We start from the raw sequence: 72,089 nt of genomic DNA, 5'->3' as shown, positions 1-72,089 counted from the left end.
ATGCTAGCTTCTAGACTGATAGGGATAATTTCCGCTCTCAGTCGGGCTGGGTCTTTACCTTAAACGGAGGAGCAATCACTTGGAAGAGTTCCAAGCAGGAGACAGTGGCTGATTCTACTTGTGAATCAGAGTATATAGCGGCAAGCGAGGCAGCAAAGGAGGCTATATGGCTAAAGAACTTCATCGGAGACCTTAGAGTTGTACCAGCTATAAAAGAGCCAATGGAGATTTTCTGTGATAGCAATAGTGCGGTTGCCTTAGCCAAGGAACCAAGAGATCATGGGAGATCCAGACACATTGACAGAAAATATCACTTCATCAGACATCGAATAGAAGAAGGGATCCTCGTGGCGAAGAGGGTATCATCAGATGAGAACCCAGCAGATCCCCTCACGAAGGGACTGAGTAGGGTTAAGCATCTCCAGCATGCTCGGAGCATAGGGCTAAAGGATGATATAAGTTTTAGTAGTTAGATAAATTATGAAATTTGTAAAGTGTAATTGACATTTGATGGTGAATAAAAGGTGTTTTATTTATGAGTAAAGTGTTGCTATCTCTTGTCGATCGTTTACTATATTTCTTTTGCATGTTTTGACTTCCAGAATAATTATGTTTGGTATATCATATTATTCAAACCTCCACGGTCGGTCATATGTCGGAAGTAGGTATGAATCAAGACTGTCATGATTGGTTGCAGAGGTCTAAGGTGTTGGACATGGCTACAACAATCATGAGTGCTCACAAGTTCTGAGCATTGGACTCAACCCACGCTCACTGGAATCACTTCATGGAATTTTATCTCGAGTGATCGTGAGACGGTAATATCATATAAGTCTTCAAACCTAGAGATATGATTTGTTACTTACGAGTTGATTATGCATTGATTGTACGAAAATGCATTGGTAACTCGATGTTATAAAACGTGCCTTTGTGTATAATTCAATGAGTGGTAAAACAAACATATGAGTCGAAGTTTATCTGTTCCTTCTTGGATTAGAAGCTGATATCTGAGCCTCTCGATGATTGTGTTTTGACCTATGTACCGGGCCCGTTCAGAACTAAGTTGATGTGTTCAATTAAGTTCTTTGTCAAACAAATCAAAAATTGGGAAACAAACTGCTGGACAATAAGCAAGACATTGTTCCATGTATTTGTCTGGCTGATATCTAGAACAGAGGATTATATGATCACTTATCTAAATGGCACATTCTAGTTCAACAGAGTTTAAAGAGCTATGATTGCTGATCGGTTCCTGAAGTCATACTTGCAACTATAGTTATTAGACTTATCCAAGTGGGAGACTGTTGGATATAGTGTCTAAGTCCATAACTATATTTGGTATGTACTTGACCCGACCCGGCATGGTCCATTTGGGTTGCACTTCACCCGAACAATTTATGGATAATATTTGAGAATAGTACAGGTTATGATTTATTAATATATTATAAGTTCTAATATATTAATATAAGATCATATTATTTAATTAGTATTGATCTATAATTAATCTAGGATTAATTTAGAGATCAAAGATATTACTAATTAAATATGGGCTTCTATATTTATATAGTGTGGGCTAATGCTTATTTGGAATGGGCTAGGCTTGTATGGGAAAGTCCATGGATACTCCATGGAGCTTTAACCCATGGATCTCATGGAAATGAAGAGACATGGGTATTAGGGTTTACATGGATGTAACCCTAATCCATCACACTATATAAAGGAGGCTTTGGTTCTTGAAATCACACTAGTTGACACTTTTTGAGGTGAGGGCCGATTTCAAGATAGTAGTGACTATTCTCTCAAAGTTCCAAGTTTGTGGTGATTTGTGATTTCCATTTGAGGCATCCACACTATTGGTGCTAGGCTCTAAAACTCCAAGGAATCAACTACAACTACAAGGTAAGTGTTTCTACTAGCTTTATTTGATTCAAGTTCCCCATGCCATGCTAGTTAGGATATGAACCTTGGAAAAATAATTATTTGCATGTATCTTAGACAAACATAGATCCAAGGTTTATTAGGGTTGCATGTACACTTAGGAAGTGTTAGAATGCTCAAAACCCAACAGTTTTATTATGATATGAAGTGTGAATATGTGAACTGCATGCTAGATTAGGGCTAAGGATCCAGGAAGGATTCCTTGTATGCCTACTTTATGAGCTTATTGAACTTCATGCTAGTACTAATTAGTCAGTGATATGTTGGCCTGATTAGGATATGCTTGGTTTGTTTAGTCAATGGTCGAATGCTGCTTGCTTTGTGCTTTTAGGAGTTCTGGTTATCTTTAACTAACTAGTAAACGAATACGCTAACTTACATATTACGAGGACTAAATAATTTCAGAAGGTTAGGTATAGCCTTATTTCGTAACTCTTGTTTGAGTCCAACCGTTGTAGGGAGAGACCTTTCATTCAAAGAATTATCTGGTCTTAGTAATATGTAATGGTATTCGAGATCTAGTTAGGGAGAGATAGCAGGGAATTCTTATGCAACTGATGGAGAAGAGTGGGTCGAAGATTACCCTAGGGCAAGCCTAGGATGAGATTAGTATAAAAAATTGTTTGATTGTAAATCGTGTACATGGATAGGAAGTGGCTTTCGTAAACCAAGGCAAACCAAGGGGAAAGTACAGATAGATGTGGAAGGTAGTATGGGCTCGTACTACTGAAAGTAGAGGATCCATACTTAACTCTTGGGGAGCTGCGGGGAACCAAGATTGGCAAAGTGTGAGATCTCTCGATATAATGTATGACTCTGAAGATTATGTGGTTTGTTTCAGAATGGTGATGATACGTCATGGAGCAGGAGGTTCGGGGTCTGGGTTTGGTTCGGGTACTGGTTCCGAGCTGGTTGATGATGGATTGCGTGATTTCATTGCATCTGAGATTACGAGAGGCATCCTTGAGTCGACCCCAGTGATTTTTGGGTCTGTCAAGGAGGGTATCATTGACTTGATGGAGGATCTCCTTAAGGCATTCAGGAGCGACATGGCACCTAGCCAGTCGGGGACTCGCACGTCTCCTTCATGGATTTAAGGGGATGTGGAGCACTAGATTTCTGCGGGGTGAAAGACCCCATTATGGCTAGGCGATGGATCATAGACATTGAGACTGCACATGTGACGAGCTTCTTCCCTAAGGGGTCGAAGGTCAGGTTTGCTGTTGGCTGTTTGAGGGAGCTAGCCAGAGACTGGTGGGAGGAAGTCGGTGATACTTTGGGAGCCCCAGCCACTGTGGCTATGACCTGGTCGAGTTTTGTGACCAGATTCCGAGCAGAGTTTGCGTCAGTTGTGGAGGTTCAACAGCTAGCCCAAGAGTTTTTGGATATGAGACAGACTACAAAGTCAGTGGCGGAGATTACCGCCAAGTTCAGGGAGAGGGCCTTCTTGGTGCCTTAATATGCGGTTGAAAAGGAGATGAAGAAAACCTAGTACCATGATATGCCGAGATCTGACATTCGGAAATATGTCAGCTACTCGGCGTGCCCAACCTTGGATGATATGATAGCCACGACACGAGATAGGGAGATTGATATAGAGCACATCAGGAAGAGGAAGGTGAAGACTGGGTAGACGACTGGGGTTTCTTTGTAGAAACCCAAGGGATTCGACTCGAGGTCGAAGGGCTAGCAGGGCCGGAGCCACTGTGGTAAATGCAGCAAGACGCATGAGGGAGTTTTCACATTAGGGGATCGGTTTGCTAAGTGCGGAAAGTTGGGGAACTTTAGCAGGGATTGTACTGCCCCTACTCCCACCATTCAGACATCAAACATACTTTGTTTTCACTGCAATCAACGAGGCCATAAAAAGGCCAATTCCCCGAGATTGGTATCCAGAGTGCCAGTAGCGGCGCCAGCTCCAGCGACCCTGCGGATCACAGATGGCCGCCAGGGCAAGATATATGTTCCTGTGGTGAGGAGTCGAGCCTTCCAGCTGACTGCCACGGAGGCGCGTGCCACATTAGATGTGGTGACGGGTCGGTTTCTTCTCCCTATCTCTTATTATATTTCAGTTTTGATATTTATGTTCCATGTATTCTGTTTTAGGATCGTTCCATGTAAACGGTATCCCAGGGTTGGTGTTATTTGACTCAGGAGCTACCCGATCATCCGTATCTCTTGCACTCAGTAAGAGGTTTGCTGAGTCTTCAAGCACGTTGGATTGTCCTTTAGAGGTGGAGATTGCAGATGACTAATTTGTCCAGGCATCAAAGGTTTACAGAGATTGTGTCCTGAGGATGTATGACGAGCATTACCTCATGGATTTGGTTCCCATTCCTTTGCGTGGGAACAAGGTCATCATATGCATGGATTGTTTGAGCCCTAATGAGGAGGTGATCGGCTGTGAGCAGTAGTTGGTTCGGGTCAGGACCCCAAGTGGGGGAGAGCTAGTGATTCAGGGTGAGAGACCGCAACATGGACCGATCATGTGTTCAGTAGCTGGAAATGGATTAGAAACATTACCCTAAACTGTTTTGGTACTTGAAAACTTGTTTTAGATGGTGTAATGTCTTTTCTAACTCATTTACAACAACTAGTTATCAAAATTACAAAGATTAAGTGTGATTTTGATATATGAAAGTGTTCATGTTCATGATCTTGTTCTTATGATGTTTAGATGATCATAGGAATTATTTGTAACCTATGTGGTAGATTAATTCTTGATCATAATGTGATTTAATGGAGTCCATAACTTTTCCTCAAGTTATGGAAAACCAAAAGTCTCTTGGATTGAAAACCATTAAAAGAACACAAGAGTTAGAAAAGTGAATAGTCTTCATTTTATTACTCTATTAAACTCATAAGTTACAAGAAATGAAAAGTTTTGAAAGTTTACAAAACTTGCCCTCAAGTTTTGGAACAAGTAAAGTCAAGTTAAAACTTTAGTTCCAACCCTTAGAATTTTAAAAGTTAAAATTCAACCCTTATACTTATATTATTATGATTTAATAATTATATATATGTATAAGAACAAAGTCGTCTTACCGCTAGTACGCCTCATTCACGAAGCCGGTCTATAAGGTGGGTATAAGGTTGTTGCCTATAAAATGGTGACTTAATGGGTGTCCACTCTCACCCACCGCTTGCTTGACTGGTGGAGGGTCGTTAGCCGAACGGGTAAGACAAGGACTTATAAATTCTCATTTAAAGTATGATGAATATTATAAAGTAACTAAATGTTTTATTAAATTCCCAATCTTAGTTACTTTAGTAAAAATGTGAATAAGGTGCTAATCCATGAAATTACACTTTACACTTTGTTTAAGTCGTTGGTGGAGCGTGTGTGGTTAACCGGCACACTAACTTGGACTTAACAAGGTAGGTAAAGGGTGACTTAGGGTTTATTATAGTATCGATGGAGCGTGTGTGGTTTACCGGCACATCGATTGAGTGATAAACCTTAAGGGTACCAAGTGATTTGCATGGTTACTTCACACCTCGTTTTGTGATCCTCGGCATCCCAGTCACAAAACTTGGAGGGCACACTCGAGATTGAAACATGCCTTTGAAAAGTTCATTGAATCTCAAAGAATCTAGGAATTTCTAAGAACCAATCAAAAACCTAATATTTAAACATTTCGGGTTTCGTGGTGGAAATTGGTGAATCGTCATTCACCTACCTTTCAAATATGGTATAGCTTAGATTACGGCATACCTCTTCTAAGTTATATTATATTGTGATTGGATCCTAGCCTTAATATTACATTTGGGTGTTTTATTAAGGACTCTCTTATATCTAAACTAATCTTGTTCTCTTCTTTTCAGATGTCTTCAAACAATGCTGCTTCTGTCTTCAAACCAAGAAAGGTTTCGTCACTCCTTCTTCTGACCCAAAAGAGGTTGAATGCTTCTATTGCCATGAAAAGGCTCATTGGAAGCGGAACTGCCCAAAGTACCAGCAGGATGTGAAGGATGGGAAAGTCAAACCCAACCATGCAGGTATTTACACTATCTTTTCTAATAACTCACCTCATTCTAAATCTTGGGTCCTTGATACCGGTTGTGGTATTCATATTTGTTGTGACTTGTAGGGACTAAGAAGAAGTGAGAATGTGGAGCAAGGAAGAATAAACTTGATCATGGGGAATAGGAAAGCTTCACCTGTCACCAAGATTGGAGTTTATACTTTATCGCTAAGTAGTGGGTTTAATTTAGATTTGAATAAATGTTGTTATTCGCCAGGAATGGCAAGAAATATTATTTCCTTTCATGCTTTGTACAAACAAGGGTTTACCTTTTCATTTAATAATGAAGTTGGTTCTATTGATGTTTTCTTTAATAATGTTTTTTATTTTAAAGCATTACCTTGTGATGGTGTATGAAGCTGTATCTGTTGTAGATAACTCGGCGTGCCCAACCTTGGATGATATGATAGCCACGACACGAGAGAGGGAGATTGATATAGAGCACATCAGGAAGAGGAAGGTGAAGACTGGGTAGACGACTGGGGTTTCTTTGTAGAAACCCAAGGGATTCGACTCGAGGTCGAAGGGCTAGCAAGGCCGGAGCCACTGTGGTAAATGCAGCAAGACACATGAGGGAGTTTTCACATTAGGGGATCGGTTTGCTAAGTGCGGAAAGTTGGGGAACTTTAGCAGGGATTGTACTGCCCCTACTCCCACCATTCAGACATCAAACATACTTTGTTTTCACTGCAATCAACGAGGCCATAAAAAGGCCAATTCCCCGAGATTGGTATCCAGAGTGCCAGTAGCGGCGCCAGCTCCAGCGACCCTGCGGATCACAGATGGCCGCCAGGGCAAGATATATGTTCCTGTGGTGAGGAGTCGAGTCTTCCAGCTGACTGCCACGGAGGCGCGTGCCACATTAGATGTGGTGACGGGTCGGTTTCTTCTCCCTATCTCTTATTATATTTCAGTTTTGATATTTATGTTCCATGTATTCTGTTTTAGGATCGTTCCATGTAAACGGTATCCCAGGGTTGGTGTTATTTGACTCAGGAGCTACCCGATCATCCGTATCTCTTGCACTCAGTAAGAGGTTTGCTGAGTCTTCAAGCACGTTGGATTGTCCTTTAGAGGTGGAGATTGCGGATGACTAATTTGTCCAGGCATCAAAGGTTTACAGAGATTGTGTCCTGAGGATGTATGACGAGCATTACCTCATGGATTTGGTTCCCATTCCTTTGCGTGGGAACAAGGTCATCATATGCATGGATTGTTTGAGCCCTAATGAGGAGGTGATCGGCTGTGAGCAGTAGTTGGTTCAGGTCAGGACCCCAAGTGGGGGAGAGCTAGTGATTCAGGGTGAGAGACCGCAACATGGACCGATCATGTGTTCAGTAGCGAGAGCCAGACGTTACCTTCATCATGGATGTACAGGTTTTGTCACCTACGTTATGGATACTCGGGAGGAGGATAAGGCAACCGTGAGCGATATGTCAGTTGTGCGGGAGTATCCGAATGTGTTCCCGAAGGATTTGCCTAGGATACTTCCGGAGAGACAGGTGGAGTTCAAGATTGACCTAATTCCGGGTACGGCTCCGATAGCCAAGGCACCGTATCATTTGGATCCTCTCGGGATGTAGGAGTTGTCTACACAACTGCGGGAGCTGTTAGACAGGGATTTATTAGGCCGAGCAGTTCACCTTGGGGAGCCCCGATTCTGTTTGTAAAGAAGAAGGACGAGTCTCACCAGATGTGTATAGACTATCTGAAGTTGAATAAGGTAACGGTGTAGAACCGTTACCTACTCCCGAGGATTGACGATCTATTCGACCAGCTTCAGGGGGGCATCTTGGTTTTCCAAGATCGATTTGCATTCAGGCTATCACTAGATGAGAGTCAGAGACGAGGATGTACAAAAGACTGCTTTTCGGACTTGCTATGGTCACTATGAGTTCGTGGTGATGCCATTTGGGCTCACTAATGCTCCTGCCACATTCATGGATCTCATGAGCCGTGTACGCAGACCGATGTTGGATTAGTCTGTGATAGTCTTTATTGATGATATCTTGGTTTATTCCAAGACACATGAGCAGCATGAGGAGCACTTGAGGGAGGTGCTAGAGACACTAAGTAGGGAGAGACTTTTCGCAAAGTTCTCCAAGTGAGAGTTTTGGTTGTGCAAGGTGCAGTTTCTAGGGCACCTCGTCAACTAGAATGGTATATTGGTCGATCTGGCCAAGGCAGAGGCCGTGATGAGATGGGAGGTTCTGAGGTCTCCATCCGAGATCCGGATCTTCCTCGGTTTAGTAAGCTATTATCGGAGATTCATTCAGGATTTCTCCAAGATGGCGGTACCCTTGACCCGGCTGATGAAGAAGGTTGTTGTCTTTCGTTGGGGGGCCTGAGCAGCAGGCAGCGTTTGAGACTTTGAGGCAGAGGTTGTGTGAGGCACTGATCTTAGCCCTTGCAGAGGGCATTGAGGACTTTGTAGTGTATTGTGACGTGCCTATCTCGGGTTTGGGCGTAGTGTTGATGCAGAGAGGGCACATCATCGCTTACGACTCGAGGCAGTTGAAGCCTCATGAGGCGAATTATGTCACAACTGGCAAATTTAGGGTTGAGATGGTTATTCATGTATAAAAATTTCCTCTATGTAACCTTGCAACATCAAATTAGTGAAATTCAAACTACAATGTTACTTGAATACATACGTGCATACATTGTAAATCAAGTTGAAATAACCACATGCAAGCCCAATACTCGATCCAATAGCTAATCCCAATCAATTTTGGGCCTTGGCCCAAGAATTTTCGGCCCAAAACCCTATTGGACCAAAAACTTTTCCTTGGGCCTTATTGGGCCAAAAACTCTTCCTTGGTTCTTATTGGGCCAAAAACTCTTACTTGGACCGAAAACCCTCTTATTGGACCCAATTAAACCCAAAAAGCCCATGCGTACCCCCCAAAACGAACACCCTTCTACCTTTGGGCTTTAATGGATTGAAAACCCCTTAATGGGCCAAGCCAAAACCGAAAACCCATTTAAGAAGCCATGAAGGCCGTAAACCTTATAGGGTTTTAGTTAGAGTATATGTAAAAAAAAAAAGAAATTGGCAAAAAGCTTGCCACCTAATGTTTATCCCACAAACAACAAGGCTATTAACCATCATACTTCTATGCAAGCTTCACATCAAGCATCAACAAAAGTCAACCCATTCCCCCCCCCCCTCTTATGGCGTTCGATCCCTCCCCCACCCTCACAGTAAACATTTCTTTCAAACTCACTCACAAGTTTCTCTCATTCCCTCTCAAATTTCCGTGTGTGTGTGCCATCCCCAAGGGTTCTCTCTTCAAGAAACTCACAAGAACTAGGTAAGTTCCTTGTAAAACTCTAGTGCTTTTGCTTGTTCAACTTAAGAAATCCATGTTTACACACATTTAGTGTGTAGCTTCTTGGAACATCATCCATATTCGGGTGGTCTTCAAGCTACACAAAGCTAGGTTCAACAACTTCTTTCTTCTTCTTCCTATCACACGAAAATACCAAGGTGTAACACCCAAAGTTTTGAAGACCAAGAAAGGGAAGAAAACCCTAAGTTTAGGGGTCGACTCGGCGAGTCCAAGGAGGGACTCGGCGAGTCGGAGCGGGATCCGGGTCAAGGAGTAAGTGACCGACTCGGCGAGTCGGCCAAGGTGACTCGGCGAGTCTGGTCTGTGCGAGGAAAACCCTAATTTCGGGGGTTGTATCCTATATAAAGGGTGTTATGCCCCTCCCTCAGCCCCCATATCACTCCAGAGGACCTGTAAACCATATATTTCATGTGAGCTTCCATTATTGAGAGAAATAGCTTTGGAGGAAGGAGACTTTGGAGAGGAAACTTGAAGATCAAGAAGGTTGCTTTAAGGGAGAGGTGTGTGCTCGAGATCTACTTCAGTTTGTGTTCATCTTGGAGGTATTAAGCTGCCATTTTCTCTTCTTTGCATCTAGATCTATTTTGTCATGAGATTTGGGGGTTTTATGGTTGTTTGAGACCCAAATCGGGTTAGGGGCTTAGATATGTTGTTGCCACTTCAGATCTATGGTTGAGTGAGTCCATTATGTCATAAAGCATCAGGAAATGAGTAGTTGGTGAAGCCCTTGTGTCCTTAAACCAAACCCTAATGTGTTTTGAGCCTAGATCTCTTTAGTTATACGTAAAGTTTGCAACTTTACGTAGGGATGGAGTTTTGGAAGTATGGATCTATGGATTGGAGTCCCTGCATGACTCAAAAGCCCTCTACATGTTGGGAGATCTGAATGGACTCGGCAAGTCCTTTGAGTGGACTCGGCGAGTACTATGAAGATGAGGAGGAACTCGACGAGTGGGATGAACAGCTCGTCGAGTCGGATGAAGATGGGCATGAACTCGACGAGTTGGATGAACAACTCGGCGAGTTGGATGAAGATTTCCTTGTGCTCGGCGAGTCTGTTCTTAGACTCGGCGAGTCAGGTCGCGGAGTCCCAAACCCTTCGAGTTAAGACTCGAGCCAGCGAGTCGAGCCAGGACTCAGTGAGTTGGACAGGACAGGAATCGGGAATCAGTAGACTCGGCGAGTCAGGGGCTGACTCGGCGAGTAGAGTCGCGAGTGGAAGGACTCTGGACTTATGAACTCGGCGAGTCAGTAGGGTGACTCGACGAGTAGGGTTGACCTGGAAGGTTGACTTTGACCAGGACTTTGACTTTGACCTGAGTTGACTTGGTTGTCTTTCGGGGGTCAGTTAGACTCAGTGTTGCTTTGATATTGATAGCTCGGGAAGCAAGTAGAGCAGGAGTTCAGTCAGTGGTCGGGTAGCGGTCAAAGGGATTAGCAGCAGCAGTTCAGCAGTATCAGGTGAGTCTCCTCACTGTTTGTATGGGTCTAGGGCACTAATGCCGGCCCATTTAGAATATGCATGAAAGACCAGGGGGTGGCTCCTGGCGCACAGTATGTTATTATGTATGATAGGAAGACCCGGGGGTTAGCCCTAGGCAATATGCATGAAAGACCAGGGGGTGGCTCCTGGCGCACAGTATGTTATTATGTATGACAGGAAGACCCGGGGGTTAGCCCTAGGCAATATGTATGAAAGACCAGGAGGTGGCTCCTGGCGCATTGTATGCTATAGACATGAAAGACCAGGAGGTGGCTTCTGGCACATTGTATGCTGTTTAGCTAAGTAGAGTAGTATGTACGATTGTCTTTGTGATACTTGCATAGAAGACCAGGGTGTGGCCCTTGGAACATGTCTGTAAGACCAGGGTGTGGCCCTTGGCACATGTCTGTAAGACCAGGGGGTGGCCCTTGGCACTTGTCTGTAAGACCCAGGGAGCGGCCCAGGCTTGACCAGGAAGACCACGTGCGGCCCGTGGCATAATGGCAAGACTATGTTTGGCACATAGCACCTTACTTGGTTATTGATAAGTCGGTTATGTATGGTTCTTGGCTATGAATGGTTTGTATGGTATGTGGTAACTGGGAAACTCACTAAGCTTCGTGCTTACGGCTTTCAGTTTTGATTTCAGGTACTTCCGGTAGCGGATGATGGAGCTCGGGATGATCGCATGGCACACACCATAGATTAGTCAGCCTGGGAATGTCTTACTCTGATAATGAACATGTATTTTGAAAACCAATACTCTGTTTATGTTTGAAATGATGATTTTACTTTAAGTGATACTTTATTAAAAGAAATTTTTAGTCTTGAATTTTGGGACGTTACACAAGGTGAGCTTCATACCCCCATCTTTTCGCATTTTTCATACTTTTCGGGGGGAGAATACAATTCAAGTCTCGTTTACCCTTTTGTTATTTTCATGCATCATAGTTATAGGAATGGAACAAGTTCTTGAATTAAAAGGTTCTTAACATGGGATAAAATCATAAAGCAAATGTTTATAATATCTTTGTGTTATAAAAGTTTTGTGGTTGTGTTTGTACACTCAAAATGGAAAAAAATATAGGTGTTATTCCCAAATATGTTTAACTCTTGGACATATGCATTTTTAACTCTTATATTTTACACAAATATTTGAAGATAAAAGATCTCATGGTTATTATATGTGTTTTGCAAAAATGGTGACTTATTAGAGTTACAAGAAAATAGAATATTTTGTATTACAAAACTTTCAAAACTATTATGGTGTGTTAAACAAACTACAAAGCTTGATTATTTTGCTAAAAATAATTTTTATTAGTAAAAAAGTCGTAACTATGTTGTCACTAATTTGATGGCTTAAAATCTAAGGTATTATACTCTTTTCACAACATATGTTACAATTATACATGTTCACTAATGATTATTTATAAAAAGATATTATAAATAATTTAACCCAAAATAGTATACAAAACATAATTTATGACAGAAAAATTTGTGTGTCATAATCTGCCTATCATAAAGTTTTTAAAGAATTAGTAGTAAGTTGTATGTCATAAAAGCTGAAAAACGCGTGTCATAAAACTTTAGTCATAAACTTACATCGGTAATGTCATTTTCATTATTCAATAATGGGAGTCAAAGTTCGCGTAAATCCATTAAGGCTCTAGTGAGACACTATCTTCACCGTACCTACCTAGCGTACACTTTAAGTCACGCTTTATAACCAGAGTCTCCTGGAGGAAGAGCGAGATCGTTGTGTATAGATCTATACGGGATTAACAACCCCACACCTCAGTTGTTCACTATAGTTAGACCGCCAAGTCTAGGGTGACAAAAGTCTACAAATTCTGACGCCTGGAGAACGTCGTTCAGGCATAACAGTCATATCAAGCATGGTTATAAGAACTCACTTAGAGAATTAACAATACTATCTTGGTTTACAGGAAGCTTACACTTCACCTATTTTATTAAAATATAAAATTGTGTATCATTTTTTTTCAGTATACAATTACTTACACTTCTGGTTTTAGGGTTTAAGCCTACAGTTTACTTATACGAAAATATTGGATTTTCTGGGAACATACGCTTTACATTTACAAACAAAAGAAAACAAAGGACATGCATGCATATATTCACAGTTTTGGAACAAGAATTACAAATAATTTTCATAGAAAATATAGTATTTTCTGGAGTCATTCAAGCTATTACAAACAAGAATGTTACAGATCTTTTCATACAAATATGCTTATGAACTCACCAACATTCAACGTTGACGATTTTTAAAATGACTTGTATTCCCAAGGAACCAGTAAACAGGTACCTAAGAACCGAAATTGTTGCATTTTGGAATTTCATACTTCATGTCACTTTTGTGTAATTTCATGAACAAATACAATATGTAAACAATGTATATTGATTTCTCTTAATGTATGTTGTTGGTTGCTATGTTTCATTCATATTCAATTGTTGTGATACTATACAATGACGTCATTCGCCCCCGGATGTTTCTGTCGTCCTGGTTCGGGGGTGTGACAAATTACCCGACGCACGACCTGAAGTTGGGGGTGCTTGTTTTTTCCCTCAAGATTTGGCGACACTACATCTATGGGATCCGTTGTACCATTTACACGGATCACAAGAGCTTGAGGTAGTTGATGGACCAGCCAAATATGAACAGGAGACAACGATGGTGGTTGGATGTGGTGAAATATTACGATTGTGAGATTTTCTACCACCCAGGGAAGGCCAATGTTGTGGCCGATGCACTTAGCCACAAGGCATTCGCAGCTCCGATCAGATATATTTGTCTGAGGATGACAGTAGTGACTTTGCTTTTGGAGCAGATTTGGGAGGCTCAGCAGAAGGCTACGAAGGAGGAACACCGGAAGAGTGAGCGTATCGTGGGTCAAATTTCCTCCTTCGACTATGATAGTCGTAGACTATTGACACTCCATCGGAGAGTGTGGGTTCCATACTCGGGCGGTGTGCACCAAATCCTGACGGAGGAGGCGCAAAAATCCAGATTTTCCATCCATCCCAGGGTGATGAAGATGTATAGAGATCTCTGTCCTGATTACTGGTGGCCCCGTATGAAGCGGGATGTAGCCTGGTACGTCGAGAGGCGCTTGACATGCAGGAAGGTCAAGGCCAAACACCAGAAACCTCACGGCAAGAGGCAGCCGTTGGATATCCTTGTGTGGAAATGGGAGGATATTACCATGGAATTCATTACGAAGTTACCTCGGACGACACACGGAGTTGACGCAATATGGGTCATCGTCGATCGATTGACCAAGAGCGCTCATTTCATACCAATTCAGGAGAGTATCTCGGTTGAGAAGCTGGCAAAAATCTACATCAGGGAGGTAGTAGATCGACACGGGGGGCAAGTTTCCGTGATTTCTAATAGGGATGTGCGGTTCATTTCTAGATTCTGGAAGAAATTTCATGACGAGTTGGGTACTCGTCTGCACTTCATCATGGCTTTCCACCCGCAGACGGATGGTCAGAGCAAGTGGACCATTTAGACTTTGGAGGATATGCTGCGGGCGTGCGTCCTAGACTTCAGTGGTAGTTGGGATACTTACCTTCCATTGGTAGAGTTTTCATATAACAATAGCTACCATGCCAGTATTGATCGGCCTCCATTTGAGATGCTTTATGGGAGGAAGTGCGGGACCCCGATATGTTAGGGTGAGGTGGGATAGAGGGTCATGGGGAGTACCGAAGTGGTACTCAAGATGACAGAGAAGATCCAACAGGTCCGGAGTAAACTCCAGACGGCCCAGAGTCGGCAAAAGAGCTATGCCGACAGACGCCAATTGGACTTGGAGTTTCAGGTCAGGGATATGGTCCTTCTGAAGGTGTCACCTTGGAAAGGTGTCATCTGCTTTAGAAAATGGGGCAAGCTGGGCCCCAAGTATATCGGACCTTTTAGGGTTATATCCCGGGTGGGCAGGGTGGCGTATAGGTTGGATCTTCCGGAAGAACTTAGACAGATCCACAACACTTTTCATGTCTCCCAGCTGTAGAAGTCCTTAGTGGATGACTCCGCAGTTGTGCCTTTAGAGGAAATTTAGTTGGATGACAGCCTGAACTACATCGAGAGACCAGTAGCCATTCTCGACAGGAAGACGAAGGATCTGAGGAACAAGAGGGTAGAGTTGGTGAAGGTGTAATGGCAGCACCGCAAGGGCTCCAAATGGACATGAGAGCCGAATGATGAGATGAGGGAGCACTACCCAGATCTATTTCCAGCCGCAGCAGACTTCAAGGAGGAAGTCTAAGATAAGTGGGGGAGATTTGTAATGCCTGGTTCCTGGTATGTATTTAATTTATAATTAGAAACTCGATGAGTTGGAGGCCCCAAACTCGTCGAGTAGAGATGATTTGGATCGCGGATTTTGGAAACCTACTCGACGAGTCGGGGAGCCTCAACTCGACGAGTAGGATGGAAAATTGAAACCCTAATTTTGGGGTTTTAATTACACCCTATTTAAACACCTTAACCCCAAGGTGTTGGCCTCATATCCAACCTCCACTGCCCAAAAACCTAATCTCAAAACCCTAAGCCATTTTTGGTAATTGTGAGCTAATCTTGTGCTTTCTTGGTGGTTGAAGAAGGAGAAGCTTGAAGGAGGAGCAAGAACGTGTGGGAGGAGAGCAGATCCAGGAGTTTAGCTTCAATTCTGGTTCATCTGAGGTATAAAGCTTCAAACTTGTCTATGTCATGCTTAGATCTAGTCTTAGGAGGTTTTACTTCATGTTTTGGTCTAAGTATGTTGATGGTTGGGATTTGGACGTCCCATTTGGGCAAACCCTTCAGATCTAGGGTCTTAAGGGGACTTCATGGCATAAAGGTGCCGACTTTATGGCTATGGGAGTCCCATGCAGCTTCTAGACCATATCTTTGGTCTTTATAGCCCCATTAGGCCATGCATGCAAGTAAACATGAGAGATTTACGTGACAAAATTGTCCCTAGAGTCCAGATCTATGACCTCATGGTCTATCTTGAAGTTTTGTTGGCTCTTGGAATTGGGTCTAAGCCCTTTTGGGTTAGGCTTTGAATTCATGTCTTGGGAAGAGGTTCTTAATGGGTAAAGTTGGAAACTTTACCCTTCTAGACGTATTTCCAGCTTAGATCCAGAAGATAGGGCCTTGGTTTGAAGACTAGGGACTTAATGCACTAAGAAGGCTTAACAGACGGAAGTACTTGACGAGTTCATAAGAGAACTCGATGAGTTGTTCTGGAAGTGTCCCGTCCCTGTTGGGTAAAAGAGGGACTTGGCGAGTTTTAGGAGAAACTCGACGAGTCGACGCGGGAAATCGTGATTCTGTGAGTCAAGGAGAAACTCGACGAGTTATAGGAAAAATCAACGAGTTGGATCGCAATTCTAGGATTTTATGATTCTTCAGAGCTCGACGAGTTGAAGGGGAAAACTCGATGATTTGAGTCAACTCGGAGCGTTGACTTTGACTTTGACCAAGTTGACCCGTAAGGGGTTATGAGTATGAAAGTGTAATTAAGGAAATCTTTTATGTTTAGGAGCTTGAGTTGGGTTGACATTCGAAGCCGAGGATTTCCAGCTACATTCCATTATTTGAGGTGAGTTACCTTCCCGATATAAGTGGGTCGAAGGCACCAATGTTGGCCCACTAGTAGTTGTTTACAGTAAAGATGATTGTCTTCGTGATAATAGTCTGGTATGCCACTATCTGTTGAGATTTATGTGCTAGTATACTATGTTATTACTGATAGGTTTTGAGCATTACATCAATCCTATGGTGCACATTCCACCCTAAAGCTTTAGATCTAGGTTTTTTCAAATTGTACATTCAATAATAATTATCCAAAGCTATAACCCTGATCTAGTATGCATAAATAAAAATTTATATCTAAAACAAAGTTAGAATCTTACCTTTTAATTATATCTAGCTTGATCTTCAACCTTTGGGCACTTAGCACCTCAAATGTGATGCCTCTAATAGATCACAAACACCAAGATCAAGTTGGAAGAATGAGAGAGAGAAAGAGGCATAAAATCGGCTCAAGATCCTTCTAGGGTTGCTAATGGCCGATTTTTGCATGCCAAGGGTTCCTTATATAGTTGAGAAACTAGGGTTTCAGTCAAAACCCTAATCCAGTTGCTTAGTCCATAAGCAGCCCATAGGATCCTTCTAGAAGGCCCCTTAGACGAATTCTTTGTGGACTCCCACATAAATTTCGTCCATCCCTTAATTTAATTAATCTCATTTGACCACAAAATTAATTATAAATTAATTCTTAACCAATATTAATAAATAATATGATTTCTCTTTTAATATATTATTCCTATAATATATTAATAAATCATAATTAACCTCTTTCTCCATAATTCATCTAGTCAAGTTGCTATGGTGAAGGCAGCTCAAAAGGACCATGTTACTAGGGGTGGAATATCGGGTCATCGTGTCGTGTTTTTGTCTGACACGACACGACATGACAAAGTTTTATGTAACACGAACATGACACGACACGATCTCGGGTTTTTTTTAACTAACACGAAAACGAACCGATTAAAAAACGACAAACACGACACGACACGACAAATATAACATGAAATAACAATTAATGTATTTAATTAATATTTATTCATACATAACACAAAAAACACGACAAATAATGTTAAATCGTGTCAATTTTGTGTCAAATTTTGAACACGAACACGACACGACACAACGTCGTGTTTTTTGCACTTGACACGAACATGAATTCAAATTTCAATTTCGTCTCAATTTTGTTTCATGTCGTGTATTTTTGTCGTGCCATGTCATCAATTGCCACCCCTACATGCTACTATCGGGTCAAGTACATACCAAATATAGTTATGGGCTTAGACACCTAATCCAATAGTCTCAAACTTGGATAAGTTTAATAACTATAGATGCAAGTACGACTTCAAAATCCGATTAGCAATCGTAGCTCTCAAAATCCGTTGTCGAACTCTGACACGTCCTATAGATAAGGGATCATGTATTCCTCCGTTCTCAAGATATCACGCAGACAAATAAATGGAACATAGTCATACTTATTGTCCAACAGTTTGTTTCCCGATTTCTGATTTGTCTGACATAGAACTTAATTGAACACATCAACTTAGTCCTGACCGGCCCGACACATAAGTCAACACAAAATCACTGAGGGGCCCAAGATATTGCTTTTAATCCTCTTAAGATAAAAGGAACAGATAAAATTTGACTTATATGCTTGTACTATTTACTCACTGAATCATACACAACAATATGTTTTATAACATCAAGTTACTGATGCGTTTACGCATTATCAATGCACAACCAACTTGTAAACAACTCATATATCTCGGTTTAAAGACTATACGATATTATCATCTCACAATCACTCGTGATTAATTCCATGAAGTGATTCATCTGAGCGCGGGTTTAATCCAACACTCAAATATTATTTCAGGAGCACTCATGAACGTTGCAGCAAACCTTTGCTATGTCTAAATGCTTAGACAATCCACAAGCCAATTCATGACAATCTTGCCTCAATACCTACTTCCAAAGTATGATCGACTGTGGATTGTTTGAATAATCATATTATTCTGGAAGTCAAAACATGCAAAATGAAACAATAGTAAACAATTGACACAAGACAGTAACATTACTTATAAATAAAACTCCTTTATTTAATCATCAAAAGTCAATTACATTTTATTTATTACAAGTTTCTAAAAGCTATCTAATCACTAAAACTAATATCATCCTTCATCCCAATACTCCTAGCATGTTGCAAGTGCTTAACCCTACTCAGTCCCTTTGTAAGGGGATCTATTGGGTTCTCCTCTGACGATACTCTCTTCACTACGAGGAGTCCCTCTTCTACCCGATGTCTAATGAAGTGATATTTTCTGTCAATATGCCTGGATCTGCGATGATCCCTCGGTTCCTTGGTTAAGGCGACCGCACCTTCGTTATCATATAAAATCTTCATAGGCTCCTTTATGGTCGGTACAACTCTAAGGTCTTCGATGGAGTTCTTTAGCCATATTGCCTCCTTCGAAGCTTCGCTCACTGCAATGTACTCTGATTTGCACGTTGAATCAGCTACGGTCTCCTACTTGGAACTTTTCCAAGTCACTGCTCCTCCATTCAGGGTAAACATCCAGCCCGACTAAAAGTGGAAATTGTATCGGTCGGTCTGAAAACTGGCATCTCTATACCCTCGCACTCTCAAGTCCTCACTCCCACCGAGGATAAGAACCCAATCCTTAATCCTCCGTAGGTACTTAAGAATGCTCTTTACCGCAGTCCGGTGAGCTCTACCAGGGTTCCCTTGATATCGACTAACCATGCTCAAAGTGAAAGCCACATCAGGGCGAGTACATGTCATAACATACATGATTGAGCCAACTACGGAAGCATATGGTGCTCGACTCATCTCGGCTATCTCTGCTATCTCTACGTCGATACTCAAACTTTGAGTCTTACTCAGTTTGGTATTGCTTTGGATTAGTAACTCCCCTTTCTTGGAATTCTCCATACTAAAATGTTTCAACACTTTATCCAAGTAAGTACTTTGACTAAGTCCTATTAGTATTTTACTCCTCTTTCTCAATATCCTCATCCCTAGAATATAAGCAGCTTCTCCGAGGTCCTTCATGAGAAGCACTTCCCAAGCCAGGACTTAACCTCCTACAAGGTTGGTACGTCGTTTCCTATGAGTAGTATGTCATATACATACAATACGAGAAAGATAACTATACTCCCACTGGTTTTGACATATACACATGACTCATCCTCGCTTCTTGAAAAACCAAACTCTTTGACTTTCTCATCGAAACAAAGATTCCATCTTTGAGACACTTGTTTTAATCCATAGATGGATTTCTCAAGCTTACACACTCTATTAGGGTACTCTATACTGACAAAACCCTCTGGCTGCCTCATGTAAACATCTTCAGCCAACTTCCCATTTAGGAAAGCGGTTTTGATATCCATCTGCCACATTTCATAATCATGAAACGCAACTATGGCTAGCATAATCCTTATAGATTTAATCTTCGCTACTGGTGAAAAGGTCTCATTATAGTCAACTCAAGGAGTTTTAGTAAAGCCCTTCGCAACCAATCACGCCTTATATGTGTGTACTTTCCCATCCATGTCGGTCTTCTTCTTGAAGATCCAGTTGCACCCGACTATCTTACGACCTGGAACATTGTCAACCAAGTTCCAAACTTAATTGTCATACATGGACTGAATCTCGCTGTCCATAGCCTCTTTCCATTTCGTAGACTTCGCGCCTTCCATGGCTTCCCTGTAGTTGTTAGGTTCATCCATATTTATTAGCGTACTATCACCAATAAACGTATCACCCTCATCAGATATATGGAAACCATATAATACGGGTGGAAAACTAACTCTACTAGAATGTCTAAGAGGTAAGGACTCATCAATCAGTTCAACGGGAGTTTCCTCCTCGGGTTGAGTGCCAGTGTTAGAGGTTCCTTCATCGTTTAATTCTTGAAGTTCTTCAAGATCAATTTGCCTCCCACTGTCCTCTTGGAATATGAGTTCTCTCTCTCTCTCTCTCTCTCTCTCTCTCTCTCTCTCGTAAAACCCCTCTCCTCGCAACGAATACAAAATAATCACTCGGTCTATAGAAGAGATATCCAAAGGACTTTTGTGGTAGCCGATCAAAATACATCGCTCACTACGAGGTTTGAGTTTGTCGCGAGTCTCTCGTCTAATGAAAGCCTCGCAACCCCAAACCTTGGTATGTGCCAAAAAGGGAACCTTCCCTGTCCATATCTCGTGAGGTGTTTTGGCAACCTTTTTAGTTGGGACTATATTAAGGATATGGGCAGTAGTCTCTAATGCATACCCCCAAAATGAGATAGGTAACGAAGCTCAACTTATCATGGAACGAACCATGTCTAACAAGATTCGATTGGGCCTATCAGCCACACCATTTAACTGCAGTGTCCTAGGTGGCTTCAATTGCGAAACAATTCCACATTCCTTAAGATATTCGTGGAACTCGATACTAAGATACTCACCACCACAATTGGATCAGAGCATCTTTATCTTCCTGCCCAGCTGATTCTCCACTTCTTGCTTAGATTCTTTGAACTTTTCAAAAGTTTCTGACTTGTGCTTGATTAAGTAGATATACCCATATCTGCTATAATCATCAGTAAAAGTCACATAGAAGCGGTTTGTATCCCTTATGGTGGATCTAAAGGGTCCACATACATCCGTATGTATGAGATCCAATAAACCCTCACCCCTTTCACAAGTACTAGTGAAGGGTGACTTGGTCATCTTTCCAAGTAAACAAGATTCACACATGTCATCGGACCTAAGGTCAAAAGATTCCAAGACTCCTTCCTTTTGGAGTTAGTCTATACGCTTCTTGTTGACATGTACAAGACGATAATGCCACGAGCATGCTTTGTCCAAACCATTGGACGAATCGATATGCAACACATTATCTCCTAAGTTGTCTACAACCATCACAGTTTCATATATACCATTACAAGGCAATGCTTCAAAATAGAAAGTACCATTCAAGAAAGCATTAATAGAACCAATTTCATTATTAAATGAAAATTGAAAACCTTGTTTATACAAACCATGAAAAGAAATAATGTTTCGTGTCATTTCTGACGAGTAGCAACAATTATTAAACTCTAAACTTAACCTACTGCTAAGCACTAAAGAGTAAACTCCAATCTTGGTGACAGGCGATGCTTTCCTATTCCCCATGATCAAGTTCATCTTCCCATGCTCCACATCTCTACTTCTTAGACCCTACAAATCAGAACAAATGTGAAAACCACATCCTGTATCAAGGACCCAAGAAATAGCATGTGATGAGTTGTTAGATTGAATAGTGTGAATACCTACGAAGGTTGGCTTTATCTTCCCATCCTTGATGTCTTGCAGATACTTCGGGTAGCTTCGTTTCCAATGCCCTTTGTCGTGACAGTGGAAGCACTCTGCATCCTTCGGATTGGAAGAAGGAGCAGCAGGACCATCTTTGGTCCCACTAGAAGAGGATCCATCATGGGGCTTTCCTTTGTGGTTCTTAGAGGGAGCCTTCCTCTTCTTCCCTTTCCCTTGTCCAATTGCCAAGACAAGGGCAACAACAGTAGGAGTTGATGCAACAGATTTGCCTTTCAAACTACTCTCAGCAGTTCGTAGAAGGCCTTGGAGCTTTCTTAGAGTGACCTCCTCTTTGTTCATATGATAGGTCATACGAAAGTAATCATAACAAGGAGGAAACGAGTGTAGAATGATATCTATAGCCAACTCTTCATCGAAGTTGACATTCAACTTCAGCAAGCGGTCCACAAACCTTTGCATTTTTTTGTAAGTGGGCCGTGATGGACTCTCCATCTTTCATTTTCGTAGTGATCATGGAGGCGATGATCTCATACCTTTCCTGTCTCACACTTTGATGGTACCTTTCCATCAAATCTTGGTGCATCTCATAAGGATAGTAGTGATCGTAGGACTTTTGGAGTTCGACAGTCATGGTTGCGAGCATGATACACGACACCTTTGTCGCGTCCCTCTCATGAGCATCATATTGAGCGATTTGCTCAGGAGTAGCAATGTTATGGTCAATCTCCTTTAGCTCCTTGTCGAGAACATACTCCGTGCTCTCGTAGCGAGTGACCATGCGAATGTTGCAAATCCAATCATTAAAATTGGATCCATCAAAGATCACCCTCCCATATAAGTTCATGAGGGAGAAAGATCCAGAAGGGTTGGAGCCAGAAGCATTGTTGTTTGAGGTAGACATCTGAAAAAGAAAAGAGACAAAGTTCAGATTAGATAAGAATCCCCAATTTAACACCTAAATGAAAAATTAGGGCTAGGACCCAACACAATTATTTACAATTCAGAAAAGGGATGTCGTAATCTAATTGCAAATAATTTGAAGGTATGTAAATGACGATTTACCAATTTCCACCATGAAAAGCGAAAAAGATTATTAAGTTTTAAATGAATTGAAATTCCTAGATTCTTTTGAGATTCATTGAACTTTTCAATGACATGTTTAAATCTCGATTATGCCCTTCAAGTTTGTGACTGGGATACCGAGGATCACAAACAAGGTGTGAATAACCATGCAAATGTGCTTGGTACTCTCAATGTCACTTATCACCTAATCAATGTGTCGGTTAACCACACACACTCCATTGATCTATGATAAACATCAGGCTACCCTTTGCTACCCTTGCTAGTCTCAAATTAGTGTGCTGGTTAACCACACACACTCCACTAACGACTTGGCAAGGTGCAAAGTGCAATTTCATGGAATAGCATCATTTTCACATTTTTCCTAAAGTAACTAAGATTGAGAATTTATGAAAACATTTAGTTACTTTATATAATCATTATACTTATTAATGAGGAATTAGTTTTGTTCTATCCTATCCGTCCGACTAACGACCATCCACTAATCAAGAGTGCGGTGGGTAAGAGTGGATACCCAATGACGGTCATTTTATAGGCCGCTTCCTTTAACACCCCTTATAGACCAGTTTCGTGAATGAGGCATATTAACGGTAAGACTGACTCGTCTTATACATATATATATATATATATATATATATATATATATATATATATAATTATTAATCTTTTAATATTATACTAGTATAAGGGTTGAATTTTAGACTATTAAAACTCTAGGGTTTAGCATTTAAATATTTCAAAATTAAAACTTTTTTAATTAAAATTTAAATTCCAAAATTTGAGGGAAAATTTTGAAACTTTTCAAAATATCTTTTAGATCAAATTTGAAAAATAAATAAATAATCATATAATTATTATTTATCACATAATTTGACCTAATCCACTTTCAAGACAAGATAATTCAAATCAAATAATACAAATAATTAATTTTATCATATAAACTAGTAATTATCTTATAATTTGACAATTATCTTCTAATTGGATGAGGATAATTATTACCATATTATAAAAATCAATTTTTATCAGTAAAAATAGTTTATGTAATTACCCTAATCCAATTCTAGTCAAAATCCTAAAAAATCTGCCAACATACCCGCGAACTCGTCGAGTTCACAGTAAACTCGTCGAGTCCATGCAACAGATTCAGATTTTTGAGTTTTTCAGCCTTGAACAATTAAGCATAGCATCAGATACAATAGAAAAACGACCTACGCTTTGATACCACTGATGGGTTTTGAGCATTACATTAATCCTATGGTGCACATGCAACCCTAAAGCTTTAGATCTAGATTTTTTCTAATTGCACATGCAATAATAATTATCCAAAGCCATAACCCTAGTCTAGCATGCATAAAACGAAATTTATATCTAAAACAAAGTTAGAATCTTACCTTTCAATTATATCTAGCTTGATCTTCAACCTTTGAGCACTTAGCACCTCAAATGTGATGCCTCTAATAAATCACAAACACCAAGTGAAAGTTGGAAGAATGAGAGAGAGAGAGTGAGAGAGAGAGAGAGGGAGAGCCACAAAATCGGCTCAAGATCCTTCTAGGGTTTCTAGTGGCCGATTTCAGCATGCCCAAGGATTCCTTATATAGTTGAGCAACTAGGGTTTCAGTCAAAACCCTAATCCAGTTGCTTAGTCCTTAAGCAGCCCATAGGATCCTTCCAGAAGGCCCCTTGGACGAATTCTATGGGGACTCCCACATAAATTTCGTCCATCCCTTCCTTATGGATCCTAAGCCCAACTTTGTAACCATCTTATAATTACAGTACCAGTCCCCTTAATTTAATTAATCTCATTTGACCACAAAATTAATTCTTGACCAATATTATTTAAATAATATGATTTCTCTTTTAATATATTATTCCTATAATATATTAATAAATCATAATTAACCTCTTTCTCCATAATTCATCCGGTCGAGTTGCTATGGTGAAGGCAACCCAAAAGGACCATGCTACTATCGGGTCAAGTACATACCAAATATAGTTATGGGCTTAGACACCTAATCCAACAATTACATGGTAGTGGTAAGGGGTGAAATAGTCCCCGTAATCGGTCGAAAGACCGAATGGGTAGGCCAGCACCCAAATATGCTAGGCAGTATGTGATTATGCGTTTATATGCTAGGATATTATGTGGTAGTGGTAGAGGTGAATAGTTCTCGTAACCGGTTGAAAAAGACCGAAGGGGTAGGCCAACACTCAAATATGCTAGGCGATTATCGGTTGAAAGAGACCGGAGGGGTAGGCTAGCACCCTGATATGCTAAGCGGTTACCGGTTGAAAGAGACTGAAGGTGTAGGTCAGCACCCAGATATGCTAGGCAATATGTTTATTGTATGGTATGTGGTATGATGGGGGAACTCACTAAGCTTTGTGTTTACTGTTTTCATTTTTGGTTTTAGGTACATCTTCTTCAAAAGGAAAGAAGTCGACATGACTGCAGCGTATCACACCATGATTTCTGCACATGAGATCTTTGGGAGTTATACTCTGATGTTGTTTTATTTTGACATGTTTTAATTATCGACATATTGGTTTGATATGGATGACACCATGGATGCTTTATATTATCGATTTTATAATTATTTAATTAAAAATAAATTTTTTGGTCTTAAATTTTGGGATGATACAACATCCTAGGAAAGTAATTATTTTCTGTTTTTTATTTTAAAATAGAAGGGTATAGTGGCCATGGTATCATAATCATAGATGATTTCATAATTTTATTTTTTAAGAAAAATCCATATTAGTTTCAGTTTTGACTTGATTTCATTTAATTGTGTTTTAGATGTCTATTCTTTTATTGATTCATACCTAATATAATTGGGTAGATCTGCCATTATACAATGTTAAAATAAGAACAAATGAAAGTAGGATGCTACAAAAAAAAAAGTAAAATCGATCTATTGCTTTTACATCGCTCAACTCGTCCACCGGACGAGTATAACACTATTTTATTGTGGTGAATTTCGGATATATGTGACAAACAGGAATATAGAAAACTCGTTTTGATTTAAAACTTATTGTTTTGTAATTTGATTTTCTATTCTTGATATATAATAAAAACACATTTGATTTAATTTTGTCCAAACTCCAATGAAACCGGTAGAACACAAGACCAAACTTGTTTATTCAAAAATATTAAGCAATGGAAAAAACAACCTTGTTTAAGCTTAGGGTTATTTATCGTTCGTTGTCATATTAAACATTTCCATCCAATGTTCACTCTGGAATTGGCTAAACATATTACAATATAGTGGGAGATGGACATATTGACTGATTAGAGTCGCTTCATTGGACCACGATGGATAGGAGTAGGGGAGTCAACAATGTGCACGTCTCTTGGCTCTATTGGACACGGTCTCTTTGTCTTCACAAATTTACAAAATGCTAATACAACGAAGTTATTACAAAATAAGAGCCATAAATGGGTTTTGTAGCCACGCTATCCAACTGAGTCTTTTTGTCCATGCTTAGAGATCGATGGTCTTTGTATTTGGTGGGATCTGGGGTGTTCAATGGTGCATCTGTGAGAGCCTTCATTGAGCATCATCTATTACAGTCAGCTTCGGTTTTCAACTCGATGGGTTAGTTTAGTCCCGATTAAAGTGAATGTTTTGGTTTGGCACTTGGCTTTGGATAAGCTCCTTACTCTTTACAACCTTAACCGTAGAGGGCTTGACATCCCTTATTTGATGTGTCCACTTCGTGATTTGGGGACATAATCAATCTCATCTTTTTTTGTTGCTCTATTGCTATTGGTCTTTTGGCCTAGGTCAGTAGATGGAGGGGGTTGTATGTGTCTATGATGAGTTTTTATGGTGACGGATTATGCTAGTTTATTTCTCTATGTTTGTAGAAATGTAAAGACTTTGAAAGACCATCTTGAAGCACTTTTTATACTATATGGTGGCATATTGGTTGTTTAGAAATTTGATGTTGCGTAGCGGGATCCATTTGAAAAAAGACAGATATTTAATAAAAGTTGTTACCCATATGTTTTTTTGGGTTGACAATAGAATATGATAATAATAATTAGGTAGGTTGAATTCAAGACTTAAGATTGCTATTCGTTGATGTAATTCTCTTGTTTTGTCTAGATCTTTGCAAGCTTAATAAAGAATTTTCCATTCTAAAAAAATATAACATTTCCTTCCTCCAATCCGGGGTGTACGAATTAACCAAGTCAACCTTTTACAACCTTTTAAATATTGATGACAAATTTGTTCACACACGTATCATGTTCCGAGAAATAGGATAAATGTCCATACATCAAATATTGGATATTATATTTTGTGTGATCGGCTCAAAAGTACACTTTTATTTGAGTTAGACTAAAGATGCTCGAAATGAATGTTCACGAGTATTTGGCAATGTTCAAAAAATCAATGTATTGATATATATTGAATCCGTACTTGATTATGAACACAAGGAGTTAGCGGCATTCATATTTAAGAAAAAGTATACATCCAAGAAAGTATGGATGAAGAGGAATTCTTTTTTTTTTTTTTTTTGTAAAATAACATAGGATACTATTTGTGTGTATTACAACAATTGATATATTCCATAACTAAAAAAATATATATATGAAACAGGGTCGGCCCAAAGACCGGGCGAGACGGGTCACTGCCCAGGACATCAACATGGAGGGGGCATAATATTTAGTCCACCTGTTATAGGTATAGCATAGTTTGAGCCCATTTAGATTATAATTTAAATGGGTCGTTGCTCATAAAATACTTGATTAAAAAAACTATTAATTATAAATATTAATTATTCATATATTAAAACATATATATATATATATATATATATATATATATATATATATATCTTCATAATATAATTATTAAAAGCAATCATAATTAATAAAAAACATATCATTATTAGCTAATGATTAAAAGCTAATTATTAAGGGGTAGTATTAAATAGGGAAGGGGTATGGATAAATGAGGCCAAATACTAATACATATCAGGTGAGATTGGACATTGGGGCACAAAAATGTTCGTGAGAAGTGATAAAGGCGACAAAATCAAATCTCAGCGCCCATGAGCAGAAGATGAGGAGACGATACTGATCAGAATTCACGCAGTCTGATTTCTTGGTTATCTCAATTTCATTGCAATGGTTATTAAAAAGCCTTTTATTCTTCATTGCTTTCAATTGTAAATCAAAATCCTTAAATAGGTCAAGATACTATCATACGAAGAGCCGAGGTAATCTATTGGAATCGTTGCATTTTGCCCTGATATTTATATTTAGGATTGATTGATTTATTGATAATTATGGTTTCTGGGAGTAAACGTTTGATATGACTCAGTTGTTGCAGAAAATACTAAGGGGATGTTATACAACACCTACAAGAAAATTGGATGCTCTTTTGTGAGACATGGTTCGTGTTTCTGTTTTATTCTTTTCCCTTTGCTTCTTCTATTTCTATCAAAATTGTAACATCTTTTATTGATCTATAAGTTTTGTTTTCTTTTTACATCTCCTGATCTATAGGTCCGCACACAATTTTGGGCTGAAATTGATATTAAATTTAGGTGTTTGTCTTTGTATCATCTTACATTTTGGTAAAAACAGCTAGACCTGCATGGTTTTTATTGTATGATTTAAGCACCAAATGATGCATTTCAAAAATTTAATATAATTACTAAGAAGGATCGTGTAGTAATAGTTGATGATTCTTATATGATTTCTAATTGATGATTGTGTGGTGACATTAGGATAATCTTTATTTTCTCTTAGGGTCTGCTAAATCTAGCATTTTTAGTTGGGTAACTGTCAATGTTGCACAGTCTGACTTCCATTGTCATTCCATGGCACAATTTGACAGTTTAGCCAATTCAAATTATTATTAGTCACTTATATTGCAGGGTATAAGTTCTTTAAAACAATGTTTCTTATCAACCTATGTTTTCATTTCCAGGTTAAAATTTAAAATATGGGGCACCAAGAACGAAACTTAATTGCTCATTTGTGAAATTTTCATGTTTCATTTAACATTGAGAGTTTTCAGTACATATAGAAGAGTTGAAGAACAAAAAGCAGAAGCTTGGGACGAAAGTTATGATGATGCATTAAGCGGATCAAATGGGTCAGTTGCCTTGTGCTAAAATCAGCAAGTGAATATATGTAGAATATACATTTGTCTTTTGATAGACTAGGAAGAAAATAATTGAATTCTCTCACTTGTCTTCGGAGATGTTGAAATTTATAAAATGTTGAATTTGAATTAATTAAATTCCATCCGTTTGACATCCAAATACACCATAGAATGGAATCTTAAATTCCAATCCCAATAGATTCTACCGGAATCAATGATCAACTATTGTCTTATGAGATTTTTGTTTGTATTATTATTCATTTTATGTAAATTGTGAAATTTATTGCACTTCTGTTTTATATGTTTTTCTTTTATATATCTGTGTTTTGGTATATCGTATGATAAAGTTATAGGGGCATTATTTTCCTATCTCGCCCTGGGTATAAAAAACTTATGGACCGCCTTGATGAAACCCCATAACAAAATATGAACCCTTTACCCGTGGTACCATAGTTTGATATTTTTACAGCTAATCATAACGTAAGAGTTATGTAACATACATAAGATAGACTTCTTAACAATATATAAATTAAATTAATCTACTATAAGTAAATAAATTAAAACTGTTACTTCCAAAATGTAAATTAAATTGATCAATATATTGATAATCGAATCAAAATTGTTATCTAATTCTTTGTTCTTAGACTTGGTTGCGAGAGAACATATTCAACTAAACACTAACCATTGGCCATCTCCTTTGAATTTGAAGCCTTAAAAGTGTTGAATAGTGGACTATTAAATGTTGGGTTCTTGGTACTGGACTATTGGCTGTTCATCGATTTCTTCAAGTTTCGTCAATTCACTTTTTTTTTTTCTTTTGAAAAATTAAAATTTCAAAACACTACCATGAAATTAGCCAAAGGAAAAAAAAGATAGAATATAAGTTGATGCCTCTACCGATCAAGTTGTCTCCAGTAGAAATCCCATTCACGGCAAACTTAAAAGCCCAACCTCACCGTACCAAAAACTTTCAACATCTATATTTTGGTCACTAATCGGCATCCGTCCTAAACCGATACGTAACATACAAACAATACGGTTGTTTGTTTCCCAAATCCAATAAGTCTAACTTTGTCATGTGCGGTTCTTTAACATTACATCTGACAATGGAGTGAATTTTGATCCTCATCCGCTCCAAACTCATACAAAATTAATGGGTTCGGATCACATTTTATGATTTGTTTAACGACCCGTACCAGTTAACTCTTTTATCAAATGATCGGGTATGGATCATTAACGATTTGATCCGTTTATGACTCATTTTGTATAAAATTTTAAAATATAACCTTATTATTTATAAGTTATACATTTATCACCGTCTACAATTTTAAAATATAAATTTATGTAATGCCCACGTTTCCTGCTAGATTAAGTCATAATCTGTAATCACTTTGGTCAACTATTATAATCCTTATATGAAAGAATAATTAAGGATTATTGATATATTTATGTACTTATGTGTTTCATAGGATGTTTTATAAAAATCATATAGGTATTCGTAAAAAAATAAATAAGATTAAAATATGCGTCGAAAATAAAAGATTACATAGGACAAATAACATTAACTTAGTTGTAGTATAAGTTAAAATGATTATGGTTTTATAAGGAGCGTTTAAATCTGATTCCATATGACGAAGTTATGTGTTTTCAAAGTTTCGCGATTAAACCAGTACAACTCTGTGTATCGAAAAAATTAAATTTCTGATGAATTACTTTTTAGCCTAAGCGATCTAAACGAAAGTCATAGTAGTCGTTAAATCGGGAGCATGCATATAGAGAGCATCAAAATATGAATTCATGAGATGAAGTTATGACTTTTTTTAAGTTTCAGCATATTAGTATTCAACTCAAAATTTGAATTACAAATCAGTCGGATTTTAGTCAATAATCTAAAAGAGAGTTGAAGACTTTGTTAATAGGAGTTCAACGATATAAAGTCTGTCGAAAGCGGACATCAGATGAGGGAGTGATGCTTTTTATACGAACTTAACAATCTAAGCATGTGTGCAAAATATAAAGTCAAAAATAGCCGACAGAGTCTAAATGAAAGTTTTTATCTCATAGAGAGCTTTCTGGAGATATAAAGAATGTCAAAAATGGAGTTCGTATGAAGAAGTTACACAATTTTGAAAATCTGAAAATCGGTACGCGTGCGCGTCAGGAGCACGACATGCCAGACAAGACCACGCAGCCCTACCCACTTTTCACCAGGCGTCAGGCTAGAATTTCACCGCATCACTATGTACCGAACAAGAGCGCGACATGCCACTATGGTGCATGGTGCGCATCCCAAACAATCGCCCTATAAATAGTAGCTCATTCCTTCTTCAGTCCTCACACTATTATGTCAACTTTGATATGAAATATTCGGTATTTGGCCCGTTTTTCCTTCTTCAATCCTCATACTGTTGGGTCAATATTATGGTTTATACTTTGCTTTTCTAGGAAATTGTATTTTTATGTAATATCTTATGTGTTTACGGTCAAGTTTACGGCCAGGGAGGTGTTTACGGCCGTAAACCCATGTCCACCGGCCCATATTCTTGTGTGTGTGTGTGTGTGTGTATATATATATATATATATATATATATATATATATATATATATATATATATATAGGGGTGAGGGGTGTGAGGAAAATATTGATGAACACGAAGAGAGCTTACGGCCGAAGAGAAGAGAGAAACTAGAGAGCATTGTGTGTGTGAATCTCTTGAATCTGGAGCTTTAATTCATATCAATACATACAGAGATCCATATTATTATTATTATTATTATTCTCTTCTATTTGATCTGACATCATCCGTTTGATTGGGATTCCGCACCATCAAACAGATCTGATTGATACACAAGCAAATTAGGGACTTACAATTGGTATCAGAGCCTGGTTGTATCAGTCAAAAGGTTTTATTGTTTCGTCTGGAATCTGAATAATTGGTGTTTCCGGTCCGAGCTTACGGCCGTAAACTCCGATACACGGCCGCAAACCAATCAAGTTCTTCAACCGTGAATCGTAGTTCTTTGGCCATGAACCGATTTTTGGTGCAAGTTTGTTAATTTGAAGACCGTATTCTAAATCGCGTTGAACCCTGGACCGTGAATTAAATTAATCTCGTGAATTTTTGTTAACAATTGAACTGAAAAATATTAATCGAAAAATTGAAGTTTACGACCGCAAACTCCTAGTTTACGGCCGCAAACTCCTTCCGGCAGTAAACTATATTCAGCAGAAAATCTTGTTTTCAGTAGTTAATTTTATTTTATTTTTGAATCTTAATTAATTTTAATTAATTCTCAAAAATGGAATCTTAAAGTCAAGTCCATTTAAATCAAAGAACCGTATTCTCCTCTCAACCGGAAATTTGAAGTTTACGGCCGCAAACCCCTTTTGGCAGTGAACTCTTTATACGGCAGTAAATCGGATTTTAACTAAATCAGTTTATATTTTAATTTTTTTTTTTAACTTTTGACCTTAAATTTTGACTTTGACTTCCAAGTTTGACCTTTGATTTTAAACTTTGACTTTTTCGTTTAACTTTTAAATTTTCAAATTTAGTTTTTCGGTTTGACTTTTAAGTTTGTCTTTTCAAGTTTGACTTTTGAGTTTAACTTTTTAAATTTGACTTTTAAGGTTGACTTTTGAGGTCTATAATCAAAGGGTTTGACTTTTAAGTTTGATTTTGGGTCTTAGTTGTGCTTTTTAATTGATTTGAAGGTCTACGAGGGAGTTGAAACATGAAAGATAGTCGTCAGGATATGTTAAGACAAATTTTCAACTTTTTCGATTTTATCCCTGGAGAAACCCTTGAAACTCAGTTGCAGCGATTTACTACACTCACTACTGAGATGAATATAGTCGGGATCTTCTTGACTAAGTCCGAGATCAACAAAAAGCTGCTAAATTCACTTCCGAAATCGTGGGATATGAACGTGGCTATCATCAAGAAAACAAAAGATCTCAATCATCTTAGTCTTGCTGATGTAATTCAAGAACTTGATGCTTTGAAGTGTAGAGAAACAATGAGTTTTGAAAACATTCCGGTCACTGAAGTTACATGTACTTCAGCTTGTGAAGCCACGATTAAATTTCTTCGGGAACAAATTGATTTATTAAAAAGAAAAGTTGAGGACCTGAGATATGAAGGATATCAACTCAGGAAACAACAGAAACCCCTGAAGGCTGAGTTAGAAGCAAAAACCAAGGACTTTAGGAAACTTCAGGAAGAGTATAGCAACAAGTGTGAAAATTATGATTATGTTAAGAGACAACTTGTTGCTGTAACTGAAGAACTTGACGCTTTAAAAATTAAGTGTGGAAAAACTGATGTCAGTTTCAAAAATTATATTGCGTCAAGTCAGACAGTCGAGTCCTTATATGAAACCCAATTAAAATTCAAAGAAAATCAAAACAAGGGTCTAGGGTATGTTAGTGTACCTCCTCCTTATAATCATAACTACACATCCATCCCTATGACACAGGACGAAGCTGACAGGGAGCCACATCTTCGATATGGAAAACGAGTTGGATTTGTGTCAGGAGGAGTTATTAATGTTGAAAATACTCATGTTTCTGTTACATGTGTAGGTAAAGTAGCAGAGGATGAGAACAAGGAGAGTTCTTCTGAACAAACAAACGACCCCTTGAACTCTAAATCTGTTGCTTCAAACTCAGCTGTTTCTGATCAACCTGCTGTTGAGAAATACAGGCTACCAATTCGAACGCAACAGAGTTCTTGTGGCAAGTGTGCATGTGGGAACAACAAGAGACAAGGCAAAGATACGCCACCAGGGGCAGGAAGAAATAACTTCACAGTGAAGAAAAAGACTTGTTTTCATTGTGGAACACCTGGACACATTGCCAGAAATTGTCCTAATTGCGCATACGTTCCCTACTATGCACAAGGGTGGTAAAACGCGCTAAGAGGGAGATACTCCCAACGAAACCCCTCAAGGTCACGTTCAGAAAATGCTGACTGGAATGCCATGAAGGCCAAGAATTTAACTCCCAAGGCCAAGCATCCAACTCCCAAGGTCAAGCATCCAACTCCCAAGAACAAGAAGGGAATGCTGGCCCAGAAGTCTAGTTCAAGAGATGCTCCTGTGAAGCCAAAATCAAAGTCATCTCACCGGCCGACATCAAGTTCCAAAGCAAGTACTGAGCCACCCATCAGATCGAAAAAGAAATGGGTTAAACCCAACTACAAATGGGTTCCAAAGGTGAAAACTCCCAAATCTTCTAATGACTCTAATATTTCATCGTCTTCTGTTTGTGATAAGCAGGATATGTCATAGGAGAGAGTACCCTACATTGATGACAAAGTTCGACCCAGTTTCAAAATGGACCGGGTTCCAAAGACCAACTGATCCCGCTCTGTGCTGGAGCAGCTATGGAGGCATATCATCATACTTCGGTTTGTTGGTAGTGGCTGCTCCTGGCATATGATTGGGGACATCTCTCAACTGTACAACATTCAGATCTTTGTTGAGAGTATGTGTCCTTTTGCGGGAAAGGACGAAAGGAAGAGATCACAAATGGGGTTAGTGCTTAATGATATGAAGAATTTTCGGATCTATTCTGAGATTATGCTTGCTTTTCTCAGACCTTCAGAATGCAGATTCAATCGGTGAATTACGGTTTGCGTTTTCTTCTCTATAAACCTGAGTTTTTCTTAAGCTGATTCGCTTTAAAGACTAATTTTGTTTTAGGATAGTTTAAATTTGCGCATTTACTTTCGTTTCTCTCCTATGCACAAATTTAGGGGGAGAAATAAAAGCAAAACAAAAATTCAAAAATTTTAAAATTCAAAAACATTAGAAAATCAGAAAATCAAAAATATGGTGTTAATGGAATGTGCTTGCAGGAGATGTTTTGGGAAATGAAATTGGCAAGTGATAACGGGCAATCTGAATCTGCGTAACGTACCTAAGTTGAATTGTCTACGCTCTGTGTTCGATGCGCTGGTAGGCACGAAAGATTTTAAATGGACTTGACTAGGGAAAGTTGAACCTAATGAATTTAAGGACTTGACAAACTTTGACCTAGTTAGATCTGTTTAACCTGATGTCACGACGCTCGGATAGGTTGAGTAGGGAGATATACATGGGAATCTACCGGTCATATTAAATAACCCGTATCTAGAACTGTGGATTCACTTTTCCTCAATGTGCGGATTCTGTCCTTAATTTCGGTTGGATGGGGCAACTAGTAAATTCCGATAAATTAGGTCTGTAGAATATCATTTTCTTTCTTTCCGTCTGTTAGCCATATGTTGTCTCCTTTGCGTGACTTCCAATCCGACCCGGTACACAACATATGCAACTACTCTGCATGCTATATATGTGAAATACTTCTTATCTGTTAGCCATATGTTGTCTCCTTTGCGTGACTTCTAATCCGACCTGGTACACAGCATATGCAACCTTCTTCTTCTCAACCCCTCTGAAGTAATAAGTTATAGAATTCTGAATCTATCCTCTCTCTGAATGGTTGTCTGCTCACCCGGTGTAAGGAGTACTCTGGAAGTTCTTGATGGCTGGGGCATATCAGGAAGCGGGAAACATGTTCTAGTACACTTAAAAATTGAACACATACAGATTGTCTGTAGATCTCGCTGCTCGATTTAGGTGGACAACAATATCCCTGGTTGTAGTCAGTTAAATGGTCTTAAGAAAAAGATATTTAAGAATTAGGGCCAATCATGATAATAAAGTTACTATTAGATATATGTATATGTCATGTCATTGGTAAACTGTCCAAATCTGTCACAAATTTTTCGTGTTTAAGTGGACAACAATACCGGCGATCGACCAGACAAAGACGTGAAGATAGAAGGTACCGACAAGTGGATAAAGGTTGTCTAAAAACTTTGATCCCAAATCATTCTTAAAGTTAGATATCATTTTATTTTTGTTAAGTTTGTTCATAGTGTTCTTCTAATTTAAATATTAGGGGAGAATTAAAAATTTTAAAAACCAAACAAAAATTAGAAAATTAAAAAAAAAAAAAGGGTTTTATTTTTTGTTCAGAAAAATCAAAAAAAAAATCCAAAAATATTTTTGTTTCTGTTTTAATTTGTGTGCTAAGTTTTCTTTTAGTTTTGTTTTGTCTTGAAAAGTGATTTCAGGGGTAGATGAGACTCATGGAGTTTGTGTTGAAGATTTATGAGCCAAGGCTTCGTCCGTGAGCATCGAAGAATTCTCATTCAAAGGAGCAAGAAATGAAGATCATTCTTTCAACATTCAATCCTTCAACCCCAGAAGCAAGGTGAAGCTGAAAGTGAAGAATATGTGACGGATTGCATTGAAGCCTCCTCAATCAGTCTGCTGCTATCTATGAACCTACTGAAGTGATCCAAAAGATTTGTTCTCTCTGATGTTCTCTCTGAAGATTCTCAAGCTGAAAGCGCCAATTTTCAAGAATCAGTACAAGAAGCCTCCTTACCCGACGTGCATTCAAAGCCAAATTTTGAAGAAAAGCCCAACCGCTCAAGATGAAGTCATTCATTGAAGATAAATGCTGAAGCCAAGCTCTCGATGAATATTAACAAGAAAAGCCAGATACTTTTTAGGGGGAGCTTGTTGGGTCATTTAAGAAGAGAAAAGAAAGCTATAAACCAAGGGGGAGATTGTTGGTTCAATATTATGGTTTATGCTTTGCTTTTCTAGGAAATTGTATTTTTATGTAATATCTTATGTTTTTACGGTCAAGTTTACGGCCAGGGAGGTGTTTACGGCCGTAAACCCTGTTTACGGCCCATGTCCACCGGCCCATATTCTTGTGTATATATATAGGGGTGAGGGGTGTGAGGAAAAGATTGATGAACACGAAGAGAGCTTACGACTGAAGAGAAGAGAGAAACTAGAGAGCATTGTGTGTGTGAATCTCTTGTATCTGGAGCTTTAATTCATATCAATACATATAGAGATCCATATTATTATTATTATTATTATTCTCTTCTATTTGATCTGACATCATCCGTTTGATTGGGATTCCGCACCATCAAACAGATCTGATTGATACACAAGCAAATTAGGGACTTACACACACTATTTTGTCAACAGTGCCCATGAGTACTCACCCGAGTAGTAGCCTTCAAGTAGGAGATCCCGAGTTATTATTTTTCTCGCTTAGTTCCCGGTTCTCACCTATAGTACTCTATAAGTGAACTACACTTACTTTTCCTCTGTGTAATTTATAATTATAATTATAAGTCGTTACTAGGAACTTATAAGTAAGATTTATCAATGATTCCATGTCATTATACTGCTTGATCTATTTACGGGAGTGATGTTTAAGCTAGATTTAGTGAGGTGTTTAAAGTGAGATTTCCAGATAGTATACTCTATATACCAAATAGACCCTACATCTGATATGATCATACTTGGTCATTCCTTATTTGGTAGATCTTGAAGTAGACTTTGGGGTTATTGAGGAATATAAACCCTTATGATAATAGTTCCATGAAGTATGAAATTAGACTAAGACTTAGCGTTATGTACATCTAGGTCTTTTGGAAAAGGTGTAAGGAGAAACTCAGCCCGATTCACCAATCACCAGACACCTTTGTCAAGTGAGTGTGTAGTTATTATCAATATCATAATCTAAAATAAATGTATTATTTGTATGAGACAATAAATGCTTGCTTGTATTACATGTGATATATGTTATTTGTATAAACAGGATAATACTATTGAATTGGAAACCATATTGGAAATTGATTGTCGTTAAATATAAGTCTTAGGATAAGAATAAGACCTTTAAAGAACTCTTAGTTGAAACAAAGCTGAGTATCAATTAGGTCTCATGATTGGGGTAGGGTGTGTGAGTGTATCTCCTCTTTCTTGGATGACCATAAATGGTGGGTCCAGATTAGACAACTGGCAAGTATGTATGGGTCATCGATCAAAGTAAATGACAACACTTGACTATTCTAGGCGGTCTAGTGAATTACGTTGCTAGCAAAGACTTATAATCTATGGACGTAGATAAAATAGGATACCATATTTATCAAATCTCTGAAAATTGGTTGCCTTATATGACTTACACTGGCCAAGGAAACCCTAGCTATGTAGTCAATCGGATACACAAACAATTCATCAAGTAAGGTGATTATTCCAGATGATTGTTGAATTAGAATCTGTGAGCATCGGTTGGGTTGGGAAGTTGGTCTTAGGTCAGATTTTATAACTTTTTTTTGTAGGAATGATATTAATTATTATCATTAAACTATTATGGGTTTGAAAAACCTACGTATCTCACCAGGTTTTGCCAAACGTGACCCACTCAATTTTTATGCATTATAGGTTATGGAACCAATATTGTAGTAGTCTAGTTAGGATGTTGAGTGGAATAAATAGATGTGCCAATAATCTGTAGTTTCATGGTGTTTTTTATTTTACGTTGTAATGTATGTTTGGATATGAACGAATGACATCTTCAAGGTTTTAATAAAACAACTTTTGTTATCCTAAAAATGTTTTATTTAACTAGGAATTTCCGCATCTCAATTCATAGTTAGTATCCTAGCATTAGTTTAAGCAAACTATGAATTTAGGAAAATTCTAGACATAAACTTAGAAGCTAAATATGATCGGTGAAGTGTGTGATAAATTACTTTAGGATAGATGCCTTAGTTTCCTTTGACACTAGCGCATATATATATATATATATATATATATATATATATATATATATGTATGTAATATCCCGTTTAAAATAAAATAATTATAGAATAAACCCGAAACCCGAGTAATAATTTTTATTGTTATTTTATATTATTTATTGTCCAAAATTAATTAATAAATTACTAGAGTGATGGTTTCGGGAAGCCAAATGATAAGAATTGAAGTTCCGAGGGTTAAAGTGCAATCATGGGATTTATTTTGCAAAGGATTTTAGAATTCAAGGGCTAAAGAGTAAATTCTGGACTTATGTTGGAATGATTTGTGGAGGGAAGGGCTGATCGGTAACATTTTGGACTTGAATTGTAAAGAGTTTAAGGAGGAAAGGTTAAAAGTGTAAAATATGGATTAATTTGAAAGAAAAGGAAGAAGGAGGGACCGAATGTGGTATTATGGGGCCAAGTTTCGTGGAGGGGGGGGGGGGGTATATATCAGTTACAACCGGTAACCCTAACCCTAATGGTGTAGGCTCCATCCGCCGTCAACACTCCAACACTCCCTTGTCTCTCCGATCGGTCGAAGCCCCAACCACCGGAGCACCCACATCCTATCCATCCTAACGTTGGGAATCAATCTCGCTTGCATTTCAGTCGTTGTGTTCATGAGAACTCCTCTTGGCCGCCACCGCTAGACCCACCAACGATGTAGATCGCTCCATCGTTTCTTCCATCCAACTGTCATGAGTCGCTGCGGGGGTGGCTGTGTGTTGGATGTTGTTTCACGTCATACGAAGCCAATGAAGACCACCGCTTCGAGCGGCTGTATCATTTCGTGACCTCCGGGTGCCGCCTGCCACATGCCACCGTGAAATGGTGGCTGTGTTCATGGTTCGCAAGGGGGGGGGGTGTTGCTATCATGGGTTGTGTCGACATGGAGTCGGGAAAAACCACCATGGCCGTCGGCCATGGTGGCTGTCGTCGTCAAGGTCGCTATGGTTCGCTATTTCCGATGAATCTCGTCGCCAACCACCACCAGGAGGGTGGTTGGATCCGTTTGCAAGAAAGAAAGTGGGTGGGTGTTTGTTCCTGCTGTAGGGTGTGTAGTTTGTTGGCTGGGAATCAAGAACTGCTAACACCACCATTGCGAGGTGGTGGTTGCCAGCTTCGACCACCGCCTGCCGCCACAGTACGGTTGTGTGCGTGTGTGTTTATTATTATAGGTGGTTATTTTAGTGTGTGTGTGTGTGTGTTTTGGATGGTGTTGTAGCTGTAATCATGCCGAAATAATCAATAGAAAAACTTGTAACCGCCACCATGAAGTGGTGGCTGCCGCCACCGGCTGCCGTGTCGGGTGACGGTGTGCTTTGATTGCGTTTGGACCCCGTTTGGGGGATGTTTGGACAATGTGTGACCAATGAAACCCTAATGGGCCCAAAGAAAGCCTAGCGGCCCAATGGAACCATAATGAGCCCAATAAGACCCAATGTGACCTAAAAGCCCAACCAATGGACTAATGGGCTAGTATGGGGTTGGAAAACCTTAATTAGGGTTTGGAAAACCCTAATGGCATAAGACCCTAATTTTGAGAATTTATTGGGACACACAGGAGATTATTTAATAACTTGAAATATAAAATAATAATCATTGACAAAATTAACCTAAAAGCAATATTGGACTTAATGGATTAAGTCCTTGGTAAATTAAGTCCTTAATGGTTTAAGTAAGAAACACTTAACCCTAATTATCATTTCATGTGAAAGCCCTAATCTCACTCGGGCTTTGAGTTAGGCCTTCCTGTTGGGCTTTTGCGATTGGACTATTGGTGGGCCATCTAAGAGTAAGTTAATGGACCAAAGTAATTAGATGGGCTTTAGGGTAAGGCCCATGTGTGGACTTGGGCCCAACTTGGAAAGTTGGGCCATAGGTGGGCCATAATTGGGCCTTCATGATTATGTGATATTGGATCATGGGAATTGGATTGGAATAATGGGATGGGCCTTAAAGAAAGACCATGTAGAGGTCTGGGCCCAATTTGGAAAATTGGTCCATGTGTTGGGCTTTGGCCCATTACTTGACTATTGGGTTTTGTAGTGTGAGTTGGATTTTGGGCTTGGAACCCAATTATTAATTGGGTGTTGTTTGATGTTGGCAGTTTGGGGAATCTGTCAACCAGCAGTTGGAGTTTCATCCGTAGGACTTCAGCAGTGCCAGGTGAGTTATCCTCACTATATCAACAGGGTCTACGACACCAAGGCCGACCCTTTATGATTTACATCCTGGTTTAGGATGGTTGCTATGTTATTGATATGCTAGATTACATCTTGGTTTAGGATGGTTGCTATGTTATTGATATGCTAGATTACATCCTGGTTTAGGATGGTTGCTATGTTATTGATATGCTATATTTCATCCTGGTTTAGGATGGTTGCTATGTTAGATTTCGGATAGATCGGTATCCTGGTTATAGTATGCTTGTATGCTGTTATGATCTGTTAGATCGGTATCCTGGTAGATAGGATGTTGTGATGCTATTATGATTGTTATATCGGTATCCTGGTATATAGGATGATGCTATGTTAGTGACCTGGTTAGGTCGGTATCCTGGTTATAGGATGTTGCTATGATTTGTGATCTATTAGATTGGTATGACTGTTATATATATGCAAGTGTATGATATTTATGTACACATGCTTGTTTGATTTGGGGTTGGGTTGAGGCAGTCCTGCTTTGTGCTGGAGGCCAACATACCCAGGGCGGTCCGGATAACCTGAAGGCCCTGCAAAGGGATTCAGTCAGACCGAAGGCCCGACGAGCGATCCGGATAGGCTGTAGGCCCTACGAGGCGGTCCAGAAGTGCCGAAGGCTCGGAGAACAGTCCATATAGACTGAAGGCCATTGAGACGGTCCAGTCAGGCTGAAGACTATTATACATGCTGTTCTGTATTGGTTATATGACATGGTTAAGTTTGTATGGCATTGGTATTTTGGGGAAACTCACTAAGCTTCGGGCTTACAGTTGTTGATTATATTTCAGGTATTTCCGATGATCGCGGGAAGGCGAAGGCGTGATTGTGCACCTCCTCATATTTTCATGATTGATTTTGGGGATACTCTGATATCTGAACTATTTTGAAAACAAACTGTAATAACTTAATGGTTTTAAAATGTATTAAAAAGTTTAAATTTGGCTTGAATTTTAAGGGTGTTTCAATACACACACACACACACACACACATATATATATATATATATATATATATAGTAAGTAATATATCGTTATCCTAAAACTTCTCGCCTCTATGACTATAGAATGACATGACGATCATTAGGAGTGGAAGAGTCGTCAATAACGAATGAGGTCCAACACCTCAGAATGTCGGAGCAGCTGTTGTTCAAATCCTGATGAAAGACTCTCGTGCAATAATGCAAGACATGCTCAATCAGCAGTGACATGAGTTAAGGGAGCTCTTGGCTCAGGAACTAGCTAATGCTAGGGGAGGAGCGCATGTGATTAATGAGCCGGTAGATGTTGGAAAAGTTAATAACGGACCAATTCCTTCTCATCTAAAGATGGCTTGGGAAGGATATGATGACTTAGAAAGTCATCAAGGACCAGAGCAACCAGAGATCCACAGAAATGATGAACCAAGAGGAAATTGAAAGTATAAGGACTTCACAAACTGCAAGTCGTCATCATTTAACGGGAAGGAAGATCCCGTAGGAGTAATGGGCTAGATCTCGGAGATGGAGATAAAGTTTATCACCTACGGTAGCACGGGGAAGCTACAAACCACCTATGTTTTGAGGAAGTTCAAGGGCACAATGCTTTCGTTGGTGGAACATGTTAGGGAAGATTGTGAGCCCTAACAAGCCACTACAGCTGACATGGGATGAATTCTTGACCCATTTCAAGAGGAAATTTTGTTCAGCTGAGAAGATGCTGGAATTAGAGAAGCAATTTTTGGCTTTGATGAAGGGAAGCATGTCGGTGGACGAGTACACCAATGCTTTCACTGATAAAATGGAGTTCGCCTTGTGACTTGTTTCGGACGAACCGACTAAGATTGATCGATATGCAAAGGGATTGCCATGGGAGTACATTGTGTCGGTGAAGCAGGAAATTACTTTTGAGGCGACCGTTTGGGCTGCAAAATCTGTGGAGGGTATGATGAAGAAGAGAGCTACTAACAGGACTAAGGTCAGTGAAAAGAGGAAGGCTGAGGGAATCAACAATAATAGGAGCGATATTCACTGTACTCGCAAGTCGAAGGCACCAATGTCGACCCAATGAATTACGTTGTGTCATGCTAGTTGTCTGTGTGATACTTACATGTTTTGTATGTTGGGCGGGGACCATTATGCGAGTTAGGGCGAGGCCCGTTATGCGAGTTATGGAGAGGCCCGTTATACTCATTGGGTGGGGCCTGCTATGCGAGTTAGGGCGAGGCATGTTATACTCATTGGGCGGGGATCGTTGCTTGTATGGTATGTGGTACTTTGGGGAACTCATTAAGCTTTATGCTTACGATTTAAGTTTATGTTTCAGGTAATTCCGATTCGAAAAGGAAGGGTCTGACTTGATCGCTGTGCATCCACCTGTGTCCAGTATTTTATGATTTTGAGATTGTACTCTGATAACTATTTTCACTATATACTTATGATGGTTTGCTATGAATATTTGATGATTTTGGTTGGATTAAAAACAAAATTTTTACTTTTGATTTTTGGGGTGTTTCGGTTGGTGTAACTCACATGAAATTTCAACTAAAAAATCAATAGTAAATCATCATATGACGACTATGTGTGAAAATATCTCAATTCTACCCATTGTCCTCGACTCCTTGTGCGTCCAATACTCCTATGAGACAAGAGCATATCTATTCTATGTATTCTAATAAAAAATAGTTATATTGTACACATGTCGATTTCTCGAAGCTCCTGGAAAAAATTCCCACTTAATTTTGACTCTCAATTTGGGTCGATCGTATTTCAAAAATCAGCAAAAAATTAGGGTTCCTCTCCGCTCACATTTTTATCTCCTCCAATTCTCCTATCGCTTTTGGAGACAAAATCACTTATTCAAAATTTAAAAACACGAACTTAGGATGACACGACAAAAATACATCACACGAAACGAAATCGGGACGAGTGTTCGTGTCGTGTTCGTGTCAAGTGTAAAAAACACGATGTCGTGTCATGTCGTATTTGTGTTCAAAACTCGAAACGAAATTGACATGATTTAGAATATTTTTGCCGCGTTTTTGGTGTTTGTCGTGTTATGTATGATTAAATATTAATTAAATAAACTAAATGTTATATGATATTACCTTTGTCGTGTTGTGTCGTGATTTTCATTTTTTTAATTGATTTTTTTTCGTGTTAGTTGTAAAAACACGACATCGTGTCGTGTCGTGTTCGTGTTACATAAAACCTTGTCGTGTTGTGTCATGTCAGACAAAAACACGACACGATAGCCTGATTTGCCACCCCAAATAACCATTTCCTCTCGAATCCCTAGGTGTCGAACCAGTATAATTAACTTCTCACCGTCTAAAACCCTAGGTTTGCACACCCTATTGTAAAAATCTGTAGGGTTTTTTTTACACGGTCGATTCGGAATATGCACGATTGGAACAATGTTGATTCTTATGAAGAGGTTTATTATAGCAAGATGCGAGGATCATCGATGATGATGATGATGGGTATGTGTTTTCGGATAATGATTATGATGACGTATTACTTAGCCGAAATTAGGTGAAGCACTTAATTGAATCCTTTTTCTGGTGTTACCTAATCTATTACAGTGAGTGCTTAGTTCGATTGATAATCCATCAAACTTACCTTTAGTTATAAGTTTTCAATATCATCTTCAATTTCAGGTTAATTTTTTCTAAGGATTTTGCTTTTCTTCGTTGTAACGAGATTGCATCATATGTAATGTGTACTTTTATTTGTTTTTTCTTTCATCATTGAATTACTTGACTTTCCCGAAGCTTCTAATTGATTATATGTATTTTCAGAGTCTTAGGTCTCTACTTTTTCTTTACTATGTTCAGTGAACTGCGAAATCGATGTCGGCCAAGGGCTTGACTGAGTGATTAAGCTTGAGGTAAGTTGTTAAATATTTTTTGAATTGTTTGACCTCCCTAAATCGGGCCAAGCCCCAACTCAACAAATCTTGAGCTCGCCTCATTTGTGTTTTTGTTTCTTTTTTTTTTTTTTTTAGGAATTTTACAAGTCACTTGATTAACTAACTTGTAACGAATCATCTTTTAAAATTAGCATGGTAGTTTGAAAAGAAGATAATGCTCGGAGCACTTTCATTGCCCAAATATTATTTGACCACCAGCTTTAGACAAGCAAAGATCAATGTAACTTTAATTTATTGCTTCTTTGGTTCTCAAATTCTCAAGGTGAGATTATATATTTCTTTCCGTTTTTTCTTTTTTTTATCTCATTTGAACTTAATTCTTCAAATAAATACTAATAATGGTTTTCAGATATGGTTGAATGGCCATTGGCTAATTAATATATATATATATATATATATATATATATATATATATATATATATATATATATATATATATATATATTTACTATATTATTAAGGATATTGCCCATTTCTTGAAATTTAAGAGGTACTACACCTACTGCATAATATACAATCAATTTATTCATACCTTTTAATACTACTATCACATTTCCGTTTTACAAATTAATTGCATTAAATATTTATATTTTCGTTTGACAAATTAATGGCATTAACATTGGTTTTGTCATCCAGAAAGGGCTAGCGGCGCAGCTTGTTGCCCGTTTGCCTTCAATCGATATGTATTGAACTAAAATTGCTTTAAAAAAAATAAAAAAATAATAATTTAATAAAGTATAGATAAACTGATCAAAAAAGTAAACATATTATTTTTCTCCCCTGTCCTCTACACTCGCATTTTCCCTCAAACAAATAGCAAAAACCCTATTTTGAAAAGCCGACATCGCACCTCATCCGCCTAACTCATCGTCATCATCAATTCATCACCATCGGTAGTGAATCACCACCCACTCTCCAACCTCGCACCACTCACTGTATCTATATCTGATCGCCGTCGCCGCCACCTATTGTGCTCTAGTAACACTTTTTCGGTGACAGGAAGCCACCACACTCTCTCTTTATCTCCTCTGTCCTCTACACTCGCACCACTCGCTTGAGATTACTTCGAGGATTAGCAGCTTTCAGATGAGATCCAATCACTCTATCAGCCGTAAGTTTTTTTTTTTTTTTTAAAAATGCAAATTCGAAGTTGAAATTGTCATGTTCAAGACAAATGAATCTGAAAAAAGGGCTTAATGAAGATTGAATTTGATGTCGGAATTAATGTGCAAATACATATTCTTTGTTCCAGTTTTGATGTCAACCCTAGCTCTTTCATATTATTACATGTTCGAGTGTTGTCTGTGTGTCTCTAGCCTCAAAACCTACGTCTATATAAGGTCAAAATGCTTAAGGGTATCGGTAGTCACCCAAGGCAAAGTTCTGTTTTTGAGGTTTCAGCTTTGCTGGGATATTGGTTCTCTGAGAGTGTTAATTTGGTAATAGTAATGCTGAAAACACGTGTTTTATGAATTGCCGATGAAACATGTGACTTTTTGAAGTTGTTTGCTTGTTGCTCTTCTTGTTGAACCCTAACTTCAATTTTACGATAAGAAACAACCTTTTTGACATCAGAAGCGAAACTTTCTTTGGCATTCCTAGACCCTGGTATACTCTTTTCAATAAAAAGAGTTGATTTTGTTCATGTAAGTACCAGAGAGATGTCATTTCCAACGTTCTTAATTTGATTGTAGAGGTGTGGTGCTTAGGATTTGAACATTATTGATTATATTGTTATCTGAAATTCATCTATGATTTATCCAACCAAAAACAGTTTTACTGACTTTATAATATTCCTACAGGTGCTCAAAATGTGAGCTCTGAAAGGCCACTTAGGCAATTCGTTACAGGTAAAGACAAGTCAGCAAGTAGAAATTCAAAGGGTCGTATCACAATTTTCCACAGAGGGGGAAGGGCAAAACGGTCACAAAGAACAATTGACCTAAAACACAACACTTCATCAATAGGTGTAGTTAAACGAATCGAATCGCACTTCACGGATCACAGTGGTAAGATGGGTCGAAGGGGCAACTGTTGACCGCCCAAAAAAAGTCAACTCCCTCCAAAAAAACTTCACCCCACCCACCAAGATACTACCCTCCATCTCCATCAAAGGTCAGTTTTCATTCTCTTCAATTCCCGGAATGTTAGAAGACAAAAAGGTGGAATCTTTAAGGCCTAAAACAGATCATATAGTGGTTGGACTTTTAAAAGGTAGTAGGACCTTGAGTAGTCAAAGTCAAAGTCAAACAGGGACCCACATGAGAAATGTTAAGGAAGTTTTCTTGTCTACTTTTTCATCTTCAAATGGGAAAAGAAGACATGATGCTCCTTATTCGTTTGTGAACGTGTTGGGTGTTCCAAGAATGGCGGTGGCAGGGGCAAAACCGGAATATTTTGTTCCAAGAATGAAAGATGATGTGAAAGAGAATGAAAGTCTATTGCTTAATGAGATAAAAAGGTGTGATAAGGATAGTGTTCTGTGGGGGCATAATATGAAACGAAAAGCAGTTTTTTCTTGGGAGAGTTTGAGACAAAGGGGGATTTTAGGGGTTGTTAATGAGTCATAGTCAAAGTCAAAGGTGAGAAAAAGTGAAAAGGTGGAAAAAGATGGGGAATTTGGAGTGGATTGAGCTCCTATGAGTTATATATTGGCTACGTAAGTGTCGATTTATCTGTTACCTAAGTGTCGATTTATCTGTTACCTGTCTGTTGTGACAAAAAACAACATAAATCATAATTATAGTGAAAAAAAACAAATATTTAATCGGGTGTGTAATCAAAAGTGCACATTTATATATTTTTATTTTAACATTTGCGTAGTTTGACATAATCGGGTTTGTAATCAAGAGTATACATTTATATATTATTATTTTAATTATACCGATAATTGTTTATATATAGTAAACTATTTGTGCAAAAGAATTAATTGTCTCTACAATTTAATTTTTGAATAAAATATCCGCATTCGGCGCTTGGCGCGGGTAAACGGCTAGTGTATATATATATATATATATATATATATATATATATATATATATATATATAGGTTCAAATGTTTTCAAAAAGTATTGTGTGTATATATGAACCAATCAGAATTTAGCACAAATTAAAATTTTAAATAAATTAATAAGGGTAAATTAGTACTATTACATATATATTAAATAATTTCCAAAATTAAAATTAAATCAAATCCCTATAAAATTGCAATCATTTTTAAACACTACAATAACCACTAACACAAAAGTAATCGATGTATTCTTTCCCAACAATAGCCGTCAAACACCAAATCACAACCATCAAAGTCTCTTTCTTCATCAGAGACAAGCGCATCCGGCAACTGTATTATGATCAAGGGTATTTTTGGTACCCGATAATACATTGGAAGAGGAGGAGTCTCAGTGCTTCTATAAGAAAAAAACCCTAATGTCGCCACCACCGTCATCAAGCGACCACCCTCCTCTGTCGGTCTTCATATTCTCAGGTAAAAGAGTAGAAATCATTAGTCAATCTCACATCTTAATCTTCAATCGAAAGTTTGTATCTTCTGTAATTTTTTTTAAACAATTTTATTTTTTCTTCATGACTTCAAATCACTTAGCTTTTCAATAAATTTGATTGTTTTTTTATTTTTCTTCTTGACTTCATTCAGTTGTCGGTTCTAATTTTTTTTCTTCATGACTTCAAATCATTAGCCAATCTCACATCTCGTTTTGTGCAATTGTTTGTTGCTGCTTAGTGGTAGTGTGGTGGGTTTTTCATGGAGTTGTGGTATGGTTTTTGTTGTTGGTTCCTTTTACGCTTTATGTTTGTATTGAGCTTCTCTTTTGTTGGTGGTTTTTCTTTTACACAGAAGCATTTGGTAATGCACAGAAGGTGTTCGATAAAATGAATAAGAGATGTTTCAAGCCAAATTCTCGGTAATTGACTAATTCTTAGTAGGATACCATTAGTGTTTGTTTTTTACTTTTTCTCTCTTTCAATGTATAAAAAAACCCCAATTGGTGTTGTTTTTTTAGAAAATTTAGTCTAGTGAAAGTTGAGTATGAGGTGTGAATGGATTTATGTGTATTCTGTCAGAGTTTATTTATATAAATCCATTCTTTCAGAATGTTTGTATTCTTTCAAAATGAATTTGTGTTTTTTTGTTGGATTTTGATGTATTTGTTGCATTTGTGATAGGAATGACTTGAAGACCTTATAGGAATGACGTGAAGAATGAATCAAAGATTGATCATACTCACAGTTTAAGAATGTTGTTGTTTATTAAGAATTACACTTGTTATTCTTTCAGAATGTTGTTATTATTCAAGAATGTTCTTTTTGTATCACAATCATAGAATATAATTATTTGATATATTATTAGTTCAAAAATCGATTTTCTATATTGTTTCGTAATATACTTATTCAAGTTTTCTTTTATTTATGTATTCTTAAAGGATGTCATAAACTGTTATTCTAACAGAATTTCATTCTATCAAGAATCGCATTCTGACAGAATAAAATAAGTTATAATCGGTTATGACTACAAATTAAATTAGAATTGAAATTGAATTAATTTAAAAAAAATCAGAATTATCCCTTCAAATTCGAAAATTTCCTTTTTTTAAATATAGTTAATTGTCTAAAATACCATTTTAATTAAATTTGAGTGATATTATGGTAAATGATATTCCATTGTAATATCATAGACCCTCAAAATCATAGTCATTCATTATTTTCATCTATTGGTCCAGAATTCTCCTTACATGTGTGTACTTGATTTTTTTTCCTAAAGATATTTAGGTCCATTGTGTGGATATGGTACTTTGAACTAATATTTCTATTTATATTCTGGGTAAATGTTGGAAATAAGAAAATTCTTACTGTTTTTATCATTAAATGTAATATCCTCTATATATATTACACCGATTTTTAAATAAATGGTTGTCTCCTAGAAACAATGGGAGTAATATTTCTATTGGGTTTTGAGATTGACTCAAACAACCCAGTACTACTAGAAACAGTGGGAGTAATCGGAGAGATAAACAAACCCCGATGAATTGTCTAAGTCTAAATATCAGGGGAATCGGCGAAGGATATAAAGTCTCCTGGGTGCGAAGGTTAGCAACGAAATATAAGATCTCGTTCCTTGGTGTACAGGAAACGCAGCTAGCAGATGAAAACGGCATAAATGTAGCCGGCTGCTGGTATAATGGCGATTATGATTTTGCTGCAACTCCGTCCAATGGAAGATCGGGAGGACTGCTTAGCGTGTGGGATTCCAAACTGTTCCAGGTTGAAGAAGTCATAAAGGCGAGACATTTTTTAATCACGATCGGTAAATGGTCAGGGATTCAAGGTCAGTTGATTGTTGCAAATATCTATGGGCCTCACGAGTTACAAAATAAAAAACAGTTATGGGATGAATTAGAACACATTAAATCCACTAAAGCTGGAACTTGGCTAATTTTTGGAGACTTCAACACTGTAAGGAAGGTCGATGAAAGATTCAACTCCCATTTCATCCCATCTGAAGCCTTCTGGTTTAATAGATTCATTGAAAAAGCATGTCTCCACGAACCAAGAATGGGGGGACACAAATTCACATATTTCAGTCAGTCGGACGTCAAGATGAGCAAACTTGATAGATTTCTTGTCTGTAATAAGTTCCTTAGTCTATTCCCCTCGGTGTCTGTCACAGCAGCACCATGGGAGACTTCAGATCACTGTCCCATTATTCTTCAGACCTGCATAGCTGATTTTGGCAAACCCCCATTTAGGTTCTTCAATTCTTGGATGAAAAGAGATGGATTCGAACAAATTGTTAAAGAAGCATGGGAGAATTTCAGAGGATATGGCAACCCGGATGCGTACCTTGCAGCCAAATTTAGATTCCTAAAAAACAAAATAAAGAAGTGGAGAGCAACGGATCACCCCAAAGAGACTGAGGAGTTGTTGAAGATTAAAAGTAGGGTGCAGGAACTTGACACAGCCGCTGAAAACAATCTGCTATCAGAGTTGGAAGTACAGGAGAGGAGATGTGGTATTCAAGGGATCGTGGAGCTTGAAAAATTAGCTGTCCTTGATTTAAAACAAAAGGCCAGAATCCGATGGATAGTCGATGGGGACGAGAATTCCTGTTTTTTCCACGGGTATGTAAACAATAAGAAGAACAAGAATCACATTCATGGTTTGATTATCAATGGATCCTGGAACACTAATGTGGCGGCAATACAAGATGAAGTCCTCTCTTTCTATTAGAAAAAGTTTCAGGAAAAATGGCCTACCAGGCCAAAGCTCATCAGCAGCGAATTCTGTTCACTCGACCCGGCTTCTCGATCAAAAATAGAAGAACCCTTCTCATCAGAAGAAATTAAATGTGCCATCTGGGCATGTGGAGGAGAAAAGTCACCTGGCCCAGACGGCTTCACCTTTGATTTCATTAAAAAATTCTGGGACGTATTGAGGGGAGATATTATGGGATTCGTCAAATATTTTGAGAAATATGGCACGTTGGATCGGGGCTGCAACTCATTCTTCATCACGCTGATACCAAAAATAAAGGATCCGCTGCATATAGGAGACTATAGGCCAATCAGCTTAATTGGCTCGTTATACAAAATAATCTATAAGGCCTTAGCTAATAGACTTAGCATGGTGATTGGCATGAACATCGGAGAAGCCCAATCTGCTTTCGTGAAGGGACGTAATATTTTGGATGGGCCTATGATTGTAAACGAGATATGTACGTGGGCTAAAAAGGTAAAAAAAACAGATTCTTCTCTTCAAGGTAGACCTAGAAAAAGCGTTTGATTCCGTTAATTGGGAGTATCTTGATTCGTTACTTGTTCAAATGGGATACGGAGATAAATGGCGTATGTGGATGAAAGGGTGTCTCCAATCAGCAAGACTCTCGGTGCTTATAAACGGGTCTCCAACGGTGGAATTCGGTATGGAAAAAGGTGTTCGGCAGGGGGATCCACTCTCGCCCTTCTTATTCATAATTGCCATGGAGGGACTTAATATCGCGATGAAAACAGCCTGTCAGAAAGGCCTTTTTCAAGGGCTTAAAATTCCAAATGCTGAATTGTCAATATCCCATTTGTTCTATGCGGACGATGCCATTTTTATGGGCGAGTGGAGTCAAAGTAACATAAAAAACCTAGCAAGGATATTAAGGTGCTTTCAAGTAACATCAGTACTAAAGGTAAACTTTATCAAATCCAGGGTTTTTGGTGTTGGTGTTGACATGGCTGAGGTCTCTAGATGGGTTGCCCCCTTGGGATGCCAACCGGCATCGTTACCCTTCACCTACCTGGGCGTCCCGGTTGGAGCAAACATGAAGTTAAAGAAACATTGGAAACCTATAATTGATCGTTTTTATTCTAAGCTCTCGCCTTGGAAATCGAAAGCACTATCCTTTGGAGGGAGATTAACCTTAGCAAAAGCTGTCTTGGGCAGTCTCCCGTCATACTACTTCTCTATTTTTGTGGCCCCAGTGGGGGTCATTGATCTTCTGGAAAAGATTCGCAGACAGTTCTTATGGGGCGGGAGCGATAATAGGTATAAAATATCTTGGGTTTCGTGGGAAAAGATCATTGCTCCAAAAGAAAAAGGGGGGCTTGGTCTTGGATCTCTCAAGGCCTTCAACATATCAATGATCGTCAAATGGTGGTGGGCATTAAAAACAAATAAAACGTCCTTATGGTGTCGTGTAATTACAGGTATTCACAATTTGAAAAACAAACCTGCTAATGTTTTGTCGAAAAGAACTTTTGCAGGTGTGTGGAACAATATAGCGGAGGTGGCGAATGAACTAACTAAAGTTGGGATAAGTTTCCGAGACATCCTAAAGAAGAAAGTGAAGAACGGCAACGATACCCTCTTCTGGATGGACGAATGGTGTGATGGCGAGCCACTAAAAGATCAATTCCCAGATCTATATCAACTGGAAAGGCGTAAAACATGCAGAATTAGCCAAAGAGTGCAAGCAGAAGGCTATAAGTGGGAATGGAGATCAGCCCCTACAACTGGCTCTCAAGCGCACAGCTTTCAGATGTTGTCTGAAGCCATTGATGTATTTCGACCCTGTCCAGATCCAGACTCTTGGATTTGTCCCTTATCGGATGACGGTATTTTCCATGTAGAGGCAATCAAATTAAGAATCGATAATAAAGAACCGGCAATCAATGAAGTAGTCATCCCATGGCTTCATGATATCCCTATATAGGTCAATACCTTTATTTGGAGAGCTAATTTGGGACGTATCCCATCCAACCTGGCGTTAAAGAGGAGAGGAATTACAAATATAAGTGAATCATGTCCTCAATGCCATATCGAGGATGAAGATTCAGATCATATTATGATAAGTTGCCCGTTGGCGAACAGGATATGGGAGCTGATATTTCAATGGTGTAATATTCCGAAACCGGATTTTCAAACCATTGGTGATCTTATTGGGCTAACGAAAACCTGGGGAAGATGCAGAAGAAAGAAAAACAACCTAATTTGCATCTGTTTTGGGGTGATGTGGATACTATGGAAAACCAGATGCGAATTGGTATTCAGGAGTACACGATACTCACTTTCCCAGATTATTGACAGGGTTAAATCTATTGTATTCAATTGGATTAGGCATAGGAGAGTAGAATGTAATATTAAATGGGATGAATGGTGTGTTTGCCCTTTAAATTGTCTGTAATACAATCTCAAATGTAGTCTTTCTTTTGGGCCTGCCTAGCATCTTGCTAGGTAGTGCTTGGTCAATAAAATTTGCCAGTTCTAAAAAAAAAAAAAAAAAAAAAAAAAAAAAAAAAAAAAAAAAAAACCAAACAAAATTAAAACTTCATGATACTTTAATTTTAAACTTTGCTAAAGACAAAAAAGATCTCGATAAATCCTCTTTTCTTAGCTTGGACATGATGGTAATTATGAGAACTTTAATCGGTTAAAATTAGCATTAATTTTTTAATAATGGTTTTAATATGGTCTACACATGGATGGTTGTGTTTCTAAATAGAGTACGTAATTCATTAGCTATAAGTGTTTTAATTTTTTCTAAATTTGTGTTTTCTAGTTCAACTTCTTAAATTTCTTAATGTTCTCCAATCTGTCTGCTGCTTACATCAAACCATAATGCATTTTTGGGTGAGCGTTTATTGGGACACCTCATTAGTTATCTCTAATCCAGAAGCTGGAGCCCGTTTCTTGCCCAAGAAATTATAGTCCAAATGTTGATGATGTTGTCGTCATGTTGAGGTCAAAGTGATCTTCAAAGTTTGCTTTCATGTGTTTCTTAAAGTGGCCTCAATGCCCCAGCTACATCCATGTTGCGTCGTTTAATCTGAATTCTCCTCTTCACTAGCACTTCTCCTCAAAGAATTCTAGTTAGTTGCTTTTCTTTCCTATTGGGCTCCTCTTCATCTCCTTCTCAATTGATCTTGGTTAGCTGTTGCTACTCTAATTCCCTGCTTTCGTTGGTAATATTTGGTGAACTCCAAAATATCTTCCATGGATTATGTCTATTTTTTGAAAAATTTTATGCTTTCATTTGTAATATTTGTACTCCTCCAGCACCTTTGTTGGCTTTTAATCTTAAGTACTATTCTCGTTCAAAAAAAAAATGTTTTTGACCTAAAGTGTGAGTACATCGCTATTGTTGCATTTTGTTCATTTTTATTGACCAAACATGTTGCTCTTTTAACTTCCTTTTGACACAAACTGTCACTACGTTGCTATTTCTTCATTTTCAACATATTTTACATAAACAAGTTGCAATTTTTGTATTTGTGGAGCTAATATAATAGTTGTTGATTATGTTTTTTATCTTTTAAATCTTATATTTAGGTCTAGGCTTTAATCAACGATGTAACTAAAAGTTCCACTTCAATCTTCAATGATGTTATTGAAAGGTGGAACGAATTTTATGGCGTCGACACTAGCACATATTTATTTCAATTTGTATTATTATTTAAGTATGTAAATTAGTAATCATTAATTGTAATACTGTAACGCCCCGATTCTCAAGTATTAATTTATTGTTAATTTTCATAATTCAAGGTCTACTCGACGAGTTGGATGCTCTGACTCGTCGAGTAGCAGCGGGTTGGTCCACGTGTTTAAGTGACCTACTTGCCGAGTCCAAGAAGGGACTCGACGAGTAGGAGATGGAGGATGAAACCCTAATTTTCGGGGTTTTGCACCCTATTTAAGGGATCATTAGCCTTCTTTGGCCTCCTTGCAGCCTCTTGAGAGTTCAGCAAACCCTAATCCGTGAGTGTGCTCCATTATTGTGTGTTTCAAGCTTTGGGAGGTGGATCATTGTAAGAAGAACTTGGAGAGCAAGTGGCTAGGAGAACAGAACGTATGGGATCTGAAATCTACCCCAGTTAGCATCTTTTGGATTGTATCAAGTCGTTTCCTTGACCTCATTTCATTCTAGATCTTATTGGGTTAAAGATTTGGGCTTTTCTAGCATAATAAGAAGCTATTCTTGGGTATGAGCTAAGATATGAAGTTGTAACTTCAGATCTGAACTCTCTTTGGTCTCTAAGCCCATAAATCTTTCAGCTTTAGCAAGTGTGAACCTCTCCTTAAGTGTAAAACTCCATTGCAAGCTTGGTTTTATCATTATAAGGCTTTAGAGCCTTACATGCACGTAAAGTTTGCAACTTTACGTGATCAACATGCCTTGGGAAGCTGGATCTACAATATGGGACCTTATAATGGCTTAAAAAGCATCTGAATGGATAATGGACTGAAGGGACTCAGCGAGTTGCATGGTCAACTCGGCGAGTCCGATGAAGATTGTCGTGAACTCGGCGAGTCAATAGGGTGACTCGGCGAGTCAGTTAGGGTTTTCCTGGATTTTGGCACGCATGAACTTGGCGAGTTGCACGGCAAACTCGATGAGTTGGCCAAAGAGTTTATGACCACAAACATTAGGAATTCGACGAGTCACTCAAGTGACTTGGCGAGTTGACGAGCTATGCAAGGAACTCGATAAGTGGCTGGTTGTACTCGGCGAGTTGAGGTCAACATGGACTGTTGACCTTGACCAATGACTTAGACTTTGACCAAGGGTTGACTAGTTGACTTCTGGGAGCATTTTGGGAAATTGGAAATTATAAGTATGGTTCTATGGTGAATATAGGTGGTGGAGTTGTGACAGTGATCCGAGAGTGGAGCTTATCACTTCAGTGAGTCAGTTGCGAGTTGAGTTATCCTCACTATACTAAGGGGTCTAAGGCACCAATTTCGTCCCATTGGATGTGATATCCTAGCAGTTGGTATTATGTTGAGTATGAGTTAGTGTTGCATGTTGGTTGATATGCCAGTTAGGTAGATCTGTAGGACTACCTGTAGTATTATGTGGTTATCTGTATGTGCATTAGTTGTGTTATATGTCGACATATTATGTAGGATGGGTTGAGGTGAAACTGCTCCGTGTGGTAACCAACAAACCCGAGAGCATTCCAGATACGAACTGAGGGAGACTCATACCGTGTGCTCGATGGCAATCCAGATGTGAGTTGTGGGCCCAGAAGGCAATCCATTGAACACCCTGATCCTCAGGTATTGATAATGACATTTCAGTTTGGATTCTTGGAGGACCTACTCAGCGAGTTGGCTTCCCTACTCGTTGAGTAGTAGCGGGTTTGGACGCGGGGGTTTAATGATCTACTCACCGAGTCCATTATGGTACTCGACGACTAGACGCTGGCAGATGAAACCCTAGATTCCAAGGCCTTGCACCCTATTTAAAGGGTCATTAGCCTCCCTTGGCCTCCCCTTTATAGCTTTATACCTCCTTAAAACGCTAATTTGAGTGTGAGTGTGTTCTTGGTGATTTTAAAGCTTGAAGGAAGGATTTGGTGAAGGAATCACTTGAGGAATCAAGCTAGAAGGAGCAAGGGATCCTAGGGATTCTAGATCTACTTCTGTGGAGCACTTTCTGAAGGTATTAAGCTGTCTCTTGGCTCATTTCCACCCAAAACCCTCTTGTGCATGGATTCTAAGAAAGGGCTTTTGTGTTTAAGCCAAGATCTGAAGTTGTAACTTCAGATTTGAACTCCTTTTGGCCTTAAGATGCATAAAGTTATCAGTTGAGCTTAGCATGTACCTTCTCTCAAGTGTATGACCCCATTCCAAGCTTAGATTTGCTATTTTAGGGCCTTAAAGCCTTGCATGCATATAAAGTTTGCAACTTTGCGTGGAAAGCATGCCTCAGGAGCCTAGATCTGTAGTTTGGAAGCTTTGCATGGCTCAAAAAGGGTCTGTATGGCTTGGGATCTGAAAGGACTCAGCGAGTCACAGGGGGTGACTCGACGAGTCATTTGAAGGCAGGCATGGACTCGGCGAGTTGGATGAACAACTCGGCGAGCCCGATGAATTTTGCCTAGAACTCGGTGAGTTGTGAAACAACCCAAAAAATACGACCAAAAATTTCATTTTTCAATATAACAAAAAACCATAATCTGAGTGTCATATCATAAAACCATACGTGATGTATCCCAAACATGATAAAAAAAACACTGTGCGGAAAAACTGTATCATATCTATGCCATATCAAAATCAAAGAAACTAGATCAACTCCTAGGATAAAAGTTGAAGCTATGGTGTGTGCGATGCCATCATCACGAGCTCTTCCCTCTGCTTGCGGAAGTACCTGAAACCAAAACTGAAACTGTAAGCACGAAGCTTAGTGAGCTCCCCCAAACTACCACATACCATACAATACATATATAAAGCACATACTGGGCCTTGCCCACTGCATCAGACCGAAGTCTGGAACTAACTGCATCGGACCGAAGTCCGGAACTGACTGGGACCTTGTCCCCTGCATCGGACCAGAGTCCGGAACTAACTGCATCGGACCGAAGTCCGGAACTGACTGCATCGGACCGAAGTCCGGAACTAACTGCATCGGACCGGAGTCCGGAACTGACTGCATCGGACCGAAGTCTGGAACTGACTGCATCGGACCGAAGTCCGGAACTGACTGATCATGGCATAGCATAGAATATAACAACTATTATAAACACATAAACTGTATACTGCATCAGAACAGAGTCCGGAACACATAACACAAACATGCTTGTATCACAAAGACATCAAGCACTCTAACTACTGCATCAGACCAAAGTCCGGAACTACTGATAATTAAACGGGCCGGCATTGTGGCCGTAGACCTGTTCCTACCGAAAGGAAACTCACCTCGTGAACTGGCTGCTGAGTGTATGGCTCTGGAAGCTAACTGCTACTGCTCCTGTATCTCCCGGGCTACAAGTCCATAAACACACTCAATCAAATACTAAACACTGAACTGGGTAAAATGACTCTTTTACCCTTGGTCAAAGTCAACTCTCGGTCAAAGTCAACTCTCAGTTGACCTGACTCGCCGAGTTGGTCCGCCAACTCGCCGAGTCCCTATTCTCACTCCTCGACCCTACTCGCTGCTACTCGTCGAGTATGGCATCGACTCGACGAGTACCCCCCTCGATCCAAGAACTCAGACAATCTTCATCCGACTCACCGAGTCATATGAACAACTCGACGAGTTGTTCTTGAGTCTAAGGAGATTGCCTTGGACTCGCCGAGTTGTATGAACAACTCGCCGAGTCCCTCCATTACTGAGTCCACCCTCAACTCACTGAGTCCACTCCACTACTCACTGGACCCACTCGACACCGCTCAAAAGGAAGAAATCGGGGACTCGCGGCTCGACTCGCCGAGTCGTTCTTCCGACTCGCCGAGTCTCCGCCATGCAACTATTCTACACTCGATTCTGCTCGAATCCAACACATACAAATGATAGATCTGAGTCCAATCAGCTGATTTACCACGTAAAGTTTCCAACTTTACGTGTACAAACACATGAACAAGGGAATAAAGGCTAAAAAGGCACTTAAAAGGGGTAGATCTAGGGTTAATATGCAAAATAGCTCCATAAAGGCAATAGATCTGGGCTCTACAACTCCTAAATGAACAGATCTAAGGATATCTCGGCATAATAGAGCTTCCAACACAACATAAGGCTTGAGAAAGGCATTAACAAGATCTAGAAAGGGTTTTAAAGCATAAAAGGGAAGGAAATCTGAAGAATACCTCAAAGAGCTCTTGCTTTCCCTTGAATCTCTGCTCTACAATCCTACTCCTTGCTCCTTTCTTCTCCTCCTTCTTCAAGCCTTCACAAATGCACACAAAATCACTTAGAATCACTCAAGAACGAATTAGGGTTTTCTCACAGCTTTTGGGGGTGAAGGAGGCGAGGTTGGGGGCTATAAGGTGGCTTAAATAGTGGGCAACCCGGGGTTTAGGGTTTCTCCCAGACGGACAGACTCGCCGAGTCCAGAATATGGACTTGCCGAGTCGCCAACTAACACGTGCTCGAAATCTCGCCCCTACTCGGCGAGTCAGGCTATGAACTCGCCGAGTCCCTTTAACAAAACTTCAAAATAAATACCAAGGAATCATCATACCGGAAACGGGTCGTTACAATTCTCCCCCACTTATCTCAGACTTCGTCCTCGAAGTCTGCTACGGCTGAATCTGCAAATATCTCTGGGTAGTGCTCTCTCATCTCCTCCTCAGCCTCCCACGTCCATTCCGATCCCTTCCAGTGCTGCCACTGCACCTTCACTAACTGAATTACCTTGTTCCTCAAGGTCTTGGTCTTCCGGTCCAGAATCGCGACCGGCCTCTCAATATAATTCAGGCTGCTATCAACCTGAATATCCTCTAGGGGAACGACTGCTGACTCATCCACCATACACTTCCTCAACTGAGACACATGGAAAGTGTTGTGGATCTGACTAAGCTCCTCAGGAATATCTAACCGGTAAGCAACCCGACCCACCCGAGCCAAAACCCTGAAAGGACCAATAAATCTGGGGCCCAACTTGCCCCTCTTCCGGAATCTGATGACGCCCTTCCAAGGTGAGACCTTCAGAAGGACCATATCCCCCACCTGGAACTCCAAGTCCGAACGCCTCCTGTCGGCGTAGCTCTTCTGCCGACTCTGCGCAGTCTGCAGTCTACTACGGACCTGCTGGATCAACTCAGTCGTCTTGAGCACCACTTCTGTGCTCCCGATGACTCGCTGACCGACCTCGCCCCAACAAATCAGGGTCCTACACTTCCTCCCATACAGCATCTCAAAAGGAGGTCGATCAATGCTCGCATGATAACTGTTGTTGTACGAGAATTCCGCTAACGGAAGATACGTATCCCAACTGCCACCGAAATCTAGCACACATGCCCGAAGCATGTCCTCGAGAGTCTGAATCATCCTCTCGCTCTGCCCGTCCGTCTGAGGGTGGAAAGCGGTGCTGAAATGGAGACGAGTACCCATCTCGTCGTGGAACCGCTTCCAGAATCTGGATGTGAAACGGACATCTCGGTCTGACACCACCGATACCGGCACTCCATGACGTGCCACAATCTCTCGTACATAGATATCGGCTAACTTCTCCGCCGATATACTCTCCTGGATCGGAATAAAATGGGCACTCTTCGTCAACCGATCCACTACTACCCATATCGAATCCACTCCTCGTGCGGTCCTGGGGAGCTTGGTGACAAAATCCATGGTGATGTCCTCCCATTTCCACACGGGAATGTCTAACGGCTGCATCTTGCCGTGAGGTCTCTGGTGCTCCGCCTTGACCTTCCGGCAGGTCAGGCATCTCTCAACGTACCAGGCGACGTCCCGCTTCATGCAGGGCCACCAATAATCAGGTCGAAGATCTCGATACATCTTCGTCGCCCCTGGGTGAATAGAAAACCGAGACTTATGAGCCTCATCCATCAACACTTGTCGTACTCCACCCCAGTACGGTACCCATACCCTCCCGTGAAGCGTCAGCAATCCCCAACTATCATAATCAAACGAGGCTACTCGGCCCACGATCCTCTCACACTTCTGTCTCTCCTCCTTGAGGCCCTCCACCTGAGCCTCCTTGATCCGCTCCAACAACAGAGTGATCACTGTCATTCTCAAACACAGATCTATGATAGGGGCCGCCGACACTTTGCGGCTTAGGGCGTCGGCCACCACGTTGGCCTTCCCTGGGTGGTAAAGGATCTCACAATCATAATCCTTTAGCACATCCAACCACCTCCTCTGCCTCATGTTCAGACTCGGCTGATCCATAAGGTACCTCAAACTCTTGTGATCCGTGTAAATAGTACAACGGACCCCATAAAGGTAATGCCTCCAAATCTTGAGGGCAAACACAACTGCCCCCAGCTCCAAATCATGGGTAGGATAATTAGCCTCGTGAGGCTTCAACTGTCTCGAGGCATAAGCTATCACATGGCCTCGCTGCATCAATACTGCTCCCATACCTGTGATCGAGGCATCACAGTAGACTACGAAGTCCTCTACTCCCTCTGGCAAGGTAAGGATCGGAGCCTCGCACAATCTCTGTCTGAGGGTCTCGAACGCTGCCTGCTGCTCAGGCCCCCAACGAAATACCACCGACTTCTTGGTCAGTCGGGTGAGTGGCACTGCTATCTTGGAGAAGTCCTGAATAAATCTCTGATAATACCCTGCTAACCCTAGGAAGCTCCGAATCTCAGATGGAGACTTCGGAACTTCCCACTGCATCACGGCCTCTATCTTGGCCGAGTCTACCAAAATACCCTTCTGGTTGACGAGGTGACCAAGGAACTGCACCTCGCGCAACCAGAACTCACATTTGGAGAACTTTGCGAAAAGTCTCTCCCTCCTCAAAGCCTCCAGCACCTCCCGCAGGTGCTCCTCATGCTGCTCCTGCGTCTTGGAATATACCAAGATATCATCTATGAATACTATCACTGACCGATCCAGCATCGGCCTGCACACGTGGTTCATGAGATCCATGAACGCGGCTAGAGCATTGGTGAGCCCAAATGGCATCACCACAAACTCATAATGACCATACCTGGTCCTGAAAGCAGTCTTCTGTACATCCTCATCTCTAACTCGCATCTGATGATAACCGGAGCGTAGATCGATCTTGGAGAACCAAGACGCTCCCTGAAGCTGATCAAACAAATCATCTATCCTCGGAAGTGGGTAACGGTTCTTCACCGTTACCTTATTCAACTCCCGATAATCTATACACATACGATGCGACCCATCCTTCTTCCTCACAAACAGGATCGGCGCTCCCCAAGGCGAACTGCTCGGCCGAATGAAACCCTTGTCTAACAGCTCCTGCAGCTGTGTAGACAACTCCTGCATCTCAGGGGGAGCTAGTCGATACGGTGCCTTGGCTATCGGAGCCGCACTAGGAATTAGGTCGATCCTGATCTCAACCTGTCTCTCAGGAGGTATCCCCGGCAAATCCTCGGGAAACACATCCGGGTAGTCTCGCACTATAGGAACATCATCAACTGTCGACTTGCCCTTCTCCCAGGCATCCATGACGTAAGCTAGAAAACCGGTGCAGCCCTGCTGAACATAGCGCCTCGCCCTTGCGGCGGAACAAAAGGTCGGTCCGCGCTGTGGCCTCTCGCCCTGAATCACTAACTCTCCCCCACTGGGAGTGCGAACCCTCACTAGCTGAAGCTCACAATCAATCACCGCCCCATTGGGGCTTAGCCAATCCATGCCCACAATAACCTTATTCCCTCGCAGGGGAATAGGTACCAGATCCACTGAAAACTACTCATCAAATAACTGAAGAGAACACCCTCTAAACACTCTGCCGACCCTCACGGTCCTATCATCTGCTATCTCGGCCTCTAACGGACCATCCAGCTCCCCTGGAGCTCTACTAAATCTCTTGCTAAGCGCAAGCGATACGAATGATCGGGTAGCCCCCGAATCGAATAATACCATAGCAGAAATGCCGTTCACAGAGAACGACCCCGCCACCACATCAGGAGTCGCTCGCGCCTCCTCTGCTGTCATCTGAAACGCCCTGCTCTTCGCCATTGGCGCATCAGCTCGGCCCTGCCGGCCATCTGTAATCCTCAAGGTAGCAGGGGCAGGTGCAGCCACCTTCCCTGCTGCACCTAAACCCGGACACTGGGACTTTTTATGTCCCCTCTGATTGCACTGAAAGCAAATCAGATCTGATGTTGCAACGGCAGTAGCAGGGGCCGTACAATCCCTACTCAAATGCCCAATCCGACCGTACTTGTAGCAGCCGGAACTCCCTGCCTTGCACGCTCCCTCGTGCAATCTCCCACACTTGCCACATCGACCGTGGCTCTGCTGACTCCTAGATCTGTGATCTGAAACCTTGGGCTTTTTTCCCGAACCGCCTGAACCCGAAACCGCCTCCGGTTTCCTCTTCTTCTCCATCTCGAGATCAATCTCCCTCTCCCGAGCCCTAGCAATCATATCTTCCAGCGTTTTACAGCTGGACCGGCTCACAAACTGGCGGATATCACTCCGCAACATCTCATGATAGCGGGCCTTCTTGATTTCCTCATCAGCCACGTACTGAGGAACGAGAAGAGCCCTCTCCCTGACTTGGCGGTGATCTCCGCCACTGTCTCTGTAGTCTGAGTGAGGTCCTGAAACTCCCTAGCTAGCTGCTGCACCTCAATAACCGGTGCAAACTCCGCCCTGAACCTGGTAGAGAAATCAGCCCAGGTCATGGCGTCCAATGCTGCATCATCTCCAATGGCATGTCCGACCTCCTCCCACCAATCCCGTGCCTTGTCCTTCAGAAGACAGGACGCCAATCTGACCTTGTCCCCCTCGGGACACCTGCTAGTGCGGAAAGCGTTGGCCACATCCGCCAACCATCTAGTACTCGCTATGGGGTCCCGCGCCCCATGATAGTCCGGAGCTCCACATGCCCTGAACTCCCTGAATGTAAGGGTGCGCGACCCCATCATGGCCGCCACCTCGGCACGGAAGGTGCCCAATCTCTCATCCATCAGCTCTAGAATTCCCTCCTTGATCGAACCGAAGATCACAGGAGTCTGCTCTATAATGATGCGCGTAATCTCCGAAGAAAGAAACTCTCGGGTCTGCTCATCCATGCGCTCATCCCCCGAGCCTGAACCTGATCCCTCCCTGGCACCTCCGCTGCCGGCTGCTGGTCTCGAACGCAAAACCACCATTCTGAAACACATCACAACTACATCAGAAAACGGAAATATCTCAAGGGATCATTGATTCTACAACTAGTTTCCTGGTATTATCTCAGCCTTTCTTGATTCGAGTACGGATCATCTGCTTTCAGTAGTACGGGCCCATACTACCTTCCACATCTATCTGTACTTTCTTCAAGAACTGCCTTGACTCCACCAGGTCACTTCTACTACTACTGATCTCCGCCACTCTCATCCTAGGCTTGCCCTAGGGAAACCTCAGACTCAACTCAACTAGTCCTCAGCTGCTGAAGGTCTCCTTATAATGCTAATTAGCCACCACCTGAACACCATCACATGTGACGAGGATCAGATAATCCTTCAAGTAAAAGACCCGTCCCTATAACAGTTGGACTCAGACAAGAGCTGCGCAATAGGGCCAGTTCCAGCACTCTGGGATTATTCAACCCTGATCACATGTGGTGTGACGTGTTCACCTAGTGGCTAACTCCCATCACTCAGAACCCCACAAAGCACGAAGCAAGCAGCATTCGGATAAAGGAAACATACTCAGGAAAAACTATTCTCATAACGAGAAACTGTACTAGCATACAAAGCTAAGCTCATACTATCAGGCATAACCTATATAGGCTATCCTACTGATGTCTACTCAATGCTAGCATGCAATTCTCATAAAGCTGTAACACATATAGCAGGCACATAAGGCATCCTCCTAGATCCTTAGTCCTATACTAGCATGCTGTTCTACTGAAACTAGAACAATTAATCATAAAACTTGTATTGGTAATTTGGGAGTACTTACTTGAGCTCGGCTGATCGCATGCACCACACCCTTATCTTGTTTAAAAAAAATTTCTTTCTTTCTAAGTGCTTTCAAAATTCTTTTAGAAAACATTTTCCTTTTTAAAAAAAATCTTTTTATTTCCCCTTAGTTTGAGTTCAGACACGCCCAGAAGTGTATCCGAATCCCTCAAACCAGGGCTCTGATACCAACTTGAAACAACCCAAAAAATACGACCAAAAATTTCATTTTTCAATATAACCAAAAACCATAATCTGAGTGTCATATCATAAAACCATACGTGATGTATCCCAAACATGATAAAAAAAAACACTGTGCGGAAAAACTGTATCATATCTATGCCATATCAAAATCAAAGAAACTAGATCAACTCCCAGGATAAAAGCTGAAGCTATGGTGTGTGCGATGCCATCATCCCGAGCTCTTCCCTCTGCTTGCGGAAGTACCTGAAACCAAAACTGAAACTGTAAGCACGAAGCTTAGTGAGCTCCCCCAAACTACCACATACCATACAATACATATATAAAGCACATACTGGGCCTTGCCCACTGCATCAGACCGAAGTCTGGAACTAACTGCATCGGACCGAAGTCCGGAACTGACTGGGACCTTGTCCCCTGCATCGGACCAGAGTCCGGAACTAACTGCATCGGACCGAAGTCCGGAACTGACTGCATCGGACCGAAGTCCGGAACTAACTGCATCGGACCGGAGTCCGGAACTGACTGCATCGGACCGAAGTCTGGAACTGACTGCATCGGACCGAAGTCCGGAACTGACTGATCATGGCATAGCATAGAATATAACAACTATTATAAACACATAAACTGTATACTGCATCAGAACAGAGTCCGGAACACATAACACAAACATGCTTGTATCACAAAGACATCAAGCACTCTAACTACTGCATCAGACCAAAGTCCGGAACTACTGATAATTAAACGGGCCGGCATTGTGGCCGTAGACCCGTTCCTACCGAAAGGAAACTCACCTCGTGAACTGGCTGCTGAGTGTATGGCTCTGGAAGCTAACTGCTACTGCTCCGGTATCTCCCCGGTTACAAGTCCATAAACACACTCAATCAAATACTAAACACTGAACTGGGTAAAATGACTCTTTTACCCTTGGTCAAAGTCAACTCTCAGTTGACCTGACTCGCCGAGTTGGTCCGCCAACTCGCTGAGTCCCTATTCTCACTCCTCGACCCTACTCGCTGCTACTCGTCGAGTATGGCATCGACTCGACGAGTACCCCCCTCGATCCAAGAACTCAGACAATCTTCATCCGACTCGCCGAGTCATATGAACAACTCGACGAGTTGTTCTTGAGTCTAAGGAGATTGCCTTGGACTCGCCGAGTTGTATGAACAACTCGCCGAGTCCCTCCATTACTGAGTCCACCCTCAACTCACTGAGTCCACTCCACTACTCACTGGACCCACTCGACACCGCTCAAAAGGAAGAAATCGGGGACTCGCGGCTCGACTCGCCGAGTCGTTCTTCCGACTCGCCGAGTCTCCGCCATGCAACTATTCTACACTCGATTCTGCTCGAATCCAACACATACAAATGATAGATCTGAGTCCAATCAGCTGATTTACCACGTAAAGTTTCCAACTTTACGTGTACAAACACATGAACAAGGGAATAAAGGCTAAAAAGGCACTTAAAAGGGGTAGATCTAGGGTTAATATGCAAAATAGCTCCATAAAGGCAATAGATCTGGGCTCTACAACTCCTAAATGAACAGATCTAAGGATATATCGGCATAATAGAGCTTCCAACACAACATAAGGCTTGAGAAAGGCATTAACAAGATCTAGAAAGGGTTTTAAAGCATAAAAGGGAAGGAAATCTGAAGAATACCTCAAAGAGCTCTTGCTTTCCCTTGAATCTCTGCTCTACAATCCTACTCCTTGCTCCTTTCTTCTCCTCCTTCTTCAAGCCTTCACAAATGCACAGAAAATCACTTAGAATCACTCAAGAACGAATTAGGGTTTTCTCACAGCTTTTGGGGGTGAAGGAGGCGAGGTTGGGGGCTATAAGGTGGCTTAAATAGTGGGCAACCCGGGGTTTAGGGTTTCTCCCAGACGGACAGACTCGCCGAGTCCAGAATATGGACTCGCCGAGTCGCCAACTAACACGTGCTCGAAATCCCGCCCCTACTCGGCGAGTCAGGCTATGAACTCGCCGAGTTCCTTTAACAAAACTTCAAAATAAATACCAAGGAATCATCATACCGTAAACGGGTCGTTACAAGTTGGATGAACAACTCGGCAGGTTGGATGAAGGTTACCTAGAACTCAGCGAGTTGAAGGAACAACTCGGCGAGTCGAGTAAGATTTCCACAAGGGTTGGATGTTCGTAGACGTGTCGAGTGGCAAGCAAGGGAACTCGACAAATGACCTTAGATTATCAATCAACACTGTATGAACTCGACGAGTCGCCTCGATGACTCGGCGAGTAGATGTTATTCTGGGAAACACGGCGAGTCACTAGTTGTACTCGGCGAGTTAGGGTCAATATGGACCGTGGACTTGACCTTGGCTGAAGTTGACCAGGATGGACTTTGGGAAAATGACTGGAAATTTTATGACACTTTTTAGGCAGTTGCGTGGAGCAGCCTGTGGGGTACATTTGGTCGCAAAGTGTCAGTTCAGCATTCGTGACAGGTGAGTCTTCTCACCATACCTATGGGTCTAAGGCACCAAGGCCAACTCAGTATGTGATTATGACATATGTGGTAGACATTCTGTGTTCTGTTATGTGGTTGCACATTATATATGAAGACCCCGGGGGAAGCCCGTGGCATTGGATGTAAGACCATGTGGGGTAGCTCATGGCAGTCCTAGGTGAAGACCATGTAGGGTAGCCCATGGCATTGGATGTAAGGCCATGTGGGGGAGCCCATGGCAGTCCTAGGCAAAGACCATGTGGGGTAGCCTGAAGGGTTTTAGCCATAAGAACTTTCCTATGTGCGCATGCAAAACCCTAATGCTTGGATCTAGGTTTCTCTAATTAAACATGCTTTGAATCCAAGACTTCTAATGACTAATTGGGTATAAGAACAATACAAAATCAGATCTAGAAGTTTACCTTTGAATCTCTTGTTTGATCTTGTTGTCTTGGAGCTCTAGAGTCACAATTGTCACTCCTCTAATGGCTTACAAACACCAACTAGCAAAGAGGATGATTTGAGAGAGAGGTTAGGAAGAAATCGGCCAGGGGTTTTCTTCTTTTTGAAGTGATGCCGATTTCCCTTGCTCAAGGGATCTATTTATACTTGTAGACTCCTTAGGGTTTCACCTTTAAACCCTAGTTGGATAATCTTTCCTTAAAGCAATCCAAATCCTTACCTTAGATAAGCCTTGGACGATTTTGAGCTATCCTAATCCCTAGAATCCGTCCATCCCTTATCCCTTAAGGATTTACAGTCTAAATTGTAACTATCAAACAATTGACAGTTTATACCCTCTTATTTAATTCATCTCTTTAAGTCACCAAATTAATACTAATTAATTTATGACTTATATTAATCAAATAACAATATTATTATTCCTTATATTATTCTCATAATATATTAATAATATTTATTCTCTCATAATAAATCATCCTGTCAAGTTGCTATGGTGAAGGCAACCCAAAAGGACCATGCACAATCGGATCAAATACTTGCCTAATATAGTTGCAGCCTTAGACACTATTCCAACAGTCTCCCACTTGGATAAGTCTAGCAATTATATGCACAAGTACAATTCGATTTGCAATCGTAGCTCTCAAAGACGCTGTCAAACTCTGATCTAATCAATCTTGTCCTTTAGATAAGGGATCGTACAGTCCTCTGTTAGATATCATGCTGACAATTCTATGGAATGATTAGTCTAGCATTTTGGGTTTCTCGATCTCCGATTTATTTGACATAGAACTTAATCGAACACATCAATTCAGTTCTGACCGGGCCCAGCACATAAGTCAAATCAAATCATCGAGCAGCCGAGATATCGCTTTTACCTACTTAGGATAAAAGTTACAGATAAACTTCGACTTATATGCATTTACTTATTCATTAATCAACTATACACAACAATGCGTTTTTTAACATCGAGTTACTGATGCGTTTTCGCAACCCCAAACCTTGATATGTGCCAACGAGGGAGCTTTCCCTGTCCACATCTCGTGAGGTGTTTTGGCAACCTTCTTAGTAGGGACTCGGTTAAGGATATGGGCGGCAGTCTCTAAGGTATACCCCCAAAAAGAGATAGGTAGTGAAGTACGACTCATCATAGAGCGAACCATATCCAATAAGGTTCGATTACGCCTTTCTGCCACACCATTCAATCGTGGTGTCCTAGGTGGCGTCAATTGTGAAACTATTCCACACTCCTTGAGATAATCGTGGAATTCAAGACTTAGGTACTCTCCTCCTCGATCGGATCGAAGCATCTTGATTTTCCTGTCCAATTGATTCTCCACTTCATTCTTGAACTCTTTGAACTTTTCAAAAGTTTCTGACTTTTGCTTGATCAAATAGATATACCCATATCTACTATAGTCATCGGTAAAAGTCACGTAGAAGCGGTTCCCATCCTTCGTGGTTGATCTAAATGGTCCACATACATCGGTATGTATTAGGTCCAATAGACCCTCACCCCTTTCACACGTACTCGTGAACGGTGACTTAGTTATCTTTCCAAGTAAACAAGATTCGCATGTTTCGTCTTCCCTAAGGTCGAATGACTCCAACACTCCATCCTTTTGGAGTTGGGCTATGCGTTTCTTGTTGACATGTCTAAGACGACAATGCTACAAGGATGCTCTATCCATACTATTAGAAGAATCTATGTTCAAAACATCATTTCCTAAGTTATCAACAATCATAACAGTTTCATATATTCCATTACATGGTATAGCTTCAAAATAAAAGACACCATTTAGATAAGCTAAAATAGAACCATTCTCATTATTAAAAGAAAATCTAAAACCTTGTCTAAACAAACCATGAAATGAAATGATGTTTCTAGCCATTTCTGGCGAATAGCAACAATTGTTCAAATCTAAACTTAAACCATTCCTAAGCACTAAAGAATACACTCCAATCTTGGTCACAAGCGACGATCTTCTGTTCCCCATGATTAGATTTATTCTTCCAGCCTCCACATCCCTATTTCTTCTTAGTCCCTGCACATTAGAACAAATGTGGTAACCACAACCGGTATCAAGAACCCAAGAAATAGCATGAGATGAATCGTTAGATTTGATTGTGTATATACCTGTGAAAGACGGCTTGATCTTTCCTTCCTTGATGGATTGCAGGTACTCTGGGCAGCTTCTCTTCCAATGTCCTATCTTGTGGCAGTGGTGGCACTCTGCCTCCTTCGGGTTAGGGCAGGGTTTAGCAAGATCAACTTTGGTCCCACTCGAAGAGGCACCATCTCGGGATTTAACCTTACAATAGTTCTTAGACGAAGCCTTCCTCTTCTTTCCCTTTCCTTGTCCAATAGCCAAGACAGGAGCAGCGGGTGGATTGGAAGTTGATGCAACAGACTTGTCCATGAAGTTGCTCTCAGCGACCCTCAAGAGACCTTGGAGTTTGCTTAGGGTGACCTCCTCTTTGTTCATGTGGTAGGTCATCCTAAATTGATTGTATCTCGGAGGCAAAGAGTGAAGCACCATGTCGATCGCCAAGTCTTCCCCAAAGTCAACATTCAACTTGCGAAGGCGGTCGACATACCTTTGCATCTTTTGCAGGTGCACGATAAGAGCCTCTCCATGACCCATCTTAGCGGAAATCATGTTAGTGAAAATCTCATAACGCTCTTGTCTCGCGTTTTGGTGGTATCTCTCCAATAAGTCTTGATGCATCTCGTACGGGTACATGTCCTCATAGGACTTTTGGAATTCGGAGTTCATGGTGGCTATCATGATGCAATGTACCTTCGTTGCATCGCGCTCATGAGTTTCAAAAGCGGTCATTTCAGCCGGAGTAGCGATTTCAGGGTTGATTTTCTCGAGCTTCTCATCGAGGATATACTCCTTATCCTCATAGTGAGCAATGGTGCGAATGTATCTTATCCGTTCGCTAAAGTTCGTCCCATCGAAAGTGACCTTTTGACAGCGGCTCATCAATGTGAAAGAACTAGCAGCAGCGTTGTTTGCGTTCGACATCTACAAATAGAAAGGACAAAGATAGATTAGAATATGAATCCCTAATTATCACCCAATAAGAAAAATTAGGGCTAGGATCCAACAAAAATATTTACATATTAGAAAAGGGATGCCGTAATCTAACATGCAAATAATATGAAGGTAAGTGAATGACGATTCACTAATTCTCCACCATAAAACCATAACTTTAAGTCCTAAATGTGTGGAGAATTCCTAGGTTCGGATAAGATTCATTGAAACTTTTCAATGGCATGTTTAAATCTCGATATACCCCTCTTGTTTGTGACTGGGATACCGAGGATCACAAAGCGGGTGTGAATTACTGTAACGCCCTATCTCTGGTATGTTGTTTTCGTGGCATTTATTTAGAAGTTTTCTTGAGGGACTCGGCGAGTCTATGGCCTGACTCGTCGAGTAGGGTCGAGTTTTCGAGCACGTGTTAGTCAGCGACTCGGCGAGTCCATATTCGGGACTCGGCGAGTCTGCCTGTCAGGTAGAAACCTTAAATTCCCGGGTTTGCACCCTATTTAAACCACCTTATGAGCCCCCAAACTCGTCCCCTTCACCCTCAGAGCATCATTTAGCAAAACCTAATCATTTCCTTGATTATTTGTGCATTTCTTGTGTGAATCTTGAAGTTTTGAAGAGAAGGAGGAGGCTAGATCCAAAGGAGAAGAAGAAGATTCGAAGTCTTGCTCCCATTTCAGAGTTCATTGAGGTATTAGCCGAATTCCTACTGTTTATATGATTGATTTCTCTTTAACAAGCATATTTAGCCTCTTTTAGCCATTTCTTAGCTTGTTCTTAGTAGAGATCACATTAGATTGATTAGCCTTCGGATCTAGCCATGTTTCAGTTCCAAAATTGTAGATCTATCACCTTTATGGAGCCATTTTGCATGATAACCCTAGATCTACTCTTCTAAGTGCCTTTTTAGCCTTTATCTCCTTTTTCATGTGTATGTACACGTAAAGTTGGAAACTTTATGTGGTAAATCAGCCTTAGGAACTCAGATCTATAATTTGTATGCGGTGGTGTTGAGCAGAATCGAGTTCTTAGGATCTGCATGCATGTGACTCGGCGAGTCGTTCTTCGGACTCGGCAAGTCAAGTCGCGAGTCCCTGATTTTTACCCCCTTTTTGAGTGATTCCGAGTGGAGGTCAGTGAGCAGTAGGATGGACTCAGTGAGTCGGAGGTTAGACTCAGTAATGGAGGGACTCGACGAGTTGTTCATACAACTCGGCGAGTCCAAGGCAATCTTCTTAGCTCAAGAACAACTCTTCGAGTTGTTCATATGGCTCGGTGAGTCGGATGCAGATTGTCTGAGTTCTTGAATCGAGAGGGTACTCGTCGAGTCGATGCCATACTCGACGAGTAGCCACAAGTAGGGTCGAGAAG

At 40.3% G+C, this 72,089-nt stretch overlaps 1 protein-coding gene and 1 pseudogene across 1 annotated transcript; both read left to right on the top strand.

Moving 5' to 3' along the window:
• Positions 1 to 39,464: 39,464 nt before the first annotated feature.
• LOC145066674 (large ribosomal subunit protein uL2mz, N-terminal part-like) lies at positions 39,465 to 47,347 on the top strand (annotated as a pseudogene).
• A 763-nt stretch (positions 47,348 to 48,110) lies between these two features.
• Positions 48,111 to 50,927, top strand: LOC145066673 (uncharacterized). Its single transcript, XM_079013957.1, has 4 exons — positions 48,111 to 48,168; positions 48,538 to 48,604; positions 48,704 to 48,734; positions 49,827 to 50,927. The coding sequence occupies exons 1-4, from the start codon at positions 48,111 to 48,113 to the stop codon at positions 50,925 to 50,927; spliced, it is 1,257 nt and encodes a 418-aa protein (XP_078870083.1).
• The last annotated feature ends 21,162 nt before the right edge of the window (positions 50,928 to 72,089 follow it).

The sequence above is a fragment of the Lactuca serriola genome, chromosome 8 (genome assembly GCF_051521515.1).
Source record: "Lactuca serriola cultivar US96UC23 chromosome 8, Lser_US96UC23_V15, whole genome shotgun sequence".
Taxonomy (NCBI): Eukaryota; Viridiplantae; Streptophyta; class Magnoliopsida; order Asterales; family Asteraceae; genus Lactuca; species Lactuca serriola.
The sequence above is the reverse complement of the archived record's forward strand: the minus strand, read 5'-3'. Positions and strand labels throughout refer to the sequence as shown.

What these genes read in the sequence shown, in the direction of transcription:
- LOC145066673 (XM_079013957.1), top strand. Translation starts at nt 48,111, where the DNA reads ATGTCGCCACCACCGTCATCAAGCGACCACCCTCCTCTGTCGGTCTTC. An exon ending in TGTTTCAAGCCAAATTCTCG is followed by an intron (nt 48,605 to 48,703) that starts GTAATTGACTAA and finishes TTGTTTTTTTAG; the next exon opens with AAAATTTAGTCTAGTGAAAG. An exon ending in TAGTGAAAGTTGAGTATGAG is followed by an intron (nt 48,735 to 49,826) that starts GTGTGAATGGAT and finishes CTTGGTGTACAG; the next exon opens with GAAACGCAGCTAGCAGATGA.